The sequence below is a fragment of the Mobula birostris genome, chromosome 4 (genome assembly GCF_030028105.1).
Source record: "Mobula birostris isolate sMobBir1 chromosome 4, sMobBir1.hap1, whole genome shotgun sequence".
NCBI lineage: Eukaryota > Metazoa > Chordata > Chondrichthyes > Myliobatiformes > Myliobatidae > Mobula > Mobula birostris.
This window is the reverse complement of record NC_092373.1, coordinates 42,593,530-42,665,618: the sequence shown is the minus strand read 5'-3', so window position 1 is coordinate 42,665,618 and position 72,089 is coordinate 42,593,530. Positions and strand designations below refer to the sequence as shown.

The window sequence follows — 72,089 nt, the reverse complement described above, 5'->3', positions numbered from 1 at the left end:
CATACAAGCAAGGAACTTAGTGCAAGCTAATTCCCTTATGCTCTGAAGGAAAAAGATCATATATTACATCCCTCCATGATACAGAAACAAAGTACCCTGTTTTAAAGTGTATCAACCAAAAGGAAATAATTTACTGTGATTAATGAGTTGCTAGACATTTGAAAGCCTTCATTGTCCTGCTGAGTGCTGACTCACTTACCTCCAGGACTTTTAAGTTGATACCAAGGTTACACCTGAGAGTTTGTGAGTTATCATTCATGTATCTATCCAAAGAACTATTCAAGTTTCTAGGACATAAAATGTTGTTACGCATGAATCACAGCTAGCATTAATACTTCACATGAGTCAATGTTAATAACACAATTACATTCTGATAATCTGCTGGAAGATTGCTCAGAAATCCCAGTATTGGCACCTTGGCTCGTTCCTGTGCATCCTCTGATACACTGGGCTCTAGTTCCCACACTCCACTTAGAAGCTTCCTTCTCCCTTCAACACACTAGTGTCCTAATTCTCCTGTCCTCTTAAAACTCAGTGGGGTCCTTTCCCCGCACTCCCTGTAAACTCACTGGGGCTCCAGTTACCACAATCCCTTGAAATTCACTAGGGCACGATTTTCATGTTCACTTTAAACCTGTCAGGAGTTCACGGGAAATTTTATTATATCACTTTGTAAGGTTTAAAAGAAAGTGAATGAAATTGTGTTGGAGTATTAATAAGAATTTCCAGAAACCCCAAAGATCTTTCATTCCCACATCACCCAGGTTTCAACTGTGCCAGATTAATGGAGTTTTGCTGTATTATTTACATTTTATTTGGTTCGTTCATGTCACAAAGGCATCTCAGCAGGTTTTACAGAGGCTAAGTGGCAAGTGAGTGAAAAGAAGTTCAGCCATGTGTCATAGTAATAAGGAATCCTAAAAGATGAACACACGGTAAAATATCAAGCAACCTGGAGCATACAAGCCGATAAGAGAGGGTACACTGCACGCAGTGACAGTGGGAGGTGTGCAATAATGTAGTGCACTGCTGAAGTACAGACTTAGGGAATGTTATTACTCAGTTGCAGTGATAGATGCCGTACAGAATTATTGATGGAATAATTTAGTCCCCTCCTTACAATGGTTCTGGCTGCTATTAATAATGGATTCAGCAAATATGTACAGGTTAAAAACAAAAAAAAGGAACAGATGCTTGGAAATCCAAAATAACAATCCTTCAGCAGAATTAGAATAAGTTTCATAAAGGGTCGTTTATGGGACTCATGAATCTGTTTCTCTCTCCAAAGATGCTACCTGACTTGTTGAGTATCCCCAGTATTTTCAGCTTTGAATAACAGAATAGTTATATACATCCATGCCATGTCCAGATCTGTGTTGAGACATTTTGTGCACCACAGCCCTGAGTATCATCAGATTGTGTTGAGGGAGAGAGAGTTTAAAAGAAATGAGTGGGGGTAGTCAGCACGTTCTGCATATTTCCCGAGGAGACATTGGATTGTGCATAGTTAGGCACTGACAAGGGCCTATTAAAAAGAAGTTAGTTTTAAGCAGAGTGGCTATTTTGGGAGCGGCCATTGTGCAAGTGGGCCAGTGTTAGAGTGGGGAGATAAGGCTTTGGCTCATCGAGGCTTTGGAAAAGAGAGGTGTAGGCTGTAGGTAGATTTTTTTTGTTATTTATTCTTTATTTCTTTCTTACAGCCTATTTACAGCTGTAGGGATGTCAGACAGGATACCGGAATGCTCCTCTTGCAGGATGTGGGAAGGCTGGGAGGCCTCCAGTTGCATCCAGCTGCAGCTTCTAATAGACTGTGTTAAGGAGATGGAGCTGAAACTGGATGAACACAGGATCATTCGGGAGGCTAAGGGGTTAATAGACAAGCGGTACAGAGAGGAAGTTGCACCCAGGGTTCAGGACACAGGTAATTGGGTGACCGTCAGGAGCGGGAAAAGTGCTGGGCAGTCAGTGCAGAGTACCCCTGTGGCCGTTGCCTTCAACAACAGGTGTACCGCACTGGGTACTGTTGGGGGATAACCTAGCAGAGGAAAGCCAGTGCTGTCAGGTTCTTGAGTCTGGCTCTGTGGCTCAGAAGGGAAGAGGGAAAGAAGAGACGAGGTATAGTGATAGGAGATTCATTGGTTAGGGGAACAGAAAGGAGGTTCTGTGGATGAGAATGAGTTTCCAGGATGGTTTGTTGCATCCTGGGTGCCAGACTCAAGGACATCTCAGCTTGAGTCTGCAGTGGGAGGGTGAGATGCCAGAGGTCATTGTCCACATCAGTACCAATGACATGAGTAGGATGGGTAACCATGTCCTGTGAAGTGAGTTCAGGGAGTTAGTTGCTAAGTTAAAGGACTGGGCCTCAGGGGTTGTGATCTCAGCATTAGGGCATGGAGTTTAGGGCATGGATCAGCAAGTGGAATTATGACATTATATCCATTAGTGAGACTTGATTACAGGAGGGGCAGGACTGGCAGCTCAATATTTTGGGGTTCAATTGCTTTAGACATGATAGAGCAGGAGAGATTAAAGGGGGAGGTGTGGTGTTACTAGTCAGGGAAAATGTCTCAACAGTGCTCAGTCAGGACAAACCGGAGAGTTCATCCAGTGAAGCTTGATGGGTAGAATTGAGGAATATGAAAGGTATGACCAAGTTAATGGGATTATATTTTAGAACACCAACAGTCTGTGGGATTTAGAGGAACAAATTTGTAGAGAGATCACAGTCTGTTGCAAGAAACACTAGGTTGTGATAGTAGGTGATTTTAACTTTCCACATATTGACTAGGACTCCCATACCATAAATGGGCTGGATGGGAAAAGAGTTTGTCAAATGTAATCAGGAAAATTTCCTTAATCAATACATAGAAACCCCAGCTTGAGAGAGTGTGATACTAGATCTCCTATTCATGAATGAGACTGGGCAGTGACAGATGTTTGTGTATAGCAACACTTTGCATCTAGTGATCATGATACCATTAGTGATGTGTATTTAATATTTCAGTAATATTTGAGTAATACTAGACTATGACTAAATATATTGTTTGATCAGTTTAGGAGAGTGGGCAAAGAAATAGCAGATGAGATACAATGTTGAGAAATGTACGGTTGTACATTTTGGGAGAAGAAATAATCAGGCAGATTATTATTTAGATGGGGAGAAAATTCAAATATCAGAAGTGCAAAGAGACTTGGAGGTCCTCATGCAGGATACACTAAAAGTTAACCACCTGGTTGGATCAGCAGTAAGGAAAGCGAATGCTATGTTGGCATTCATTTCAAGAGGAATAATGTATAAGAGTAAGGAGGTGTTGATGAGGCTCTATGGGGCACTGATAAGACCTCATTTGGAATACTGTGTGCAGTTTTGGGCCCCCTATCTTAGAAGGGATGTTCTGATGTTGGAGAGAGTTCAGAGAAGATTTACAAGGATGATTCCTGGAATGCAGGGGCTAACATACGAGGAGTGTTTGTCAGCTCTTGGACTGTATTCATTAGAGTATAGAAGAATGAGAGGGGATCTCATAGAATCAATTCGAATGTTGAAAGGGTTGGACAGAGTAGATGTGGAAAGGCTGTTTCCCATGGTGGGTGAGTCCAGGACAAGAGGCCACAGTCTTAGAATTAGAGGGTACCCATTTAAAACAGAGATGAGGAGAAATTTTTTTAGCTAGAAGGTTGTGGATTTATGGAATTCATTGCCACATATGGCTGTGGAGGCCCGATCATTGAGGCTGTTTAAGGAGGAGATTGATAGGTATCTAATTAGTCAGGGTATCAAGGGATATGGGGTAAAAGCTGGAAATTAGAAATAGATGGGAGAATAGTTTAGCTCATGGTGGAGTGGTGGAGCAGACTTGATGGGCCGAATGGCCTACTTCTGCTCCTTTGTCTTGTGATCTTGTGATTAAGCATTCTTTGTTCTGGACATGACTCATTAAGGGTTAAATGTAAAAGAACGTAAATGGCATATGTCATTATGCCACCCCATCATAGGTACACACATCTCTGAAGTAAAAACAAACTAGACACTTTTTCTCAGGCTCCTGTGTTTTTCTTTCAATTAATTACTGGAGTTTCAAAACATACAGTGGAGATGAGGATGTTTTAAAACAAACCTGAGACAACTACCTATGTGTTGCCGTGCAGTGAAAGTACTGCTGGAGCATTTAGAACCAAACCATTATTGATTGCAGAACACTAGATTTCATAAGCAGAATCGAAAAAAGGGGAGTCCATGTCAGTGTATGTAGCTGAATTGAAGCAATTGTCTAAGCATTTCCAGGTCAGTGATAGGTTTAATGATGCACAGAGAGATAGTTTAATTTCTGGAATCTTACAAGAAATCATTCAAAAATGGCTCCTAACTGAAGCACAGCTCACATTTAAAAGAGCAATTGAATTCACAGTATAAATGGAAACATTAGCCAGAGACGAAATTGAGTTGCAGTCAGGAATGAAAGTGAGGGTGAACTAAATCATAACATCTAAGCAGGGGCCGGCTGGTGGCACAATGACATTGGGGCCGGACCCAGGAGCGGAGGTTCCCTGGTTCGAAACTAGTCGGGTCTGCTCCCGAGTTATCTTTTCATCTGTGCCGGGTTGAGTGTCGAGATCGCAACTTGACCTCGATAAATAAAAGGAAAAATACTGTGAAAATGTCTGTGTGAGGAGTGGCGTGCCACACAGTCTCTCTCTTGCTCCACACCTTATAAAAGCCATGAAAAAGACATCATCACAGATGCACGCACGGACGCATGCATGCACACACACACAGACTTGCACGCACAGAGGCACACGCCAAAAAATAAAATTTTTAAAAATAACATCTAAGCAGAAACCTGTCTGGCCAAACAAAATGGTGCTACATTGAGGCAGGGGTTCACATATAACAGATCAATGCAGGTTTAAAGGCGAAATTCACAGAAAATGCAGTAAGTGCCTGTATGACGCATACAAAGAGCATGTCAGGTAGACAAAGATAAATGGACTGCACAGGGAAGAGAAAAAGATAAAAAAAAGTCAAGTTGCAGTTTCAAAAAAAGCACTAATCTGCATGCTGGTGATGAAAAATTTGATAATGTTGACAGTGACAAAGGACTATGTAGCCATAATATTTATAATGTGAAAACTAACATGAGACAAGCAATGTGGTTTACTGCAGAAGTGAACAGCAAATTAATTAAAATGGAATTAGACAGTGGCTTAGTTGTTTCATTCATTGCATAAAATGAGTTTGAACGGCATTTCAAAAATACTCAATTGAATCCAGTGGATATCCAAATAAGAACTTATACTGAAGGAAAGATAACTCCTGTGGGAATGACATTTGTAATGAAATACAATAACCAACAGGCTGGATGATACCACAGCAGTGTTCAAGGATGGCATTGGAAAACTCAAAAACATATCAAGGATAAAATAGAGTTAAATGAAAAAGCCACATCCAATTTTTACAAAGGCCACCCGGTTCCTTATACCATCTGTGATAAAGGTAGCCAGTGAGCAAGATCGCATGGAGGCTGAAGGAATTCTTTCCAAGGTTGAGTGTAACCCTTGCAACACCTGTGCTCCCAGTAGCCAAGAAAGATAGGTCTGTCAGGGTCTGTGGTGATTTGAAGGTCACCATCAACCCAGTGCTGAAAGTAGATCAATATTGTCTGCCCAGGACGGAGGCTATCTTTCTGGAGGGAAACACTTCAGCAAAGTGGACCTAGCTGAGGCCTACCTACAGACAGAGATGGAAGTGTCCAATTTGTTTCTCACCACAAACATTCACAAACGCCTTTATCGCTATATTAGGGTTATTTCTGGAACAGCATCTGCACCGGCATTTTGGCAGGAACCTATGGACCAGGTGCTGTAAGGTGCTCAGGCACTGCAAGGTGTTACCTGGATAACATCATTACTTCTGGCGAGCGTGACAAGGAACATCTCCAAACTATCAGGACAATGCTAAAAAGATTATGGGCTCGGAGCACAATGCAACAAGTGTGAACACTTCAAACCAAGCATTACTCATTATAGTCACATCATTGATGTACAACAATTAGATTATTAGATTATGAAGACACGTAGTCCCCTTTTATTGTCATTTAGTAAGGCACGCATTAAGAAATGATACATTATTTCCTCCGGTGTGATATCACAAAACACAGGACAAACCAAGACTGAAAAAACTGACAAAACCACATAATTATGCATATAGATACAACAGTGCACAATACCATAACTTGATGAAGAAAGTCCGTGAGCACAGTACAGCTCAGTTTCTCAAATGTCCCACATCTCACGCAGTCGGGAGAGGGAAGAAAAACTCTCCCTGCCATGCCGACCACAATCTGACTTGAGTCATCCGAAAACTTCGAGCTCTGATCAGCTCTCCGACTCTGAGTACTGAGCGCCATCTCTGTCCGAACGATTCAACTTCCTTCTCGGTCGCCAAAAGCAGGCAAGGCTGGGGAGTTTGAGGCCTACCCTCCGAAAGATTCCTGATCACACAGTAACGACAGCAGTGGATGGGCATTTCAGAAATTCCTCCAGATGTTCCTCTGTGATTTCACGTCCATTCTCCATCAAATCAGAATTGTCCACGGCCCCTATTTAACAGATACGACATCATTTTTCACTGGAGAGCTGTGCATGCTCGGCGCACCGCCATCTTCTCCTCCCGCCGTAAATTACACGAATATGCTGAGAAAATTCAAACAATGGTGGGTGCCCTGAGGCCAAAGGTCATTTTTAAGATTTATCAATTACTATAACATGTTCCTGTTAAACCTGGCTACTGTGCTCCACCCCTTGGACTCATTACTACAGATCTAGAAGAAATGGTAATGGACAAAGCAGTGTGAGGTGGCTTTCCAAAAGGTAAAGGAAATGGTGACAGCAGATGCCAAACTCAGACATCATGATCCACTTCCTTCAGTAAAGCTTGCCTGTGACTCCTTGCCTTACACTATAGGTGCAGTTTTGTTAAATATAATGACTAGGGAGCAATATGTTACATACTTGAATTGAGATGCATGCTATATTGAATCGGAGTTTATGGTTAAGGAGGGATGGCTGCTGTGTATTTAATATTTCAGTAATATTTGAGTAATATTGCAAATATATTGTCTGAAAAGCATTCTTCATTGTTCATATAATTTGTTAAGGGTTATATGTAAAAGTACGTGAATGCCATACATCATGTTGCCATGTCATAAAGTGAAGAAGGCACATTTTCTCAGACTCCCCTGCTTTTCTTTTGATTAATTTCTAGAGTTACGAAACATAATAATTAGTTTCAATGTAATTATGGAAAAGGATAAGTCTGGTCCTTGGGTTGAGAGTCTAAATTAGAGAACGGCCAATTTTGATGGTATCAGAAAGTTGGAGGCGGAGTTAAGATGGCACTAAACAGCGTCTCCTTTGCTTGCATCTTCGGAAACAGCTCTATTTCCATCTTTAATATCTTTATTTTTCCCTTTCAGGGTTCTTTTGAAGACCCTGACCTGGAGTTACACGCAGATTTCAGTTCTTTGTGGGAATGCGACCCGTTCTCGGGGTTTCAGGACCGTTGTTCAGCACGCCAGGGGTTCGGCCTGAGAGTCCAGTTCAAATTTGAAAGCCTAAGATCTCGGGGCTCTGGAGACGGGTGGATCAAGGGTTGATGTCATGGCAGGAGACTCGTGTGTCATCGGGGAGGCCGGAAAATCTTTGCGATCTTCGGGCATAGAGCTCGTAACAAGCAACGAAACGGACTTTTTAACATTGTAAACCAGCGGGTTGTTGTTATGTCTCCCGCTCGCTGTGAAAATGGGGGACACCACCCTCTCCCTTATTAGGGAGAGAGAGAACCTGTGGTTTGTCAAATACCGGAAGAAATGCGATAGTCTTTGGGGTAACTGCAAGGTCTGTGTCTTTGCTATCACCTAGCTCACACTTGTGCTCGGTAGTGGGTGCGCTTTTTTTTGCTGGGTGCAGGGGGTGATCGTTACTTGCTGCCACTTACGCACGGGAGGGGGGACTTTGGAGTTCTCATGTTCACCTGTTGTTCATTCTTTGGGGCACTTGTCTGTTTTCATGGATGGATGCGAAGAAAAAGCATTTCAGGATGTATATTGTATACATTTCTCTGACATTAAATTGGACCTTTGAACCTTTGAAGGATCTGGCAAGTATGGATTGGAATTGGTTGTTTCCTGTCAGAGGTGTACTTGGTAAGTAGGAGGCTTCAAAAGCGAAAATTTGAGAGTACAAAGTTTGTATGCTTCTGTCAGAATAAAAGGCAAGGATAACAGATTTATGGAATCTTGGCTTTCGAAAGATATTGAGGCCCTGGTTAAAAAAAATAGAGATGCATAGCAGGTATTAGTGGACAGGAACAAATGAGATACTTGAGTATTATAAGAAATGCAAGAGAATACTTAAGAAGGAAATCAGGAGGGCAAAAAGAAGACATGAAGTTTCTCCAGTAGACAAGGTGAAAGAGAATCCTTAGGGCTTCTACAGATATATTAAGAGCAAAAGGATAGCAATGGATTAAGTTAATTCTCTGGAAGATCAGAGAGGGAATCTGTGTGTTGAGCCTAAAGAGATGGGGGGGAACTTAAATGGATTTTTTGCATCTATATTTCCTAGGGAGATGGACACAGAGTCTATAGAAGTGAGGCAGAGTAGCGATGGCATTATGGACCCTCTACAGATTACAAGACGAGGGGGAGTTTGCTGTCTTGAGGAAAATTAGGGTGGATAAATCCCCAGGGCTTGACAAGGAGTTCCCTTAACCCTGTGTGAGGCTACTGTAGAATTTGCAGGTAACCTAGCAGAAATATTTAAAACATCCGTAGTCACGAGTGAGGTAATAGAGGATTGGAGGATAGCTAATGTTGTTCCAGTTTCAGAAAGGCTCTGAGAATAAGCCAGGAAATTGTAGGCCAGTGAGCCTGACCTCAATATTGGGAAAGTTATTGGAAGGTATTCTAAGGAACTGGATATATAAATATTTTGATAGACAGGGACTGATTAGGGAGTCAACATGGCTTTGTGCATAATGTCGATTCTAACCAATCTTATAGTTATTTCAGGGAGTTACCAGGAATGTTGATGGCAAGGCAGTGAATGTTATCCAATGGACTTCAGGAAGGCCTTTGACAAGGTCCCATCAGGGAGGTTGGTCACGAAGATTAGGTCGGTTGCCATTCAAGATGAGGTAGTAAATTGGATTCAACATTGGCTTTTTGGGAGAAGCCAAAGAGTGGTTGTAGGTCATTACCTCTCTGACTGGAGGCTTGTGGCTAGCGGAGTGCTGCAGGGATCGGTCCTGGATCCATTGTTGTTTGAATTCTACTTCAACAATCTGGATGATAATGTGATAAACTGGATCAGCAAATTTGAGGATGACACCAAGATTGGGGGTGTAGTGAACAGTGAGGAGGACTATCAAAGCTTGCAGATGGAATTTAATGCAGACAATTGTGAGGTGTTGTACTTCAGGTGGATCAGCCAGGGGAGGCCTTACGTGGTGAGTGGCTGGGCACTGAGTGGTGCAATAGAGCATAGTGATCTAGAAATAGAGATCCATAAATCCTTGAAAGCGGCATTACAGTTATTTAGGGTTGTAAAAAAGGCTTTTGGCAAATTGGCCATCATATATCAAAGTAATGAATACAAGAGTTAGGATGTTATATTGAAGCTGGGTAAGACATTCATGAGGCCTAATTTGGAGTATTGTGTGCAGTTTTGGTTTCCTACCTTCAGGAAAGATGTAAAGAAGACTGAAAAAGTGCAGAGAAAGTTTAGAAGGATGTTGCCGGGACTTGAGGGCGTGAGTTACAGGGAAAGGCTGAACAGGTTAGGACTTAATTCCCTGGAACTTAAAAGATTGTGGGGAGATTTGATAGAGGTATACAAAATTATGAAGGATATAGATAGGATAAATGCAAGCAGGCTTTTTCCATTGAGGTTGGGTGAGACTGGAACTGGAGGTCATGGGTTAAGGGTGAAAGGTAAAATGTTCAAGGGGAACATGGGTGGGAAACTTCTTCACAGAAAATGCTGGAGGAACTCAGCTGTCCAGGCAACCTCTACGGAAAAGAGTAAATAGCTGACATTTCGGGCCTAGACCCTTCATCAGGACTGGAAATGAAAGAGAAGTCAGAGTAAGAAGGTGGGGGAGGGGAGGAAGAAGTACAAGGTGGTATGTGATAGGTGAAATTGGGGGGGGCGGTGAAGTAAAGAGCTGGGAAATGGATTGGTGAAAGAGATAAAGGGCTGGAGAAGGGGGAATCTGAGAGGAGGGGGAGAAGACAATGGAACAAAGGGAAGAAAGAGGAGCAGCAGAGGGTGATGATGGGCAAGTAAGGAGACAGGGTGAGGGAGGGAAACAGGAATGGAGAATAGAGAAGCGGTGGGGGAAATTACTAGAAGTTCGAAAAGTCAGTGTTCGTGCCATCAGATTGGAGGTTACCCAGGCAGAATACAAGGTGTTGTTCCTCCAACCTGAGTGCGGCCTTATTGTGGGAGTAGAGGAGGCCATGGACTGACATGTCAGAATGGGAATGTGAAGTAGAATTGAAATGTTCCGCTTGCATTGCTACACTTGCCCCTACACCTTCTCCCTCACTACAATTCAGGGCCCCAAACAGTCCTTCCACTTCAGGCGACACTTCACCTGTGAGTCTGTTGGGTTCATTTTCTGTATCCGGTGCTCCCGGTGTGCCCTCCTGTATATCAGTGTGACTCGACGCAGATTGGGAGACCGCTTTGCTGAGCGCCTCCGCTCCATCCACCAGAAACGGTGGAATCTTCCGGTGGCCACCCATTTCAATTCTACTTCCCATTCCCATTCCAACGTGTCAGTCCATGGTCTCCTCTACTGCTGCAATGAAATTGCAGCAGCAACACCATATGTTCAATCTGGGCATCCTCCAAACTGATGGCATGAACGTTGATTTCTCGAACTTCCGGTAATTGCTCCTCACCCCCCCTCACAATTCCCCATTCCCATTTCCCTCTCTCTCCTTATCTCCTTACCTGCCCATCATCTCCCTCTGGTGCTCCTCCTCCTTGCCTTTCTTCCATGGCCTTCCATCCTCTCCTGTCAGATGCCAGCCCTTTATCTCTTCCACCAATCAACTTCCCAGCTCTTTATTTCACCCTGCCCCCTCTCCCAGTTTCACCTATCACCCACCCCCTTATACTTCTTCCTCCCCTCCCCCACCTTCTTACTTTGTCTTCTCTTTTTTCTTTCCAGTCCTGATGTGGGGCCTCGGCCCGAAACGACAACTGTTTACTCTTTTCCATAGGTGCTGCCTGGCCTGCTGAGTTCCTCCAGCATTTTGTCTGTGTTGCTTGGATTTCTAGCATCTGCAAATTTTCTGGTGTTGGGAAAACTTCTTCAATCAGAAGGTAGTGAGAGTGTGGGATGATCTGCCAGAGCAAGTGGTGGATGTGGGGTTGATTTCGACGTTTAAGAGAAATCTGGAGAGGTACATGGATGGGAGAGGTATGGATGGCTATAGTCTGGGTGCAGGTCGATGGCACCAGGTAGATTAATGGTTTGGCACGGACTAGATAGGTCAAATGGCCTATTTCTATGCTGGTGTGTTCTATGACTCTATAATGTTTTCTTTTTGGTGACCTACAAAAATCCTGTGACAGTAACTTGGCATCAGTTTGCAAGAGTGAAAGGACGTTGATACTTCAACAGTACCTCATTGTTCAATCTTTTTTTCTAAAGAGATATCCTTTTGTTGCAGCATTTGGTTAAACACTATATCCACTACATGAAAAACTGACCATATCATAGCTGGAATAGCTGGAACAAAAATGCTGTGGGCAACACACAAAAAATGTTTTCAGTCGAATAAAAGTATGTACACTTCAGTCAGGTGTGGGCTATCTCTGAGAATGGATATTTTCACATAAAGTACTAAACAATCTAATTTTATAGAGTGGAAAGGAAGAACATATGGGAAGGCTTAATCTATTTCTGTAGTAGATTCCCTCAGATTTGTAGGGACCTTAGACTAGGAACTTATTTAGGACATTCATATAGGGCTGGGAGTGTAGAGACAGGAGATGGGTGGTGGTGGATTTTCTAGCATAATTACTGCACACTCTAAGGATACACCCGTGTATATCATTTTGCATGTTTAAAAGAGCCCCTCCTAAAACAGTCAAATATACACTTAGTGGCCACTTTATTAGGTATGTTCGTGGTCTTCTGCCACTGTAGCCCATCCTCTTCAAGACATGACGAGCTGTGCATTCAGAGATACTCTTCTGCACTACTGTTGTAATGCATGGTTAGTTGAGTTACTGTCCACTTTTCTGTCACCTTGAACCATTCTGGGTATTCTCCTCTGACCTCTCTCATTAACAAGGCAATTTTGCCCACAGAACTGCAACTCACTGCATGTTTGCTTTTTATTTTTGCACCATTCTCTGTAAACTCTTGTCACTGTTGTGCATGAAAACCCCAGGAGATCAGCCGCTCTGAGTTACTGAGACCTCCCCATCTGGCACCAACAATCATTCCACAGTCAAAATCACTGAGATCACATTTCTTCCCCATTCTGATGTTTGGTCTGAAGAACTAAACTCTTGACCATGTCTTCATGTTTTTATACATTGAATTGCTGCCACATGATCGACTCTCTAAGATATTTGCATTAACAAAGGTGAAAGGTGTACAGATGTACTTGATAAAGGACCACTAGGTGTAATTTCTGTGCACAATATTTCTTTGCCTTATTTTATGTTCCGGGAAAGGTTTTTGCTAGGGATGTAACAGACTGAAGACTAGAAAGATCATTTTAAAGAACATGAAAGCATTTTAATAGAGACTACCAGAGACAATTTGTACAGGCACAGACAGAATGTACATTAACTTAATGAAGTTCCACTCATTCACTGTCAAGATTCAGAAAACCAGGCCATGCAAAACTTACAATTTTTAGATAACAAACATAAAAAGAGTCAATAAAACTTTGAGCAAGTTAAATGAAAAAGAAAATCAAATATCTGTGAAAAATAAATGAACAAAGGAATAAACTACAATAATAATTTTAAGGTTTATCGCCCATTCTATAACTCTGTTCCCATTTCTGTTGAGCCAGGACTGCTGAAGGTTTTTAACATTTGCTTTTGATTTTTAAGAAGCAATAACAAAATAATTTCTGTAGTAATAAATATCTTTTGTAAAACTCATTAATTGTTGTAAATGTGATCTATAAACAAAATTGAGTTCTGGTTAAGTTGGATGTAAAATTGGCCATGAACAGAAAGTGATGATGGGTGGTTGTTTTTCCTACCTAGAGGGATGTAAACAGCAGCATTCCCAGGTCATTTCAGTATTTTTTAATAACTCAGACTCAGTACATGGAACATTATTTCAAGTTCGGAAAATATGCCAATGTTTTCTGGGATTCTGTGGGGAGGCTGGAGTTTGTTAGTGAGGTTTTGAGAACATTCATAAATTTTTGCCCCCACTTGCTTTGGTTTTCTCTTTCTGTCTCATCTTAAATGGTGTGTCTATGTCTGGTGACTGGTTGAGATGAGAATGATGAAGCAACCAGGTGGAGAATATTGGCCTCTGGGAAGAGTGGACTTTGTATTTCATATCCTCATTTATCAGGGCAGGAGACCACTTGGCATGTTGAGTCCACACTGGCTCAAAAAGGAATCCAGTTTTCATTGTAATCAATTTTCCCAACTGTCCCATCAATTCTACCACCTGCTTATATGAAAAGAAATCTGTGGTGGTCATTTGGGGGTATAGTGGACAGCAAGAATTGTTATCAAAGATTGCAGAGGGATCTCAACCAGCTGGAACAATGGGCTAAAAAACAACAGATGGAATTTAATGCAGACAAGTGTGAGATATTGCACTTTGGGTGGACAAACTAGGATGGGACCATAGTGAACAGTTGGACACTGAGGAGTGAAGTAGAACTAAGAAATATGGGAATACAAATCCATAATTCCTTCAAAGGGGTGTCACAAGTAGATAGAGTCATAGAGACCTTCTGGCACATAAATCAAATTCATAAATCAAATTATTGAGTACAGGAGTTGAGATGTTATGGCGAAGTTATGTAAGACATAGATGAGGCTTAATTTGGAGTATTATGTACCATTCTGGTCATCACCTGTAGGAAGGTACCAATAAGATTGAAGAGTACAGAGAATATTTACATATATGTTGCCAGGACTTGTGGACCTGAGTCATAGGGAAAGGTTGAAAAGGTTTGGACTTTATTCCCTGGAGCATAGGAGAATGAGGGAAGATTTGATGGAGGTATAAAAAATGCTGAGCTTTGTAGATTGGGTAAATGCAAACAGGCTTTTTTCCACTGAGGTCGGGTGAGACTAGAACTAGCGGTTATTGGTTAATGTTGAAAGGTGAAATAATGAGGGTAATATCTCCACTCAGAGCGTAGTGTGAGTGTGGAAAGAGCTGGCAATAGAAGTGGTGAATGCAGGTTTGATTGCAATATTTAAGAGAAATATTCTCTATGTAAGAGAACTAAGTACATAGATGGGAGGAGTAAGGAGGCTGTGGTCCAGGTGCAAGTTGATGAGACTAGTTTGGTTGAAGAGACTGCTTCTTTTCCAATTCATTGAACAACATGCACATCTTAAGGATGCGGGAGCAAATAGCAAAATATGCGTACTCCATATTGCTCAAAGTTCAAAGTAAATTTATTATCAACATACATATTTACAACCCTGGGATTTATTTTCTTGCAGGCATGCTTAGTAAATCTATAATAGAATAATAACCATAACAGAATCAATGAAAGAACATACCAACTGAGCGTTCCATTAGCATGGAAAAACCAACAAACTGTGTAAACACAAAAATAAAGAAATAATAATAATAATAATAAAAAATAAGCAATAAGTATCGAGGACATAAGATGAAGAGTCTTTAAGGGTGAGTCTATAGTTGTGGAAACATTTCAGTGATGGGACAAGAGAAGTTGAGTGAAGTTTTCCCCTTTGGTTCAAGAGCCTGATGGTTGAGGGGTAATAACCTGATGGTATGAGTCCTAAGGCTCCTGTATCTTCTTCCTGATGGCGGCAGTGAGAAGGGAGCATGACCTAGCTAGCCTTGGCTCTTGGTGATGGATGATAGACAGGACCCGAAGTCAAAATTGAACCTGGGTAGCTGGAGCTGTGAGACAGCATTGTCTACCAGCTCTGCACCATAGTACTCCTATCTGGATTTGGAGAATTTTGAGCCTCAGAAGAACATAGAAGGACAGGGATAATTGACTGCGAGTATAGTGACAGATTTAAGCTCATGATTTTAAAAAACATTTTTGCTCAGTCGGACGTAGGCTAAGTTTGCTCATTGAAGGTGATGGTGAATTTTATCAGTCATGTTTGCCTTGGCTAACATGAAACATCCTAAGATGTGGGAGAGGGTCCCTGTGTTTCAGGATCTTGATATGAACCTTCATTGTTGGAGGGAAATGTTGTACAGCTGCTGCAGGTTGGTAGGTGTTGAGTAAAGTCCATTCTTTCATGTGCTTCAGTGACACAACCTCCAAATGTGCAAATGCCCATGTAATTTGCACACTGAATCTCAGCCACAGATTGAAATAATATTGCTTCTGGAGTGTAGGCACTGTAGCTTGAACAATTTCTGATTTGTGCTGGAGATTAATTAAGACCACAAAACCTAAAATCAGAATTAGGTTAGTCAGCCCATTGAGTCTGCTCCACCATTCGATCAAGGCTGATTTATTTTCCCTCTCAACCCCATTCTCTTGCCTTTTCCCTATAAACTTTGATGCCTTTCCTAAACAAGAATCTTGTGTGAGAAATATTGAAGTGGATGTTACCGCAGTAATGACACCTTGCTCGGTGCTGGTCTTCACTGAGATTGACTCTGCTGTCCATTTGTTAGTTGAGATCATGGTTGGCATGCTGCCATGCAACCAACAAAAAACCGGTGTGAACTTCTCCATCAACAAAATTTGAGCACAGTGCTTCATATATCTTTCAACCTAATGAAGTCAAGGATTTTGATCAAAACGGCTGGTGCTGTTCCATAAGACCATGAAACATAGGAGCAGATTTAGGCCATTTATTAAGTCTGCTCCACCATTTCATCATGACTGATCCATTTTCCCTCTCAGTCCTAAATCTCTGTTTTCTGCTTGTATCCCTTCATTCCATGACTAATAAAGAATCTATCAACTTCTGTCTTAAATATACCCAAAGATTTGTCCTCCACAGCCATCTGTGGCAACAAGTTCCACACATTCATCACTCTCTGGCTGAAGAAATTCCTCCTTATCTCCATTCTAAAAGGATGTCCCTCTATTTTGAGTGTGTCCTCTGGTCTTCGACTTCCCTACCATAGCTAACATCCTCTCCGAATCCACTCTATGGAGGCATTCCAATATTCCATAGGTTTCAAGGGGGTCAGCCCTCATTCTTCAGCATTCCAATGAGTAGAAGCCCAGAGCCTTCAAATGCCCCTCATATAACAAGCTTTTCAATCCCAGAATCGTTTTTGTGAACCCCTTTTAAACTTCTTCCAATGTCAGCACATCCGTTCTTAGACAAGGGGCCCAAAAATGCTCACAATACTCCATCTGAAGCCTCATCTGGGCTTTATAAAGCCTCGACATTACATCCTTGCTTTTATATTATAGTCCTCTCGAAATGAATGCTAACATCGCATTTGCCTATTTACCACCTGTTCAACCTGCAAAGTAACCTTCAGGGAATCCTGCATGAGTACTCACAATTTCCTTTGCACCTCAGGTTTTGAAATTTCTCTCCATTTAGAAAATAGTCTATGCTTTTATTTCTTCTACCAAAGTCCATGACCATACACTTCCTGATACTGTATTCCATCTGCCACTTTTTTGCCAATTCTTCTAGTCTGTCTAAGTCTTTCTGTAGCCTCTTTGCTTCCTCAAAACTACCTGCCCCTCAACCTATCTTTTTATCTTCCACAAACTTGTCCATAAGGCCATCAATTCCATTATCCAAATCATGGACATATAACATAAAAAGAAGTGGTCCCAACTCAGCCCTCTGTGGAACACCACTAGTCACTGTCAGACAACCAGAGGAGGTTCCCTTTATTCCCATTCTTTGCCTCCTTCCAATCAGCTAATGGTCTCTGTATGCTAGTATCTTTCCTGTAATACCATGGGCTCTTAACTTATTAAGCAGCCTCATGTGTGGCACTTTGTCAAAGGCCTTCTGAAAATCCAAGTACACATTATCCACCTTGTCTATCCTGCTTGTTATTTCTTCAATGAATTCCAACAGATTTCTCAGGCAAAATTTTCCCTTTAGGAAACTATGTTGATTTTGCCCTATTTTATCATGTGCCTTCAAACACGCCAAAACCACATCATTAACAATCAACTCCAACATCACTGAGATCAGACTAACTGGCCTATAATTTTGTTTCATCTGCCTCTCTCCCTTCTTGAAGAGTGGAGTGATATTTGCAATTTTCACTCCTCTGGAATCAAGCCAGAATTCATTGACTCTTGAAAGATCATAACTAATGCCTTCACAATCTCTTTAGCCACCTCTTTCAGAACCCTGGAGTGTACACCATCTGATCCAGGTGACTCATCTGCCTTCAGACTTTCTGTTTCTCAAGAGCCTTCTCCCTAGTAATGGCAACTTCACACACTTCTGCTCCCTGACGCTCTCGAACTTCCAGCATATTGCTAGTGTCATCCTCAGTGAAGACTGATGAAAAATACTTATTCAGTTCATCCACCATTTCCTTTGTCCCCATTACTACCTCTCCAGGATAATTTTCCAGCAGTCCAATATCTACTCTTGTTTCTCTTTTACACTTTATGTATCTGAAGAAAGGTTTGGTATCTTCTTTAATACTATTGTCTAGCTGACCTTTGTATTCTACCTTTTCTTTCTTTATGATTTTTAGTGGCCTCTGATAGTTTTTAAAAGCGTCCCAAACTTCTAATTTTCCACTAATTTTGGCTCTATTATATGCACTCTCTTTAGCTTTTATGTTGGCTTTGACTTCTCTTGTTAGCCATAGAACATAGAACATAAAATAGTACAGCACAGTACAGGCCTTTCGGCCCACAATGTTGTGCCGACCCTCAAACCCTGCCTCCCATATAACCTCCACCTTAAATTCCTCCATATACCTGTCTAGTAGTCTCTTAAACTTCACTAGTGTATCTGCCTCTACCACTGACTCAGGCAGTGCATTCCACGCACCAACCACTCTCTGAGTAAAAAACTTTCCTCTAATATCCCCCTTGAACTTCCCACCCCTTACCTTAAAGTCTTGTCCTCTTGTATTGAGCAGTGGTGCCCTGGGGAAGAGGCGCTGGCTGTCCACTCTATCTGTTCCTCTTAATATCTTGTATACCTCTATCATGTCTCCTCTCATCCTCCTCCTCTCCAAAGAGTAAAGCCCTAGCTCCCTTAATCTCTGAACATAATGCATACTCTCTAAACCAGGCAGCATCCTGGTAAATCTCCTCTGTACCCTTTCCAATGCTTCCATATCCTTCCCATAACGAGGCGACCAGAACTAGACTCAGTACTCCACGTGTACTCATGCCTTAAGAAAAGTTCCCTAATCAAATCTGGTTAATTGCACAACACCTAATCCAGAATAGTTGATCCCCTTGTGGTTCAAACATGAACTGCTCTAAAAAGCCACCTTGGCATTCTACAAATTCCCCACTTGGGATCCAACAACAATTTGATTTTCCCAATCTACCCTTATATTGAAATCCCCCATGACTATCATAACATTGTCCTTTTAACATGTTTTTTCTATCTCCCATAGCAATTTGTAGACCACATCTTTACTACTGATTGAGGGTCTGTATATAACTCCCATCAGGGTCTTTATACCCTTTCAGCTCCTTAGCTCTATCCACAATGATTCCGTCCCTATGGCACCTCTTTTTAATGATTTGTTTTCATTTTTTACCAACAGAGGCATGCCACCCCCTCTGCCCACTGCCTAGCTGCCTGTCCTTTCAATACAACATATATCCTTGGACATTAAGCTCCCAGCTATAATCTTCTTTCAGCCACGATTCAGTGATGCCCACAATGTCATACACGCCAATCGTACCAGTGCTACAAGTTCATTTACCTTATTCCATATGCTGCATGCATTGAAATATAACACCTTCAGTCCTGAATATACTCGTTTTGATTTTGTCCACCTTTTATGTTGCAACTCATCCTGTTGACTGCAATTTTGCCTTATTATCAGTCTCTCTTTGCTAGCAGTCTCACCACACACTGCCTCTGTTTGTAAACCAAGTTATCCATCATCAGCACCTTCACTCTGGTTCCCATCCCCCTGCCAAATTAGTTTAAACCCTCCCGAACAGCTCTAGCAAACCTGCCCACTAGGATATTGGTCCCCCTCAGGCTCAGACATAATCCATCCCTTTTGTTCAGGAGAGATCCCAATGATCCATGTCCACTGCACGAGTTCTTCAGCCACAGATTCATCAGCCAAATCATCCTATTCCTACCCTCACTGGCATCTGGCACAGGCAGCAATCCAGAGATTACTCTTTGCTATATAAAGATTTTTACTCCCTCATGTTGTGGGATGGGTGTAAGATTTAAATAAATTTGATTCAAATTCACTTAATAATGAATGCTACCCTGGAGGTTCTGTATTTGAGCTTTCTACTTAAAATCTCTCTTCAGGATCGCCTCACCTTTTCTACCTCTGCCATTGGTGTCAATATGTACCAAGACTTCTGGCTGTACCCCTTTCCCTTTCGAATACCGTGGACTTGATCCGGGATACCCTGCGTCTAACACCTGGGAGGCAACATACCAATCAGGTGTCTCTATTCAACCTCTCGTCTCTGTTTCTCTGACTATGGAATCTCCTATCATCACTGCAATCCTCTTTACCCCTGTTCTCTTCTAAGCCACAGCGCCAGTCTCAGTGCTAAAGGCTTGGTCGCTGCAGCTACCCTCTGGCAGATCCACGCGCCCCCCCCCCCCCAGACAGTGTTGAAGGTGGTACACTTAGTATTGAGGGGAACCGCCACAGGGATACTCTGCACTGGCTGTTTGTTTCCCTTCCTTCTCCTGACAGTCACGCAGTTACCAGCTTCAAGCAATCTAGGGGTGACCACCTCCCCGTATCTCCTATCTATCATTTCTTCAGCCTCCTGTATGAGCCAAAGGACATCGAGCTGCACCTCCAGTTCCTTAGCACATTCTCCAAGGATCTGCAGCTAGGTGCAGATGTGGTTAACAGGGAGGCTGGAGGTCTCTCGGAATTCCCACATTTCACACACAAAACAAAACACAGCCCCTGGAGCCATTCTCACTGCACTCACTGTGCCCTCACTGATGAGGAATGAAGAATAAAGAAGATAAAGAAGAAACCTATCAAATACTTACCTTGCCCAAGCCTGATGAGTCAAAGCCACTACAACACTAGCCAACTCACAATGATGACCATTCCATTTAACCCTGCCTTATTTTTATTCGGCCTTTCTAATGAATCCCATTCACTGATTGGGCACAGTCAAGCTTTGAAAAACTGACGTGAACCTCTACCTTTTTAATCTCCAACAACGAACCTAAATGAAAATGTACTTTGTTGCTGTGTTCCTGCTCACTGCTTGGGTGCAGTCCAACTCCCTGTATTTATCTTGGAGATGTTGCATGGTAAAGGTGTGTACGAGAGGTGTACAAGATAATGAGAGGCATTGATCGTATGGATAGTCAGAGGCTTTTTCCCAGGGTTGAAGTGGCTAGCACGAGAGGGCACAGTTTTAAGGTGCTTGGAAGTAGATACAGAGGAGATGTCAGGGGTAAGTTTTTTACGCAGAGAGTGGTGAGTGCGTGGAATGGGCTGCCAGTGGCGGTGGTGGAGGCGGAAATGATGGGGTCTTTTAAGAGACTCCTGGATGGATACATGGAGCTTAGAAAAATAGAGGGCTATGGGTAAGCCTTGGTAGTTCTAAGGTGAAGACATGTTTGGCACAGCTTTGTGGGCCAAAAGGCCTGTATGGTGCTGTAGGTTTTCTATGTCTGTAAAATGATGTCCACTATGATACTCAATGGATGCAATCCATACTGCATCTTGGGAGCAGTTCTTCAACCACTGGGTGGTCTGTGCCAATGACTTTCCAGCTGACAACAGGGAGTCCCCTCTGCAGTTATCATGGTTGGATTTCTTTCTTTGCTTGAAGATGGTCATAACGATGGCATTGTTAAGATTTCTTGGCATATCCTCTCCTTCCCAGATGTGGATGATGAAGTCGTGGACTTCTGAATTAAACTCCTCACAGCCTCATGTTAGAAATTCAGCAAGATCTCTGCCTTTGCATGAGGATTGTTATCCATTAATTGGGATATGGCTTTTTCAATTTGAGTGTCAGAAGTAGCGGTGTGGCTAGACTAATAAGACTGTTTAAGGATGGAGCTAAAGGAGGCAGAGAAAAGTGAAGTGATATATTCCAGTAGCAAGGATGAAGAGAGGCAATTTAAAGTGGAATGCAGAAACAGAGTGATGTGTGTTATGATAGATAGGTTTCATGGCAAGTTGGAAAAACTGTTGAAGTGCATATGGAATCCATGTATTTACTAGTGAAAGTACATACCTAACAAGTCATCCCTAGTTGTGATTAGTAGTGGCTGTGCTTTCTACTCTGATTCTGAACCACTGTAGAAGTTTCAGAAGAGGAATGGAAACCATATATTGCTTTTGAGTTGTTACCGATATTCATCTCATACACGTGACCCTCTTCTCTGTTACAGGAAAATGCAAACGTTGAATAATCTGAGCTCTCCCAGCAAAAATCAAAAATGCTTCTGTCCTTCCTTTGATGATATCTTCAAGTGGACAGAGCACAGAGAGATCGAGTAGGCTGGGCTGAGTGTGATAACAGAGTAATACAATACAACTAGTGGTAGCTTTTCCTCTATAGCCTCCTTGTTCGAGAGATTCTTTCAATTGCTATTTATTTTAATAGGTTTTTGCAGAGCAGACTCACTTGCAATTTGTATCCTAGCATTTGGATCCCTAAAGGTTCATGGCTGTAAGGACAACATGGCTTTAGTTTTGAGCTGCTATTACATTTCACCTAATCTTCACCACATTTGTCATTAAGTTTTGGTAGCAACAACACCAGCTATTGTCCATCATTCCTACTTAAATGTATTAATTTCATTTCAAATATTTAAGCAGGAAAAGTGATATTTTGTTGAAGCAGAAACATTGTCTAAAGCATTTCTTTTCTGGAATTGAGGCATTGTATTTTTCACAACTTAATCTGAATATGCTACTAATTGTTAAATGAATGCCTTTTTTTGCATGTTTAACTTGATAGCAATATATTATACAATACAGAACTGAGGACAGAGATTATCCTGAGGTCATTTTTATACAGCATCAATTGCCTTGTCTGATGATGTTGGCATGATGTTGTTCTTGGTTTGGCCTTTATTTAATAAATCTGAATATCTGTGCAGATGAAGCTTGTTTCTGATAGGTGGCCCTATTAACCTCATCTAATTGGGGAATGGGACCTTTGGAAACAGCACTGTGTTCTGTATAGAGCACCATATAACATCAAAAGATGCAAGGATTCTACAGGTTGCTTGGGAAAAAAAGCTTGTGTTTCCCCCAGACATTGCGGCTACAACACCCGGGCAGACATGGTCCTGTGGTCCACAACAGCCAAGCTGGCATATGTTGTGGAATTGACAGTACCATGGGAAGATGGTGTCGAAGAAGCTTATGAGAGGGAAAAGACCAAGTACTCTGAACTGGCAACTGAAGCTGCCCAGAATGGCTGGAAGACCACGATTTTCCCTGTAGAAGTGGACGCAGGGGATTCGTTGCTACATCTACGAGCAGTCTATTGAGGAAGATGGGGGTGAGGGGTCACTCCCTCCAACAAGCAATCAAGTCCTTGTCAAATGCAGCAGAAGAAAGCAGCAATTGGATTTGGATTAAAAGAAAAGGAAAGACTGAGCTGCAAGATGACGACAGGAGGGTATGGAACTGAGGGGGGTGTATCTGGGACACCAGATAGCACCGTTGAGCCCTCTGGAGATGTCGCGGGCTTGTCAACGAAACGTCAAAGAAGGAGGGTGCCTACCTGATGACCCTAATGACGTACCTACCCTCCCTCCTTGTCACCACTCCAAGCCCACTGCCAACATTGAGAGTGCCGACTTACCATAGGGATTGAAACATCAAGTCTTAGTAGCTCTACTGTATTGTACTAATAATCTAGTGTGAAAACACTATCAGTTAGCAGCATCGGGGCGGGAGGGCTGAGTTAATCTTTCAGGTTAATGATGTTTTATCAAAATTGAGAAAAATCATAAATCTGACTTATCTGAAGTTGCAGCAAAGTGGAGGAATGGAGAGAAGGGAGAAATTTGTGATAGAATAGGGACTAAAACAAATTGAATGAAACATTTGATGAATAGAATGTGTTTATAGCTCAGCAGTTTTGCCAGAGAAGAAGTAAGTAGAAAAAAGCAATTAAAAACAAGAGGTGAGTGAAAAAGCAAAAGGTTGTGTTGTGATGCAAATCAGCAGTTGGACTTCTAAATGTCCATTGAGTTCATGAAACCATTACATCAATTGCAGCAGTTCAAGAAGGTGGAGTCTCATCTTTTAGAGGAGAGCTGGAAATGCGAAGGACATAACAGCAAACATTTGTGGAAAAAATTAAATATGTTGCTTTTGATTTTGCGGTCAGCAATGAACATCTGACATTATCACGTGCTTACAGCTGCGTAGAAATTTTATATGCTGTGTGATAATTTAAGATCCTTTTTGGCTTTCTATTCCACCCCTCCACCCCCACAGGAGAACAAGGAACAGCTTAAGCAGAAGGATGTGCCTTCACACAAAAAGGTAGAAGAATTCTTAAGGAAACAGGAAAGGTCTACATCTGGAAATGTAAAATAGGAAATTTTATTCAATACAAGGCCTTGTAGAAAAGGTAAAATAAAGGGATGGGTTCCAAATTCAATCAATAAGAAAATAATATAAATATCTCCAGTACTACAGCTTCAATGTTTATAAATTTATAATTTTTCTGTTGATGAAACAGGATAATTTATGGAGCCAATTTTGAACATGGTAATTAAGCTTGGTTATCTCTGTACTACTTTTGGTTTTGATCTCTTGGACTTCTTTAGATTTTCTATCAAATAAACCTCCCAAAATCACATATTATTAGTTCATTAAATAAAGTTCTAATTTCCTACACTTAATCTAAGATTTTGAATGGGCAATAAACCTCAATGGCTCAAAGCAAAGACTCCCACATGCCTCACAAATGTATTTGCCACCTTATTTTACTCACCTCCGTATTTGGTTGGTCTTTTTTCTTTACAAATGAAAGTATGTGGTGGAGTTGCTACCAGCCCTGTAAAGAGCTAATATGGATATTGAAGCCCTGATCATGTTGGTCAAAACGTGTAGGCCCTGATGAAGAGTTTTGTCCCGAAATGTCAATGATTCCCTCCCTCCTACAGATGCTGCACAGCCTGCTGGTTCTTCTGGCACATTGTTTGTTGCATGCAAGTTAAGTTCACTTCTGAATGAGTTTACATTCAAAATTCCATTATCCAATTGGACTGGAAACGGTTGATGTCTCAGTTTATATCCCATGTGATTTTTATTTTCTGACTGCGAGGGAGATTCAAAATCAGTTCTGCAAGCTCCAGCTTCTCAAATTCAGATTGCACACTTTAATTCTGAGTCTCTTTCTGAGGAAGGAATGTCATTAAGTGAAGCCAGTACTTCAGTATAGAAGAAATTACTGCAGATCGATTTGAATTGCGATCTTGAACTTATAGCGATATGCAAATGAACTGCTTTCAAATAGCGATACAACATTTAACTGAAAAGTAAAAGTGAAAAATGAACAGCAACAGATTTGAATAGTATGTGGAAAGAAGTTCTATCTGAAATGATACAAATATCAGAATCAATGTGAATTTTGTTTTAACGTTTCAGTATATTGGTCCATGGCCTCCTCTTGTACCAAGATGAGGCCACCCTGAAGGTGGAGGAGCAACACTTTAAATTCCATCTCAGTGGCCTCCAGCCTGATGACATGAATATCGATCTCTCCTTCCAGTAAAATAATATTTTCCTCCCCCTCCCCTCTTTTTTTATTCCCCACTCTGGCCTCTTATCTCTTCACCTCCCCCGGGTCCCCTCCTCCTTCCCTTTCTCCTATGGTTCACTCTCCTCTCCTGTCAGATTCCTTCCTCTCCAGCCCTTCACCTTTCCCACTCACCTGACTTCACCTATCACCTTCTAGCTATCCCCCTTCCCCTCCCCCCACCTTTTTATTCTGGTGTCTTCCACCTCCCTTTCCAGTTCTGAAGAAGGATCTCAGCCCAAAACGTCAATTGTTTATTCATTTTTACAGCTGTTACCTGACCTGCTGAGTTCCTCCAGCACGTTGTGTGTGTTGCATCAGAAACATTATTTTGTGGGTAAGGGGCCTATGTTACAGGTGAGTGAGGAGAATGAGAATCTTTCCAAGGCTACATATTTTGACATCTAAAGGATTAATGCTCTGTAATTTCCCTTTCTGCTTGCTTGCTATACTTGAAAGACAAATTCATACTGCTGTTTTAGTGTATTAACTTCTTGTGTGGAATAGTCACAACTATTCACCCACCATTCATTCAATGAATGCTGAAATTAATGCTACCTTGTGATTTATTAGCAAATGAAACTGTTCTGATGCTTTTTGCAGCTGCTAATTGTGTAACTGACCAAATATTTAGACATTGAATCTACTTTTCACCCCAACAACTTTACACACTCTATCAATGGCAGATTTTTTTCTCGTGCCAAAGCAATGAATGTTAGTCCAGGGGCCCAATGTAATAATACTGGTTTTAAAACTTACTCAATCAAGCAATTATGAAGGACCCATCATCCCATATGGTTAAGCAATGGCAGATGGTGAGGATTTGGATGAGGACAGGAGAAGAGGCAATTTCCAGAGCCCATTTCACCCCCAACAAATAGTACCACTTTGTAAACTCTGAATTTGGATTTTTATGTTCTTAGCTATAGTTATGGTATAGTTCCACTATTTCTCAGTAGCTACGATCAGCACAAAACATGATATAAAGTTATTGAGGCTGGTGACTTCAAAGAATCATGTGATTCTTAATACTTCTCATTCATTGATGCCATCTCACCTTAACTTTAACTCTTGCTCTCCACCCATCTATCCCTTTGTCACCTTTAGATATTGTTACTGGTGTCTGATTTTCCAGTTCATGCAAAATCCTGAGTCCTTACATACCAAACTATGCTTTCAACCAGCAAAACCCTCTGCTTTGGACTTACCTCCCTAAACCTCTCCACCTCTATGCCTTTCAATTTTTTTAAGGTTTTCCTTAAAACCCAACCATTTAACCAAGATGTTCCTATATAAATGCTTGGGATGAAGCGAGCAAACTCTCTGAATGTCCTGAACGTGGGCAGTAGGATTTCTGGAGACACTTTTCAGGTAGCCTGTTTTTCTTCGTCAGAAAACAGAACGCTGGAAAAATTCAGAGGGTCAAGCAGCTTCTGTGGAAGCAGAAGACACAGGTTCATGTTTTGCATCGAGACCTTGCATCAGGATCGAGGCGGGAAAGGAAAGATGGATGGTGTACGTCAGGGTTGGGATGGAGATGCCATGATGATGGGTGGAAGCAGGTGGAGATGGGGTGATGGGCAGATGGAATGAGATTAGAGAAGTATGTAGATAGGACAGCGGCCCATTCCCCATCTACTTTCACCTATCACCTACCAGCCGCAATCCTTCTTGATCCTGATTCAGGTCTCAACCAGCAGTACTGTTATACCCTTTCCCTCCACAGACGCTGACTGATCTTCTGATTTCTTGCAGGATTTTTTTTTGTTCCAGATTCCATCATCTGCTGCCTCACCTGCTAGGTCTTGCATCACAAAAGTCCTGGTGCCCGGAAAAGGCATATAAGCTGGCATTGCACACCAGGGCAGTGGAAATCGGCCTTGAGGGGCCTGACTGCAGACTACGACGCTGAGACTCGGGAGGCTGCGTGCAATATGCCTCAAACAGTATGCTCAAAAGTATCTCCTCACTGCCATGTAGCCGTCCTAAAGCCTTCACCCTCTTAAACGAAGTGTGTATTGGCTGAAGTTAGGGGAGTGAAGGGTTTGGGATGTGTACATGGTCAGTCAGCAGTCAGTGAGGAGAGGGGGAGTATCAGTGAGGAGTGGGGAGATGTGGGATAGAGGGTCAGGCCAAGGAAGTATTGCTCCACTATTTAAATTAAACAGGATCTACCAGGCTGCTCACCACCACCAGATGCCCTTAAACCAGGTGCAGCACACAGAGTACTGGAGCAGCTCGGCGGGTCAGGCATCACCTGTGGAGGGAAGTGGACGTTCGACGTTTCAGTTCTAGGGCCCCGACCTGGGGCATTAACTGTCCAGTTCCTCTACAGATGCTGCCTGGCCTGCTGGATTCCTCTAGTGCTTTTTGAGTTGCTGCAGATCATAGTATCTTCTGTCTCTTGTGTCGCTTTTCTCCCTTTTGTCATAACATCAGGTTTTTGATGTTACAGAGTATTAGCAATAACTTTTCCAATTAACCTGGACCAAGTACCTGGCAGGAGCATAGTAACTGTATGCTATACAGCAGCTTTAATATCAATTTGATCCTTGAGCTTGATGGTTTTTAGTAAAAGTTGTAATATCTGGTTCAAGTTGTGACAGCAAAAGCCTTAAGTCCCCACGTGTAACAATGCCCAAGTGGTTTCTGTTTTTTATGAGTATGTGGTTCACTGCACTGAAGCCTCTTTCATCAAGGTAGGAGGTTGGAAATGCAATGAAGAGTAGTTTGGCTGTTTTCCAAAGACCAGGAAACGTATGGCAGTGTAGCCACATACCACAAAGCCAACATTTTTAAAAAGCACTTTTGCTTCATCATTCTGAATTTAGATAATTTCTTCTTGCAAGCTTTCTTCCTGTTCTTCCACCTTGCAAAGAAATGGGTTAATTACCCAGTCTGGAATTTCCAGATCATTCAAATCCTTGAATCAATTCCGAAAATCCTTCTTCAGCAACTGCAGACATAAGCAGTACTCTTACAAATCACTGTCTGTGAAAGGGGGTGCCTTACTCTCCATGCAGGGAAACCATGAGAATACTCTTCTTCCAATGTTTTCCCAATTTTCCAATAAAAGTGGACACTGCACCTTTTGCTTGGATTAAATCAAAATTGTCACCCTGAAGTTTCATATTTAGAATGTTCATTTTTGTATACAGTTCTGGTCACCAAATTATAGGAAAGATGTCAACAAAACAGAGAGAGTACAGAGAAGATTTACTAGAATGTCACCTGAGTTACAGAGAAAGGTTGAACAAGTTGGGTCTTTATTCTTTGGAGCGTAGAAGGTTGAGGGGGGACTTGATAGAGGTATTTAAAATTATGAGGGGGATAGATAGAGTTGATGTGGATAGGCTTTTTCCATTGAGAGTAGGGAAGATTCAAACAAGAGGACATGAGTTGAGAGTTAAAGGGCAAAAGTTTAGGGGTAACATGAGGGGGAACTTCTTTACTCAGAGAGTGGTAGCTGTGTGGAACGAGCTTCCAGCAGAAGTGGTTGAGGCAGGTTCGATATTGTCAATTAAAGTTAAATTGGATAGCTATATGGACAGGCAAGGAATGGAGGGTTATGGGCCGAGTGCAGGTCGGTAGGACTAGGTGAGAGTAAGAGTTCGGCACGGACTGGAAGGGCCGAGATGGCTTGTTTCCGTGCTGTAATTGTTATATGGTTATATGTTATGTTTGTGTTAGATTTTGCTTGATAGTCTTCTGATGTACCTGGAATATATTAGTGTTCAAAGTGCTTTAGAATACTGAATTCTAGAATGGTCAAGGAGAATTGAGAGGATATGGAGGAATGATAGCTGGGTGGGATCTTTATTGGATTTCGCTCCGTGGGCTTAGATGTAACGGACAATCAGGTTTCAGTGCAGTTTAGAAAAATTTAGCAGAATTTTAAATTACCTTAACTTTACATTGGTGTAAGACTTGAGGCTGGATAGGAGAGAGTGGTCTAATATACTGCAGGAGGAATTTATTTTGAACTTTGAAGATGAGGACAACTTTGAGAACAATAGCTTTTATAATTTTAAGAAAGCAAAATACACTTAGTGGCCACATTATTAGGTATAGGAGTGGAACCCAGTGTGGTCTTTAGCTGCTGTAGCCCATTCACTTCGAGGTTCAACATGTTGTGTGTTCAGAGATGCTCTTCTGCACACCACTGTTACAATGCGTGGTTATTTGAGTTACTGTCAAATTCTTGTCAGCTTGAACCAGTCTGGGTATTCTCCTCTGACTTATTAATAAGCCATTTTTGCCCACAGAACTGCCACTCAACAGATTTTATTTTGTTCTCACACCATTCTCTGTAAACTCTAGAGAGGGTTGTGCGTGAAGATACCAAGAGTTCAACAGTTGCTGAGATACTCAGATCACCCCATTTGGCATCAACAATCATTCCTCGGTCAAAATCACTTAGATCACATTTCTTCCCTTTTTTGTAGTCTGAACAACAACTGAACCTTTGACCATGTCTGCATGCTTTTATTTATTGAATTGCTGCGACATGATTGGCTAATTAGATATTTGTATTAATGAGAAGATGTACCCAAAATGTCGTCCCTGAATGTAATTTGTAATACTTTTCTTTTGTAAATGAATAGTTTAATTCATATGAAGAACAATGAACTCCACCATTGAAACAAATGTGAAAGATATCTACTCGGGCCAGAATTTTGGTAAGAGGAATACCAGTCAAGATTATTGGTGCATTTTGGTCACAGGCTAGAAGGAAAACTGGTGCAAATTTGATCTAGTAGGGTCTGTCCTACCCATACCAGCTTATGGTTTCCGCAAGAAATGCATTTTAACTTGCATTGATACTTGATGCAGATCTATCATTGCTGCATAGTTCAGGTGGTGCCTCTGCATGTCAGGTTACAAACTGGTACAGGGGAGTCTGCAAGAAATTGTTCAGATGTTGGGCTGAAACACTCAGGATATGTTGGATTTTGGTTTCAAGTGTACATTCATACTGTTTTTTACTAGCCAATGGTTAGCAGCAGCTTGCCAGCTGGTGGCGTAGTGGCATCAGCGCCAGACTTCGGAGCGAAGGCTCCCTGGCACGCTTCCTATCTGTGCTGGGTTGAGTGTTGAGCTAGCGACTCGACCTCATAAAAAAGACCTGCTACAGAAACATCAACAGCAAAAAGTTGATGGCCTGTGCTCTCTTGTGAGTTTAAAAGGCAATTTCTTCTTCTTAGCAACTTGAACTTCTTGGCTCCCGCTGTTCATCGTTGATCAACTAAAAGGGGTTCTGAAAGCAGTAAATATCCTCAGTATAGGTCAAACAAAATACATGAGCAGAAAGAATAATGACAGTAAAAACTTTTAACATAGATATCTGGTAAAATGTTACATAAGGAAGAAAGCATTATTACCACCTGAATTCTATAAATAGAACAACAGTTGAAAATGCAAAACCTAATACCTTCTAAGGTTTAATGGGCCCTAAGACTGAGATCCTAGTCTAAAACTTCTAAGAGTAAAGACTAGAGAAATATTTGGCAAGGAGACAGCTGATAAGTGATTTCATTTTTAAATTCTTCAATCAGAAATTAAATGAAGGAATACCAATTTAAGCAAGAGAAAGATGCCCTTGAATGTCATAAATTCTTCATTACAAAGCCTAGTTAATATTAAGTATACATTCTCTGAATGGAATAGCCTAGCCTTTGTATCAGCAAGCTTTTATACTAAACAGTTCTTTCTCAATTTTTAATTTGAGCAAAATGATCTAATAATCTCAAAACCTTAAACTTTGCAGAATAGGCGAAGCTCATCAAAATATTTTTGTTTAGAATACATATTAGATTAAGTCATATGAATATTTATTAAGAATGTAATACAGCATACTTTCCCAGGTTCTGATCCAGCAGTTCTGTACAAGGTGTCTTTGAATTACAACTGTTTTTTTATAGTAAGGCTGCCATCTACAGTACAGAGGTGGAATGACATGGAGGGATTGCACATCGTTTTAGAAAATGGCTGAAAACTGTTCTGAAATAGTGCTCAACAATGTAAATAATTCGTAAAATTAGAGTGATAAACTCTAAAAAATGAGGGTGCATTTTAATTTCATTCTTTGAAAGGTCAGATAAGGGATGTATTAACTTTTGACCTCTTTCACTTTAAGGTGCAAAGTCGTTAATTTTTCTCACTTGATTGCTCATTCTCTGGGGTGCTCTCTTTAAATAAAATTACATGAAAATAAAATATTTACAGATGAACATAGATATTAACAACAAGAGTTGTAGTGCATGCCTAAGATTAAGGTTTTGAAAATTCATTGAAGTAAATCATGGTGCACATTTATAAAGCTTCTGCAGATGCTTATTTACAGTCTGTCTTTCTGGGTTCGATGACTCAAATCTGATAGTAGGAATGCTCCACGTTTAAATTGGCTAAAGGGACTTCCAACGTGTTAGCTAATTCTGAATAATATGCATTTTACCTTGGATTACTGCAACGTCAGAACTGATTGGGGCTGGAATAAACATGTATTCCATGAACAGTTAAAAGATTAAATTAAGTTTTGTTCTAAACTCTATTAGAAAAAAAAGGAATGTTATGTAGGTGGGAAGAGTTACTAGGTTAAAAGGTTAATATCAATATCATGGGCTGAGGGATTGTACTGTTTCTTACAAAGCAAGACAAGTCTTCAGATTAACTAAAAGTGACTCTTTCCCTGAAATTCCAGTGCTATGCCTAAATGCCCCAATAATGCCTGTCATCTGGTAAATATTGGATGGGAAGGGATTTAAAAAGTGCTCTCAAGCCTTTCACATTTGTTGAGCAGCAGCAACAGGGATTTTTAACAGAGCACGAGTTTCAGAATCCAGTTTTTTTAAATAAGTTGAAAACTATCTCTCTTCAAAACCTCATATGTTTTATATTCATGTTGCTTTGATTGCTTCAGATCAGAGGAATGATGTCTGACGTATGCCTTTCCTGAACAAATGACCAAGTGAATGAAAAACCAAAGGAATATTGTGATTTGCAAGGTGGGTTTGCTCCTGCTTCCATCCTTGGTTGAATGATGAAATCCATAAACTCCTTAAAAAAACAGGAGTAATGCAAGCCTTTGTTTCCATATCTAGCAGAATCCCACACCTTCAATCCTTCAAAGTCAAGCCAAATAGATTCTCAAGTTGTGTGGTTAGCAATCTCAGTGCAAAATTAGTTCATGGCTCCTTGAATATGTGGAGAATCAACACACATTTGGATATTCACCATGTTCTATTTTTGTTGTAAGTTTCGTGGTCATAGCAGGATAGCCATTTTGCTTTGTCATTCATCAAAGTTAGTAACTTTTCTTTAAACTACGCTTCTATAGAAAATCATTTTCAAACACCTCTAGAAAATACTTATTCTAAAGCTGGTATAATTGTGTCAAAGACTTTGTTGTAAATCTCATTCATTCATATCACCACACCATGCATCAAGTTCAACCATAAAATGCTGGAGAAATACTCAGTAGGCCTGATAGCGTGTTTGGAGAGAAAAACAATATTAATCTTTCTGGTCATTGATTTTTCATTATGCTCTCTCTAGGAGTTGTTTGGACCGAATATACCAATGACTTAGAGAGTACCCCTGTGACTGTACCCCTTGTCAATAAGTACTCCTGCTTGAGTGCTGTTGGAGGGGACAGTCTACCTGGGGGAAGCAACAGTGGCTGCGCCTCTGGCACAGGGTCTGGTCCTGTGGCTCTGATGGGTAGGGAAAGGAAGAAGATGGCAGCAGTGACAGGGGACTCCTCTATAGTTAGGGGGGTCAGACTGGAGATTCTGTGGACGCAGGAAAGAAACATGGATGGTAGCTTGCTTCCCAGGTGCTAGGGTCCAGGATGTTTCTGATCGCGTCCATGATATCCTGAAGTGGGAAGGAGAACAGCAGGAAGTTGTGGTACATATTGGTACCAATGACATAGATAGGAAAAGAGAAAAGGTCCTGAAAGCAGACTACAGGGAGTTAGGAAGGAATTTGATAAGCAGGACCTCAAAGGTAGTAATCTTGGGATTACTGTATGTGCCACACGACAGTGAGTATAGGAATAGAATGAGGTGGAGGATAAATATGTGGCTGAGGGATTGGAGCAGGGGGCAGGGATTCAGATTTCTGGATCACTGGGACCTCTTTTGGGGCAGGTGTAAACAGTACAAAAAGATTGGGTTGCACTTGAATCCCAGGGGGGGCCAATATCCTGCTGGGGAGGTTTACTAAGACTATTGGGGAGAGTTTAAACTAGAATTGCTGGGGGTGGGAACAGCACTGAAGGGACAGAGGAAGAGGCGGTTGGCTCACAAATAGAGAAAGCTTGGAGACAGTGCGAGAGGGAGGATAGGCAGGCGATAGACAAGGGACACACTCAGACCAATGGTTTGAGATGTGTCTATTTTAATGCAAGGAGTATTATGAACAAAGTGGATGAGCTTAGAGCATGGATCAGTACTTGGAGCTATGATGTTGTGGCCATTACAGAGACTTGAATGGCTCAGGGGTGGGAATGGTTACTTCAAGTGCCAGGCTTTAGATGTTTCAAAAAGACAGGGAGGGAGGCAAAAGAGGTGGGGACGTGGAACTGTTGATTAGAGATAGTGTCACGGCTGCAGAAAAGGAGGAAGTTATGGAGGGATTGTCTATGGAGTCTCTGTGGGTGGAAGTTAGGAACAGGAAGGGGTCAATAACTCTATGGGGTGTTTTTTATAGATCACCCAATAGTAACAGGGACATTTAGGAGCAGATAGGGAGACAGAATCTGGAAAGGTGTAAAAATAACAGGGTTGTCGTGGTGGGAGATGTTAATTTCCCAAATATTGATTGGCATCTCCCAAGAACAAGGGGTTTAGATGGGGTGGAGTTTGTTAGGTGTGTTCAGGAAGGTTTCTTGACACAATATGTAGGTAAGCCAACAAGAGGAGAGGCTGTACTTGATCTGGTATTGGGAAATGAACCTGGTCAGGTGTCAGATTTCTCAGTGCCAGAGCATTTTGGAGATAGTGATCACAATTCTATCTCCTTTACCATAGCATTGGAGAGGGGTAGGAACAGACAAGTTCAGAAAGTGTTTAATTGGAGTAAGGGGAAATGTGAGGCTATCAGGCAGGAATTTGGAAGCATAAATTGGGAACAGATGTTCTCAGGGAAATTTACGAAAGAAATGTAGCAAATGTTCAGGGGATATTTGTGTGGAGTTCTGCATAGGTACATTCCAATGAGATAGGGAAAGGATAGTAGGGTACAGGAACCATGGTGTACAAAGGCTGTTTTAAATCTAGTCAAGAAGAAAAGAAAAGCTTACAAAAGGTTCAAAAAACTAGGTAATAATAGAGATCTAGAAAATTATAAGGCTAGCAGGATTAAGGAAAACCCCAAGGCATTCTACAAGTATGTGAAGAGCAAGAGGATAAGACATAAGAGAATAGGACCAATAAAGTGTGACAGTGGAAAAGTGTGTATGGAACTGGAGGAGATAGCAGAGGTACTAAATGAATACTTTGCTTCAGTATTCACTCCGGAAAAGGATCTTGGCGATTGTAGGGATGACTTACAGTGGACTGAAAAGCTTGAGCATGTAGATATTAAGAAAGAGGATGTGCTGGAGCTTTTGGAAAACATCAAGTTGGATAAGTCAGGGGTCCCCAACCTTTTTTGCACTGCGGACCGGTTTAATATTGACAATATTCTTGCATACTGGCCGACAGGGGTGGTGGGGGGGTGCTGTTCAAGTTCAACAGTGCGTGACAGGGAATGAGGAAAGCTGCAGCTGACTCGTATTGTTTCATATTACCAAATCATATCGTTTCCTCACGGCCCGGTAGCATATGCTTTGCAGCCTGGTACTGGTCCGCAGCCCAGTGGTTGGGGACGGGACCAGATGAGATGTACCTCAGGCTACTGTGGGAGGTGAGGGAGGAGATTGCTGAGCCTCTGGTGATGAACTTTGCATCATCAATGGGGACGGGAGAGGTTCCGGAGGATTGGAGAGTTGCGGATGTTGTTCCCTTATTCAAAAAAGGGAGTAGAGATAGCCCAGGAAATTATAGACAGTGAGTCTTACTTCAGTGGTTGGTTAGTTGATGGAGAAGATCCTGAGAGGTAGGATTTATAAACATTTGGAGGCATAATATGCTTAGGAATAGTCAGCGTGGCTTTGTCAAAGTCAGGTCGTGCCTTACGAGCCTGATTGAATTTTTTGAGGATGTGACTAAACACATTGATGAAGGTAGAGCAGTAGATGTAGTGTATATTGATTTCAGCAAGGCGTTTGACAAGGTACCCCATGCAAGGCTTATTGAGAAAGTAAGGAGGCATGCGATCCAAGGGGACACTGCTTTGTGGTGCTTGGAATTAGGTACAGAGGAGATGTCACGGGTAAGTTTTTTACGCAGAGTGGTGAATGTGTGGAATTGGCTGCTGGTGACAGTGGTGGAGGCGGGCTTCGATAGGGTCATTTAAGAGTCTCCTGGATAGGTACATGGAGCTTAGAAAAATAGAGGGCTATGGGTAACCCGAGGTAATTTCTAAGGTAAGGACATGTTCGGCATAGCTTTGTGGGCCAAAGGGCCTGTGTTGTGCTGTAGGTTTTCTATGTTTCTATCCTGCTATGACCACAAAAATTAGAACTAAAATGGAACATGATAAGTATACAAATGTGCCTGGATTCTCCACACATTCAAAGAGCTATGAACTAATGTGCACTGAGATTGTTAACCACACAACTTGAAAATTTATTTGACTTGACTTTGAAGGATTGAAGGTGTGCATGTGTTAAATATGGAAACAATAGCTAATATTACTCCAGTTTTTTTTAAAAACGGGATTGTGGATTTCAGTATTCCAGCAATGATGGGAGCAGGAGCAAGCCACTTTGCAAATCACAATATTCCTTTGGTTTTTCATTCACTGGGTCATTTATTGAGGCAATTACTTAATTTGGCACAGACATCATTCTTCTGATCTGTGCAATCAAAGCAACACATATAGAATACACGAGGTTTTGAAGTGAGATAGTTTTCAATTTATAAAAGAAAAATTGAAGACGTAATTGAGATATAATAGATGTGATAAGCAAGGATAAACAGTACCAGGCTCTTAATTGACTAACCTGTGTGACAACTATCACATCATCAACAGCGCTGCATTTACATTCATTGCACCTGACAGGAACATCCAATATCTTAATATTGATTCTTAAAGTGGGTGGTCTCAAGCTACTTTGTAAACATTAAAATTAAATCATGTAGTCCAAGATAGGCGGCTACCATGTTTTAGTATATTATCAAAATCGATATTTAGCTTTGGGATGTTTTGGTTTGTTGTCTGCGGAGTTTACCAGATCATAAATGGCAGTTATTGCCAGTGGATTGGCAAGGAGATCCAGAGCCTAAGCGAGTTTGAAGGGCTGTGGGAAGAATAAGGTGGCCAGGCAGCAACTCTCAGACACCTACCCCCTCATAGAGGACCCCACTCCGGACCGTTAGAAAACTGTCTCCAAAACATCATCATGGTCCCATCCACTGCCACCAAATTCATTGTTCCCTTGCCCTGCATTACTCACTTCCACCTCCTACCCAAGATCCACAAACCTGACTCTGCAGCCTCTGCCTGCAGCTGTCCCACTGAACCCATGTCTTCCTACCTCGAGTCCCTTCTATCCCTCTTGGTTCAGTCTCTTCCCACCTACATCCGTGAACCTTCTCATGCTCTCTATAATCTCACCAACTTTCAATTCCCTGGCTTTGACTGCCTCATTTTCACTGTGGCTGTCCAGTCCCTATACACTTCTATCCTCCTTAAAGCTCTCTGCTTTTTCAATAAAAGAGCAAACTAGTTCCCCTCTACTGCCACCTCCTGTCTGGCAGATCATGTCCTCACCATCAAGAATAATTTCTTCTCACTTTCTCCAGACTCGAGTGGTAGCTCTGGACACCCATATGGGCCCCAGCTATGCCTGCCTTTTTGTTGGCTACGTAGAACAGTCCATGCTCCAAGCCTTCCCTGGTAATGCTTCTAACTCTTCCTTTGCTACATTGACAATTACATGCACGCGTGCTGAGATTGTTAATTTCATCAACTTTCACCATGCCCATAAATGGACATAAAGTCCTTTTTTGACACCTCCCTCCCCTTTCTTGATCTGAATCGATCTCTGGAGGCAAACTGTCAACCAACATCTTTTGTAAATCTACCAATTCTCAGTTATCTTCCGGCCTGACTCCCATAAAAATGCTATTCCCTATTCTCAGTTCCTTCGTCTCTGCTGTTTCCAGGATGTGGCGGCTTTCCTTTCCAAGGCATCAGGCATGTTCTTCAAAAAATGGGGTTTCTTTTCCTCCACCACCAGCACTGCCCACACCCACACCTCCTCCATTTCTTAAACACCCACACTCGGCCCATCTTCACACCGCCTTTAGCATTATCTACCACCCCATGAGCCTTCACATCCAACACATCATACTCTGCAACTTGAACCACCTCCAAAAGGATCCTACTACCAAACCTATCTTTAGCAACCACCTACCCCCTTTCCACAGTAGTCGCAATCTCCGTGATTCCCTTGTCCATTTATCCGTCCCCACAAATCTCCCTCCTGGCACTTATCCATGCAAGCAGCTAAAGTGCCACATTGGTCCATTCAGGGCCCCAAGTCCTTCCAGGTGAGGCATCACTTCATCTGCGAAGCTGCTGGGGTTGTGTATTGTGTCCAAAGCACCTGTTGCAGCCTCCTCTACATTGGTGAAACCCATGGTAAATTGGGGGACTGCTTTGTTGAGCACCTCCACTCCAACTGCAGAAACAGGAACTTCCCAGTGGCCAAGGATTTTAATTCTGATTCCCTTTCCAATATGTCAGTCCACAGCCTCAACGCCTTAAATGGCGTCAGGTTAGCCTCCAACCTGATAGGGTGAATGTCCATTTTCCTTACAGTAAAATTTCCTTCCCTTCCCCTCCCCTCCCCTCTTCTTGCTTGCCTGTCACTTCCACTGGGTTCCCTTCCTCCTATAGTCCAAGTTAGAGTGAATTTTTTTGGGTAGATGATTTGTTTACACTTAAATGACTTTGGTCACCAGACTTCTATTTTAACTGTTTGACGAAGTACTGTGGATTGAGTCCACAATGTGCTTCCTAAAAAGATATGAATACCAGATGCTTCTGGTGCCGTAGCTTGACCTGATGCGGTAGTTTCAAAGACGGTATTATCTATACATTATAAATATTAATTGTCTTCTGTTAGCACGGGAAATGCCAAATAAATGTATCGTAGACTTAATTTACATTCCTAAAGGTTGTGGATACCAACCCAGACATGTTGGCGTCGGAAGGAAAGGACGGTGTGATATTTTGCATGTAGCTTCAACAGGAAGCATTATCTATAACTTTTTAAGTAGCGATTGCCTTTGTGTTTAGCATATAAATATCGAGCCCACATTAAGCTAGACCTTTCTCTGGAAAGCGTCTCTGTCCGTATGATGCCTGCTTGTTGTGTTGAGTAAAGAAGCTGCTTAATATCTACCAGTGACTCTTGTCTCTCCAGTGATTTCATCCACACTGCAACAGTCCACTCTTCTATCAGGTTCCTCTCTCTCCAGCCCTTTATCTTTCCTACCAACCTGGCTTCTCCACACCCCCCCCCCCGACTTTTTTATTCTGTTGTCTTCCCCATTCCATTCAAGACCCGAGAAAGGTCTCAGCCCAAAGTTGACTAATTTATTGATTTTCATAGATGCTGCTGAGTACATCTAGCATTTTGTGTCTTACACTGAAATGTGTAAATTGCATTAACAACCAACATACCCAAGAATAGTAACAGCCCTGAAGTGTTGCCAGATTCAGGCACCAACATTGAATGCCCAGCAGCTTGGCTGCCAACTCTTCCACATATTTGTCCCTAAGACCCTAAAATTACCTCTAATTCTCCCAAATTCTTGTCCCTAAAGCTAAACCTGACCCCTAACTCTCCTCTGTCTCTGAACCACCCCAACATGTCCATTTCCGCTACTCTTTTTCCTACCTAGAGGTATCACCATCATTGATATTTCCACCAAACTATTTCCAAGTCCTCTCTAGTGCAACACATCCCTTACACTGCTTTACACTTTTACTATCAACCCCTCTCCTACACAAAGCAAGGATTGAACAAAAACAATGATGGTAAGAAGCTAGCAAGTCAAGCTGTGGAAGGTAATCTTTAAGGATGAGACCCTTCACTAAGACTCAGGAAGAGCAGAGAATACTGCCAATATGAAGTAGACTGTCCAACAGAGGCTATGATAGGTGGAATGAGATGGTTAGGGAGTTTCAAGTGTTACATACCTTGTGGGTATCCTGTGACTGTCTTATGAGGATGATGTAATTTCCCCGCCAATGTGAGGTCACGTGTGGATATCTTCACGATAGGTATAAAAGGGAGACCCCTGGTGTGGGATAGTTTCAGTTGAGTTGTTTGCTTCATTTGTTACTCCGTTATGCTGCGTATTCGTCTTATGAGTTTTTAAACCAGAGTTTTACTTTCTATTTTAAGGTAGAACCTTTGTGCTGGCAGTTTCCACAATATCTGCCAGGTTTTTGTTTTAGTTTTACCTTTGCAGTTCAGTATTGGAGAGTGAAGACCTTTATCAAAGTACAGGACCCGAAGGATTGAGAAGTTGGTGTCGTTCAGCAGTTTCATAAAGGATCGACCTTATTGAGCCTTCGGTCAAGAAGTAGTGACCTGCATCTGAGATAACTCCTGTGGAAAGAGCAAGGAAGTTCATGCAGGGTTCACTCGTCAGGAAAAGATCAGTTCCTTTTAAGCCATTTCTTTCCTTCATCATGAATCCTTCGGACCGAACCAGCAGAAACGTCACGTCTATGAAGAAATCCTTCTCCAGAGAAGTCCCTCCTTATTGACTATGTAAATCACTTGGCCTTTCGAATTTACCACCTGAACTGTTTTCAAATTTACCCTTTGAAGAACTGTTCCAGAGTTGCCGTATAGCAGTTGGTTAAGTTAATCCTTTGAATATATTTTCCGCTATTGTTGAGCAGAGTTCAATAAATGTTTGTTTAATATAACCAGTCTCAATTTGATATTCATTGTTGCCGGTCACGTGCCACAAGGCAGATAGAAGGTGGCAGGAGGGGTGAACAGGAAGAAATATAGGTGGGACTGGTGAGTGTACGCCAGTTCACTGGATGACACACAACTGAAGATATCCATGTTTATTATCGACTATATAACCAAATGAAACATTCCTCCAGACCACAATGCACCCACAAAACACAGAATATAAACCAAAATAACATGTTAGTAACTCAAATAAATGCAGCACAGTATGCAGTTCCCTGACCTCGGAAGGGAATTCATTAATCTCACAGCCTGAGACATAGATTGGTAGTCATACTAATGCTTCTGTACCTCCTTCCTGACCATAGTGGAGATCCTCAACAGCGCTGTTCCCAAATAGAGGGGGGAGGGAGATTCCAGTAATCCACTTGGCAATTTTAACTTTCTTCCATAGAGTCTTGCAATCTGCTGCCTTGCAGCCTCTATACCAGTAATGCAGCCAGACAGAACTCTCTCATTGTTCTCAACTTTCTGTAGAAAGTTAGAATGGGAGTGGGGAGACTTGCATGCTCCCCTAAGTGCAGCCATTATTGTGCCTTGACTAGCACAGGTTAATTGTCATTATGAGCATACTAAGTACCTTTGTGCTCTTCACTCTCTCCACAGAAACACTGATGTGCAATAGAATGTGGCACCATCTCGACTTGTCTGCATTGAGACTCAGGTTATTGTTCTCACACCATCTGACAAGCCTCTCAACCTCCTTTGTTTGCTAACTTATTATTGTGGCTAGTAAGGCCAACCACTGTAGAATAATCAGCAAACTTGATGATTCAGTTTGAGCTGCATGTGACCAGTAGCATTAATAGCAATGTGCTAAGCACATAGCCCCATAGAGCACCAGTGCTCAACATGATGGCACTTGAGATGTTGCTGCCAACTTGGACCCACTGAAGTCTTTCCATTAAGAAGTCATGGTTCGAGTGGGCTATAGAGTCCCAATAAACTTATCCATCGGCCTAAGGTATGATTGTGTTCAACACTAAGCTGAAGTTGATATACATCTGCCATATGAGACATCATTTTCTAGGCACGACAGGAAAGGCATTCTCACTCACCAGGAAGGGTTGTTTGGCTCTTGAGCAGTGGTGAAGCATTAATAGTTACCTCAATGGCAGGGATTCACATCTCAACTATATCTTGACTACATCTCTCCCCAGCAAGTATGTCAACTCTTTCTCAATTTATTTTATCTCCATTACAACCCAAGTATCTTGGAGAACTTGCCACAGTTCTGCAGACTTTAGCTGTCTCAGTTGTTTCTGTCTCTCCAGGTAATTCCAGCCTCACTGTAAAGATCAGGACTCTGGAGGCTACATCATCTGAAACCATATACTGAAAAATATAGGGTGATTAAGACTTTTGCACAGTTCTGTTCGTGTCTTTTCACCTCCAGCACCCAACCACCACCTATGGTTCTGCACCTCTTCCAAGCTAGTCTACTGTATTTGATGCCCACAACTTGGTAAAAGGAAGCAGACTAGCCAACCATTTTGGAGAAATGCACTGCTCCCTCAGTCCTGCTGGGAGATCTCAATCCAAAATATTGACTTGTACCTTTTGCTTGAACTGATTTCTTCTAGTATTATTTTTGTTCTGGACTCCTGTTGTCTCTAGTGCAAGGATAGTGTGGAATTTTCATCCACCACTAATATTCTTCCCATCTCCTTTCAATTTGCCAAAGGGACAATTCCCATCCTGACTCTTCAACAAAGAAGCATACCCTATCTTTTCCAAACTGCCTGATCTGTTAAGTGTTTCCATGCTTACCAAAAATCAGTTATCCTGCTTCATTTTCAGATAGATGTTAAAAGGCATCAAGTTAGACATGACTAAATACAGCTTTGCTAAGGGATAGAAGATATGACAAATCTCAGTAAAGCACACTAATTCATGTAATGTTAATTCAGATGAAATGTTCATTTATACCACCTGCAGATTTTTTTTAACATTACATACAACACAAAAAAAAAAATCACTTCTGAAGCTTAGAATCTCTAGAATGCACCCGAATTCTCAGCCATGACGGGTAAAGGAGAAAACAAAAAATACAAATTGTACCCAAGGTCAATAAATAGAGGTTAAAAAACATTAGTCTCAAACTGGCAAACCTCAAGGGCTTTTTTCACAGCTTACAAAAGACTAATGCACATTCAACAGGAGAGCAAGTCCATTTATTCCATTTTTAAAAATATTTTCTACAATCTTACACCTTGGATACTTTCATTTTGTAAAAATTAAATTTTAAAAAACGTGTACGTATATACAATTGATATGTTCCAGCACCCCCAAATCTACAATTGATAAGTTTAACAAATACTGGGCTATGGGATAGGCAAATAAAAGTTGCAAGTCCCAATTGTCAAGTTGTCCGGTTATTAATGGGAGCATGCAGCCACAGACATTACATGATCAATTTAAAGGCAGCAAGCTCTTGGCTATAATCACCTGGAGATATCACTTTGTTGAATTGTAAATACAAACGTTTGTACTTAAAATGCCCCAGAGTGAAATCATTATAAAGTAATCACCATTTAATGGGACAATTTTAGCATTACTGGAATAAGTTGCTAGTGCAGATAATTCTTCGTCTATGCCTTTAAAACCAACGTTAATTTTTCCATTAGAAGAATCGGTGCTGTTGACTACCTTGAAAATCTTCAAAATAGTAAAATGAGTAAACTGTAAATTTAATCTGCACTTGTGCCTAACCAGTTAATCCCTGCCACATCCATGCACTGACCCCAGAATCAGAACCCAGACCAGTTTTCCAGCTTGTCTAGTAATTGCAACAGGCAAGATGCCCCAAGTTGAATGGTAAAATTAATCTACTTCAAACATTACTGTTATTAACAATCTAAAATGGAAGTGCCAGCTTTGAACTTTTGGTGGTGCTTAGGTGAAGTATTTTAAATGTCACAGTATGCATACTATTGAATACCCAAAACATGAAATAAGGTATCTTTTAATCCATTAGACAGTATGCCAAGCACAACATTCTAAAACATTATTTTGCATTTACTAAAAAAAAATCAGAAACAGTACATTTACACATTAGTGAACCAGAATACTTAATAAATTTGACAAAAATCCACAAAGGTGTACCAACAATTTCTGTCTTAATTGCCAGTCCATTCAGAAACTTGGAGCTACCATAACACTCCAACCTGCACAGCTTGCCACAGCATGCAGAACTCTGGAATGTCCAATTCAGGCAATCAGAGGCTCTGTCTGAACATGATAAAACAGTCTTATCAGCCTCTAATCAAATTTTATTTTCTTTCCCTGAGGACCACCCATCTTTCCACCTCTGAAACCTGCAAAAGAAAGTACAGACCCAAGTTATAAATCTGCAAAGTCAAGCAAATTATCTCTGACAAGAACATGAGATTTTTAGTGGGCAAACAGAAAGCAACTGGAAAAATAAATCAAAATATTTGAGTGTTCATGGCATGTGACATAGGAAGTTCAAATGAACAAACAGTCTCATTTCAGTTATAAATGGGGAACCAACATCAAGTTAATATAGACTGAAAACTGGATTTATCGAGTCATCCATCTCCATCTTTAATGTTGTAACAGGTTACTAACAATTGTTTCCAAATGCCTCTATTTTGTTCTTGATTCAGTTTCTCTGCCACCCGATAGCTGGATCAGTACTTGACTATCTAAGGAATTTTTAAAAAAAATCATCACATTGATCAGATGGTAATTCATCATTTCCAGCTAGCAGATTTCTACCCAAATTTGTTCAAGATTGTGAATTTAATCCAGAATAAAATAAAATCTTGTACCTCCAAAGCCACCCCGACCACCACCTCGGCCACCTCGACCTCTGCCACCAAATCCACCTCTGCCTCTTCCGCCTCTTCCAAAACCTCGACCACCACCTCGCTGGCTTTCAAACTTGGGTCGAGCAAAGTCCAGTGTAACTTTGCATCCATCAATTTCTCCATCTTCCATCATTTCCTTAGCTGCTTTCGCATCTTCTTCAGATGTGAAGTCCACAAAGCCAAAACTAAAACACATGATAGTTGTATTAACTTATAAAATACAATTTATCCTAGTCATACAAAAGTAATCTGTAAATGTATCCTTATACAAAAAAAAATCTGTAACACAACCTGACTTCTCACAACTTGAACTATTGCAACTGACAGACAGGCAGTGTTTCAATTTTCTTCTCTTGCGAATCCATCTACTGTCATTAATTAAGACAGCAAGGAGCTCAATGAGAAGGAACCAAAGAACAATTCAAAATGTTGTACCCTTTTGATTTTCCAGAATCTCTGTCTGTCACAATTCTTGCATTTTCAGCTCCTTCAAAGGCTTCTTTTAATGTTTCTTCAGTTGTGTCTTCAGAAAGGCCACGAATAAATAACGTTTTGCTGACTGTTAAAAGATAGAATTGGGAAGCATGATTAACTATAAAACTACCAATTAGCAAAAATTTCAAAACTGCAAGGGGTTATGTGTGCCTTTTACTTACCATCACCACCTCTTTGTCCTTGATTGTATTCTATTCTGACATTTCTCCCTTCAATTTCTGTATTGTTGTGACTTTCAAGGGCTTCTTTGGCATCTTCAATTGATTCAAATTTGACAATTGCAAATCTAGAATTGAAAAGCATGAAAACATTCAAGTGTTGTGAAATGAAACCACAGACTTATCTACAATTGAATATTACACTGGGCATTTTTCTATTTTAACTAGTTGGAAAAATTGAATCAAAATTAACGCATGCCTCTAATATCTAGTTTGCTTTTAAAGGACATCCTGTCCTTTAATGTTATGTTGAAGTAAGTACACATCTAGTGGTGCAATAGTTCAAATAAAAATGATCTTACCCCCTTGGCTTGCCATTCTTCTCTGGTATTTTGATTGATGACGCTTTTTCAAAAATATTCTGAAGGGTTGTTTCAGTAGCAGAATATGCCAAATTATTTATTGTAAGTGTATCAGAACCTAAAATTTGAAATGAACTAGTCAAACTTCCAATAAGACACTGGAAATTGGAAAGTAAAAAATTTTCAAGGGAATAACAAGTTTAAAAAAATAACCATCTCTTTCCACAATGCAATCCTCTCTTTAAGGATTTTCAGTGATTTATCTAATTTGTTCTTGATTCAGTTTCTCTGCCATCCCCAATAGCTGGATCAGTACTTGACTATCTAGAGGAATTTGTTCAAAAACTTCATCACATTGATCAGATGCTAATTCATCATTTCCAGCTATCAGATTTCTAGACAATGCAGGACTGCCAATTAGTCAATTCAAATTCCATAGGAATTTAAGTCAGAAACACTAAAGTACATTTTGGATTAAAACATTCATTCCTACCTTGCTGTGCTTGCCCACTTTTTGCGTTGAATGTACTCTTAGCACCGGCGTAATCAATAATGATGGACCGACCCTCAACATCAATGCCCTGCTTCTGCTTCAGTAACATTTCTGCAGTAGCTTCAGTTTCAAATTCAATATACGCAATACTAAACGAAAGAATGTAAAGAGTTGGTTAGAAACTACCTTTGTAAAGCAGTATGATAAACAAATAGGAAGGGAATAACAGTTATAAAACATACCCACGAGTTCCTGAACCATCACGAGAAGTAGGAATCCTAATGTCGATAGCGTCTTCAAAAATCTCCTTGAGATCATCCTGAGTTATCTTGAATGGAAGATTCTTTACAAACAATGTTCTGTTATCCCTGTCTGTTAAAAAAAAAGGGGAATCTTATTAGTCTTCCAAAGCTATTACATTATGAACACATGGCATGAGCCATATCCACAGCTTCATTTTTGGGGGTGACGGGGGCATGGTTGAAGCACAACATACCCATTATAGTGACAAAAGATGACTTTTATAGTGACCAAGTGGAGATTGTGTGCTCCTTGTCAATGTCCACCAGAATGATTGAAAAGCCATAGCCAGAGAATACAAAAGACCACCTGTACTTTAATTACCTTGATGGCTTTCCTTGCTGCGTGCTTTGTCAAGTTTGACTACCTGCCCCAGCACTTTGTTTCCATTGAACTTTAATGCCTTTTCCAGTTGTTCTTCAGTCTCAAAATCCACATATCCGAATCTCCTAAATCAAGAAATAAAAAACTGAAAACAATGCTCAAAATGAAAGTATAAACAAATTCCCTGTAAGACTGACTGAAAAATGCAAAACAAGAAAATTACCGGGAACAGAAATCTGACCATAAACTCAACCAGACATGAGCAACTTTCTACAGGGCACTCTAATCAACCATCACTGTTTGATCGGGTGGGGGGGCTACCCAGGACATGCCTCTTCTCATTGCTACCATCACTGAGGTGGTACAGGAGCCTGAGGGCACACACTCAACATTTCAGGAATAGCTTTTTCCCATCATCAGACTTCTAAATGGACATTGAGCCCATGAACACTACCTTGTTACTTTTCTCCCCTCTTTTTACAATTTCATTACATATTGCCATGTACTGCTGCAGCATAACAAATATCACAACAAACGCCAGTGACATTAAACCCAATTCTGAAATAGAATTGCCAATAAACGTTCATCCTAAACAGCATATTAAAAGATTAAATTCACCCCCTTGGTTGAAGAAACCATCACAAAATGGGGGGGGAGGGGGGCTCAAATCTAGCCCCACAGTAGTCAGCCAGCATCGATGTGTCCTTCTCTAATACACCTACCCATAAAAACACATAGTCATCATTAACCTCAACTAGGGGGTTACATCAGGAGGCAAAATTACCTGCTCCCTCCAATTCGGACACCTGCGACTGTAAGTTTCTTTTTAGTGAAGAAGTCGTTTAGAGCTTTCTTCAATTCTTCGAAGTTCTTCTCTGAGTTCAGGTTTCCAACGAAAAGTGAAAATGCTGCTTTGAAGACATGTAGATGAGAAAATTTAGCAAGTGTACATTCTTGAAGCTTCAATTATCAAGGTGATGCACTACCAACACATCAGAATGAAGCAGCATCACATACTTCAGTATTAAGTCCCTTCACAAGATCATCATGTGTAAGTAGAAACATTGAATAATATGAATTGGCCCAAAGATCTTTTAATTAAGGCTTTCCAAATGCTAACCAAGATGCTTGTGTTACAATCGATTCCCGTTTACATCTAGCACTGTGAATGTGAAAAAGTTAAATAATCTAAAGCCAGGATATTAATCTATCTAGACAAAGCAAACTATGAAGATGAGGAGTAATTTGGCTATGATACTTTAGAAAATCTGCATTAAAAGCAATGCAGAAATTTCAATTGCAATGTACTGCAAAAACAGTAAGAATTACCCATCTAGGACTAACATGTTGAAGCACCATTAAGTTAATCATGAGAACTAGCAGGGTCTAAATTCAAAGCCATGACCATCTTCGTTTAAAGAAACAAAATGGAACACAAATGTAACCTAACAAAATCATAGAAGTTACCAAGGAACCATAAGAGGAAATAGAAAGTTAAAATAGACCCTTCTGCAAATCAAAAATGACTGTGAAAAGGCAAACAAACCTTCCAGTCAGACTTGCTGTGGCAGGGGTGCTACACAGGGAGACTCGTGCTGTGGGAGAGGCAGTACTGGAGGAGTGTCACACAGAAGATATTGAAAAAGGTGGCAGCATTTGTGATTGCTCTGAATTTACAAATTACAGATATTAAAATGAGAACCAGTCTCCAGGAAATAAACATTTTAATTCTCTCTCTTCAAAATTACTCAGGGATAAAGTGAAGACAAGCCTTCATTTATAGAACAGACCAAAAAGTTGAAAGTAGCATTAACTGGCAAAAAAAAAATCCTTGGGAAAATTAATGCAACTGAAAACCCTATAAATTTCAATGGCCTCATGGTCCATATCCCAGTTTTGAACAAGGTAGCTTTAAAGGTACTAGACGCATTGTCATATTCTTAAAATTTAAGGTTCTGTAATGGTTTGATCTGCAGAAAATGAAGTGGCAAATTAAATCCTATGGACTCCACAAGGATTCGGAGAAAATAGGGCGCCACAGAACAATTACAGAAGAGTGCTTAAAATCTATTACTAAGAAACAGGTTACATACAGGAGGTTGCAGAACAGGTACAGGAAAAAACAGGTGTGTGGCACTTTTGGATTTTCAGAATGCATTTGATAACAGTGTGTAAAAATTAAAAGTAAAGCACACAGGACCACATTTGAAATACTGGCAGATTAAAACTAGTGTTCATCTTGTATGCAAATCACTTGAGTTATGATAATGTATCCTTTTGCAGTAAGGGGACAGATAAATGAACGAGAATAAAATTTATTTTGTTTATGAAGGATAATACAAGTCTTATTCTCAGTTACTACCAAATGTATTCCCAGCAGTATTTAAGGTTTATTTCTAAACGAGATGAAGCCATAAGTTTTGCACCCATGGCAATTGTTTCCATTTCAAGTTAACTCAACATCTATTTTTAACACTTACTTTGCACTATTCTCAACACAAATGCTCACAATATGGCCAGTCATCTCCAACACATTCCAAGGGCCTGCAAAAGGTTAGTGTAAATGGTCTACGGCTTAATCCCTTTCTACATCAAACATCTACCTATCTCTCCTAAAATAATCTTCATCTTTTTTTAACATCTGTGATGTCAAATGATTTCAACTCAATGCTTACTTAAAATTATGTACTTCTTACTTATTTTGTATCATTTTACCACACTATTCTGAATAAGTTGATTAACATTCGGTACTACAGAATCTTTGGAGAATTTTCACAGAATGCTTCAATTTAAATTATTTTAATGAGTTTCCCTGTACTCACCACTGTCGGTCTTCTGTTTCTTAGCCGGTGTCGCTGCCTTCTGTTCTTCTTTCTTTCTCTTCCCTGCTTTCACTGGCACAGCTACCTCTAAGAAAATCCAATCAATTTAAAAATTATCCATCAAGATGGAGCAACTGACTTAGAGAAGAGCTCCCAAGTGTTTTGTCCTCAGCAGTAGGCATTTCAAATGGAATAGGAAATGCTTAGACATGGGATTACAGGGAAATGGGATTTGTGCAGAAAGGCATCACGGTCAGCATGGATGAGATAAGCCAGATACCATAATTATATGAAATCATAATAGAAGATTTTCAGTCCCAGCCATTCATAAGTACCCAAAGGTAGCACTGCACAGTCCAGCCACAAAATATGACAGGTGTGTAACCTTTTCTCTACAACAAGCCATCTGGTGGGTGGGAGGAGGAACTCTACTTAAAATATTAAAGTAGCAATTCCAAAATCTACCCGTGGGATTCGAGAAATGTTCAGTGTCTAAATGTTGGCTGTAAAACTGGTTCCCTTAGCTTACATCTTTTAGGCTTAAAAACATGAATGAACAAGCTACAAGAAATCATGAATGACACTAACATAGAAAGTTGAATTCTCACATTTGATACATCTATAAATTCCCTTATAGGGTAGCAAACTTACCATCAGCTCCCTCTTCCTCCTCCTCTTCCTCGTCATCATCATCCTCTTCCTCATCATCCTCGTCATCATCCTCTTCCTCATCATCGTCCTCATCATCCTCATCATTCTTAACTTTTACTAACCCAGTTTTTTTCACTTTGGGAGCTGGTGCTGTATCCATTGCCACTTCTTCCTCAGATTCTAATAAATAGGGGGAAGAGAGTAAACAAGTATGTCCTTAATGCTAACAACAGGAATTCTGCAGATGCTGGAAATTCAAGCAACACACATCAAAGTTGCTGGTGAACGCAGCAGGCCAGGCAGCATCTGTAGGAAGAGGTGCAGTCGACGTTTCAGGCCGAGACCCTTCGTCAGGACTCCTTCCTACAGATGCTGCCTGGCCTGCTGCGTTCACCAGCAACTTTGATGTGTGTTGCATGTCCTTAATGCTGCTCATTCCTGCTTAAGTGTACATAAAAACCAGTTTGGAACTAAAATGGGAAATAACCAAGTCTCTAAATAGTGCTAGAATACAAGCACCATGTGTAGAACAGATTTTGTACTAAATTTCCAGTGAAGAAAATTAATACCACAGGACATAACCTTTCTGATTGGTTTCATCAATGCTGACTCTACACATGCCACGGAATTTCAGCATTCATCCACAACTGAATCTAATACTTCTGATTGTGTTCTCAAGATGAGCAACCCAAATTAAGTCCTTCCCATTTCTATTAGCAGGCCTTCATATTTGATCTGCTAGGAATCAATGGGTAAGTATATTCTTCAGAAGTTACAGGGTATTGTCAGTCTTCAATCCAGGACAAAGACAGCAGCAAAGAATACACACCTTTTGCAGAGGGAGTCATCTCTCCAAATGTTAAAGGGTACATGGTTTGCCAAAAGTGTTTGAATATGCAGATATTCCTGTCAGTTGAAAATTGCTTCCATTGTAAGTAAGCATTTCTAAAGCTATTTACCTCTACCTATAAACTTATGTTGACACTATATTTAATCAATCTGGTGTCACCCTGGTGGCATGACCTCAATGACCAAATAACATTCTACAAGTTTCTTCCACAAAGCCTGCTTTTGATGCCGGATAAAAATCTTATGCATCTATTACTAAAGTTTGGTGTCTCATTCAAAAATCACAACAGCATCAGCATCTGGGCATGAACACATTTGCTGCACAGCTAAAACCCAAATATTTGGAAAAATGAAGAACAGAAGAATCTGAATTTATTGAAGAAATAAGAGCAACTTTAAAGAAGTCCCCTTAGTTACAAATAACCCAATGTATGAGAAGACAATCTAAACTTGACTGAAGAATAAAATTAACCCAAGATACCCAGAAATCCATACAGTAAATTTTAAGTAGGCTTGTTTCAATCATTTCTGATGAGGAAAAATGTTTCTCAAAAACATGGTTTAACAGTCAATGCATGACTATAACCTATTCATTATACATCAAATATTTACCATCTTCCTCGTCATCCTCTTCTTCGTCATCTTCATCCTCTTCTGCTTCTTTTTCTATCAACTTATCAGCTTTTTTAGTGACAAGTTTTTCTTCTTCAGATTCTTCTTCTGAAAAAGAAAGTATATTTACTGCAAAAGCCTCTGAAAATGATGAGTTCTCCAGAAAATCTGAATTCATGAAAATGTTGCAATACCTTTCCAATTTTACATCTGAGTGAATAATGAATAATGCCAAATTATTTGGTGCAAGATTCCAGGAATATCAGAAGTCTGAACCATGCATTAGCCAATTACTAGCTTACATTGCTGCTTGAGTTTGGTCTGAGAGTGGGACAGCAAATATTCAAACTCCATTCTGTATTCCTCCTGAAGGATGTACAGAAGCCTGAAGGCATACACTCAGCAATTTATGAACAGCTTCTTTCCCTCCATCATCCAATTTATAAATGAACACCACCTCACTATTTTGCACTAATTTCAGTTCAGCGTTTAATATTACTGTAATTCATTTTTCCCTATACATCATATATTGCATCGTACTGTTGCAGCAAAGTTAACAAATTTCATGACATATGTCAACATTAAACAGAATTCTGATTCTTCAGATCCCAGGTCACTTTGGGTTTCTTGTCTGTAATTTCTTCCAGTTTACATTCAGATTTGTACCTATCCAAATTTGGACTGAATATCCATGTTTACCATCTGTCAGTTATCTAGATCCCAATTCAAGAAATGCCTCCTCAACTCTGACTTTCTTGCATTGGAATCTTCTTAAAACATGACTAAATCCTAAAAACACTGGCTTATTTGTCATAGCAGTGCCTAGTAAAAGTGCGCCAGTGTGAAGTTTTATTATAAAAATATTAGACTAACAGACACTGCTACACTAAGTTAGATAACAAGTACCGACACTGCATACTCACCAGATTCTTCGTCTTCCTCCTCATCTTCACTGCTCTCCTTTTTTATAGCTTTGCCATTCTTTTTGTTGACAGACTGTGGGGTTGCCTTAGCAGTTGCCTTGGCAGTTGGAGTAGCAGCCTTTTTAACAGGAGGTGCTGGCAGATCCTAAAAAGAATGCAAATTAAATCCAATTACTTTGGGTAGTATTAAGTGTAGCAAATCCTAAAAAGCCACCCAAAGAAGCAGTAGCCTAATAAGCACAAACACAGACAGCACTAATCCCAAAAGCTACCAATCTGATTCTCATTTGGCAGCCTTGTGCAAAAAAACACAATTAACACCTAAAATTGGCCCCACAAACATTCTCAGCTATTACTAACACTAAATTGGTAAACACCATCCATTGTACAGACTTCCAGTCTCATGGTGCCCTTTGCAGATAAATCTAGTTGAGTTCCAATTTGTACTGCCACAAGAGGAAACAGAATGAGGGAACAAACTGGTGATATAGTGCAGAAGGGGTAAATATTGGACAGAAGACTATACTGGCTGTGTGCAAGCATAAGCTTCAATTTTTTATTTCCCATAACCCTTAAATTTTCCTTTTCAATACTTAGATCCTGAGCCTTCAGGAACGCATCTTGTCTTTTGGCAAACAACTTCATTCCTTGCCGTCTAGTTCCTGAACTTCTTCCCATCAAGACGCTTCTTTATTTTTATTTTCTTGGTTTCTCTCTCAACTTAAGTTTCAAAGAGAAACATCCCAGTGACTGCTGTTTATCCACACAACTGAAGTTATTTAATCTTTAATTAAAATATTGCATTTCTTTCATCCACATTTTCATAAGCAAAAACTTATCATTTTCAATAGGCTATTGGGACTAATCAACAAATCTGCAGACCAGTCATGGATATCCACGTTAATCTTGCAAGAAACTACTCCATGATTAACCCAGCGTTACATTACCTCTTCTTCACTTTCCTCTTCAGAAGTTGATTCTTCAAAATCTTCTGGGGGTGGAGGTGGTGCAGCCTTTTTGGGTTTTGCTTGCTTTTTACCTGCCTGGTCAAAAAAGCTAGTATCGTAACTTTGCACTACATTCAAAGTACAAACAGAATCATTGTAATTTCAATGCATTAGGTCTGGTGAAGTTTACTGATTGACACTGCCATATTAAAGCAAAATTCTGAAAACTTGTTTCTTTTAACCATAATCCCTCTCCCAAAAGTTTTTCAAGTGAACACATTTTTCAAGATTCACATTTCATACAAAAGTATCTGACTGGCTGTAGTATAAATAAGGCCTTGATTCATCTTCTATAAGCATAGATTGAATTTTCCCCAAATTGAAGTTGTTCTTAACTTTGTTGTGAATAGTTTCTGTTCTGACAATTTTTATAAACATCAATTATTTGGATAGGAGATGCAAACAATTCAGATGGTGTGGTTATAGCAAGGAAGGTAATCTTGCGTTCTAGTTCTAGACAGGTTAAGATGGATGCAGACTGAATTTAAATGTATGAATGATATAGGGAAAATACACAATAAACGCAAGAGCGTGATGAACATCGGTATCTTGCTATACAACAGACTCCTTATGGTGGCAGTATGTTGAGGTGAGATGTTCGGTGCAATTCCGAAAACTGCAGATGGTGGAAATCCGAAATTTTAAAAAATTGATACTGGAGATGGTCAGCAGGTCAAAGCTGTGGGAAGCAAAGCTAATGTTTCAAGTTGTAGACCCTTCCTCCTTAGTGGTTAGGGAGGCTAGCAGCATACTGCCTCCTGAGTAGTAAAGTCATGGCTCTACTGCATAAAAATAATTGGCCACAAGTATTGGACACAATTCTGGTCGCCACACTACAAGGATGTAGTGGCACTGGAACTGGTGTAGAAGAGAGTCGCCAAAACTTAGCCCTGAGAAGCATTCCACTCATGAAGAGAAGAGATTGGCTAAAGGTTTCCCTGAAGTAGAATAAACTTGGAGTTGGGCAAAAACTTACCAACGGGTTAAAAACTACATGCTTTGAATAGGAGGTTAAAATTATTTAAAGGGAGCTGAGGATTTCTTTTTAATCCAGTGTAGCAGAAACTCTCACAGTCGACATAACAAGACAGAAATTCATAGGTTTAGTATGGTCATCATGGCATGTAAACCCGAAAAGTTTTACTAATATGCTTTATCGCTATGACAGTAAAGTCATTAGTTTGTAATGTAAACTACTTTCATGTTCATAGATTTCCACTTTATGCACATTTCATAATAACTAATTAAGTGTTATTTCCGCAGACTATCCCTTAGGGAAAAAAAAACAAGATAAAGCAACTTTAATCCCAAAGAGGGTCGCGGCTGCACGTGTTTTCTGAACCTTGGCTACTTCCACAAGGGCAGCACATGCTCAGACCTCCCTTTTCCACGTTCCCCGATCTAGCTCGAAGTGAAGACCGGGTGGACAATGAACAGCGAGTGACAGCGAGCCCCACGCTAAACAGGCGCTGGCTCCCTTTGCCATCCCATCCACTCGCGAGATGTGTAACAGGAGCCCGGATGGCGTGAACAGAACCAACCCCATCAACCATACGCGAGGCCTCCCCGGATGGACGGTGCTGAAGGGGCGTCAAGGGAACAGTAGCTGAAAAGTAATTGGAATACTAAAGCACAACTTTCAGGGGGCCGAGAAGTTGGGAGAAGTGCTGTGAAGCACCTAAAGCGTTCAGTATCTCTCCCCCACGCCACCAAGGAGGGGCTGGTGAAGAACTGAACACCACGCGGTCGAGCGCCGCCTTCTCGGGCTCAGCGAAAAGAAATCGACCGAAGGCCTCACTCTCGGCGCCCAGCCAGAACCGCCACAAATCGGCGTTTATTCGGAGCCCCCCGCCCTCCTTCCCGTCTGTCGATCGCGCGAATAAATCATTAATAAATTTACCTTGACTAATTTCACCATTTTGTAATAGAATCGCTGGCTTTCTCCCCCCCGGCAAACAAATCGGCCGACTCTTCAGAAATGGTGACCCACGTGTTATAGTAGAAGCGACCTGCGCAGCAAAGAGAATGTCCTGGCCGACGTCACCGCTTTGAAAGGCACCCTCCAGCACGTGATCGGCTTTTTATGGCTCGGAACCGCCCCAGAAGTCAGTCAGCCAATCGCACGCCAGTGTGTGGGTCCCCTCTTCACCAATTGCTGCCCAGGTTACGGAGCAATTCAATTCGACCATTTGTGATCAGGATTGACCAATCAGCGTTGCCATCTATATGTGGCAGCCAATCAACATTAGAGCAAAAGTTTGACGGACGCGTAACTTTTAAAATGGCTGACAGAACGTGGTTCTGTGGTAAATGGTAATAACTATCTGGAAGTTTTTTTGTGTGGGGGAGGAATGGAAAAGAAAGTCATTATTTACGATAAATTCTATTGATTTCTTTAATCTTCTGTAATCTTGTGTTATACGTCATTAAAGGTTCTTTTTTAATGTTTATTGAGCTGCAAACGTGAAATTATAAAATGGCTCTCAACTGGAGGAGGAGCAGGAAACTTCTCGAACTGCTTTTGTGATACTTTAGTGTGCTACAAATTAGAAAATGTTGTTGGATGTACATCTGTAAATAGACGTTGGAAAATATTCCCAAGGCGTTTTGATTTTGTTCGACTTATTTCTTATCCCATTCACGTGTGTAAGAGCCAAGGTGCGTAAAACAACTCTCGTTTTTGTCTCCACTACCTCACCTGGCAGGGCGTTCTAGGTACTCAGCACTTTGTGTAAGCAAAACTGTTGGTCCACACATCTTTGAATTTTCCCCTTAAATGTTTCTCTAGTTTCAGACCCTGGGGATACTGGCTGCCTGTCTCTATCTCTCATAATCTTATAAACTTATATTAGATCTCTTCTCAGCTTCACCAAATCCAGAGGAAAATCACCTGAATTTATCCAACCTTTCCTTAAACCTGGTAAACCACATTTGCAGCCTCCCCAAAGCCTTCACATTCGTATAATAGGGTGACCTGAATTTAATACAGTACTTCAGATGAAGTCTAACCGATAATTTCCTGACTCCTGAACTCATTGTCTCAATTTATTATGACAAGCAATCATACACACCTTAATTATCCCTTCAACCTATGCAGCCACTTTTGGGGAGCTATAGACTAAGACCCCACAATCCCTCTGTACAATAAGACTGTTAAGGGTCTTGTTATTAAGTGTCATGTCTCTGTACATTTGATCTCACAATCTCACATCTTGCCTCTCAATAACCTAGGATATACACCATCAGGCGCTGGGAACATATCCATGCTCACATTCTTCAAGACAGTACCTCTTTCTTTATCTCAAAATGTCCTAGCATATTAAAGTGCTCTGCACTGATCTTACTATCCTCACCTTTTTCCTTGGTAAATATAGAGGCAAGTTATTCACTTGAGACATCTGCTTGTGAAAAATGATCCCATCTTTATCCTTGAGTGGTCTGCACTCACCATAGTTAATCCTCCTCCTTTAGATGTCTGTAAAGACCTCTATAAATCCTACTCGCCAAGGACTTTTCAGGCAAGACTTTTCCCTGGCTCTCCAAATTCTCTTGTCTTTTTCTAGCTACTTCATAATTTTCAAGGGCTGTGTTTGATTTTAGCTTCTTAACCTTTACATATCCTTCCATTTCCTTCTTGACCGAATTACCACCTTTCTTATTCAAAGTTCCCTTACCTTTCCATCCTTGTCCTTCCTTTTTATTGGAATATGCCTGTACTGTACTCTGCAGATGGTGTTTAAACACCCTCTACTTGTCAGATATGGACTTGCTTATACATTTCCATTAACTCTCCCTAGTTTCTACCTAATACTCTTGTTATTGGCCCTGTCCCAATTTAATACTCTCCATGATATCCATATATTCATAGCTATCTTAAAACACAAGGAATTGTGATCATCATTCTTTAACTATTATCACACTGAAAAGTTAATCACTTGGCCAGCTCATTGCTCAATACTTTGTTCAGTATGGGCCCTCCTCTAGTTGGACTATTTACATACTAATTTAAGAAACCACCTTGGATGCACCTAACAAATACTGCATCTTGCACTGAAGAGGTCCCAGTCTTTAATAGGCTTGTTGAAGTTGCCCACAACAGCAAACCTGGTGATTTTACATCTTTCCCTAATCTGCTTGATTATTTGTTGCTTTATATCCTGGTGGTGGTGGAGTATCTAGTAAAATCCCATCAGAATGATTGCTCCTTTTCATATTTTTGTGTTCTACCCATATAGGCTCATTGGATAGACCTTCCATTATTTCCCCTCTGGGTGCAGTTGTGATATTGTCTCTGATTAATAATGTAACTCCCCCCCACTATGTCCTCCATCATTTCTAAAACTTTGAAACCCAAGAACATTAAGCATCCAATCCTGTCCATATCTGTACCAAGTCTCTATCTGGTCTCAAATCATAGTTTCATGCTCTAATTTCTTACCCCTAATATTCCCAGCTTTAGAATAAACACACTTCAACCTGTCCATCCCATCTTGTCAATTTTCTTGCTCCTGCCTGTCCTTCATTACAGACATACTGGTCATGACGTAAACCTTCCTCTCTATGCTTCACTTTGTGACATGGTGCTCTAGTTTCCATTTCCCTGTCAAACTTGTTTAAACCCATCTGAATAGAAACAGTGAATTACCTTCCTCTTTTTTTCCCCTCTTCTTCCATCAGTCATCCATCCTTCTGCCTCTGAACTCCATCCTTTTCTGTCTGGCTCAATGTACCCATTGTTCCTCACCCATCCCTTTTGCCCACCAGTCACCTCTCGCCCTTGTCTCACCACTCACCCTCTCCTCTTTATGTTAGCTATCTCCTCTCTGCACAAGGTTCCGACCTGAAATGTCGACAACTTCTTCCCCCAACAGATGCTGCTCAACCAGTTGAGTTCCTCCAAATCCAGCCACCTTACATATGTAGAGTTGATAATGCAAAATAGAGGTAAAACCTGAAGCTGTTATTTTGAATGATGCCCCAGACAGTCCTTCCAGGTGAGGCGACACTTCACCTGTGAGTCAGCTGGGGTGATATACTGCGTCCGGTGCTCCCGATGTGGCCTTCTATATATTGGCGAGACCCGACGCAGACTGGGAGATTGTTTTGCTGAACACCTACGCTCTGTCCGCCAGAGAAAGCAGGATCTCCCAGTGGCCACACATTTTAATTCCACATCCCATTCCCATTCTGACATGTCTATCCACGGCCTCCTCGACTGTAAAGATGAAGCCACACTCAGGTTGGAGGAACAACACCTTATATTCCTTGTGGGTAGCCTCCAACCTGATGGCACGAACATTGACTTCTCTAACTTCCGCTAATGCCCCACCTCCTCCTCATACCCCATCTGTTATTTATTTTTATATACACATTCTTTCTCTCACTCTCCTTTTTCTCCCTCTGTCCCTCTGACTATACCCCTTGCCCATCCTCTGGGTTCCCCCCCACCCCCCATTTTTCTCCCCGGACCTGCTGTCCCATGATCCTCTCATATCCCTTTTGCCAATCACCTGTCCAGCTCTTGGCTCCATCCCTCCCCCTCCTGTCTTCTCCTATAATTTTGGATCTCCCCCTCCCCCTCCCACTTTCAAATCTCTGACTAACTCTTCCTTCAGTTAGTCTTGACGAAGGGTCTCGGCCTGAGACGTGGACTGTACCTCTTCCTAGAGATGCTGCCTGACCTGCTGCGTTCACCAGCAACTTTGATGTGCGTATTTTGAATGATGATGTTTAGTTGAAGCTTTGGGACAATAAGCATGAGTGCGGAAGGAGTCAATGATATGAGACGTTAAAGTTGAATTATGTGTTACAAAGTGTGTGGACAATATCTTCATTCTATGTATGTAGACCAAGAAACATTCTGCTCAGTGGTTTGAGCAGCATCTGTGGGGTGAGGAAGAAATTGTTGACATTTCAGTTATAAACCTTGCAGCAAGGTTAAGAGTGGAGAGGTGAAATGGCCAGTATAAAGAGAACAGAAGACATGAGAAAAGAGTCCAGTGGCAGTTATGCACCTTTAAGTTGGACTGCCAATCGCCATTAGAAGTCACAAGAAGAAAGGAGATTGATGGAATGAGGGGTGTTAAAAGATGATAGGCAGGTTGTGCCATATCGGGAATGGGAACGGGGGTTGAAATAGGAGGCAATGGTAAGTGAATGATAGATGGAGGTGATCAAAGAAAGAAAGGAAAGAAGAAAATTGGTTAAATGGGGTAAACCAGGTAGAGCAATGTGGGGTGGGGTGGGAGGAGTGTGAAGTTTGGAGATAAGCAGAACACGAAGGACCACCAGTGCTGGAGTTTGATCAGTCAAAGAGGTGAGAATTGGAACCATTAGAGAAAAGGCAATTGGAACTTGAACCAGAACTACAGAGAGGGGGAGGGAAATGAAATCTGTATGTGAAATTCCATATGTGTTGTGGTTAAATTGAACCAGAAGTAGGAGGGAGGATGAATGTGGGTGAAGGGGGATGGGGGGGTGGTTGAGGGAAAGGGGCAAAAATGAGAGGACTAGAAGAGAATCAGAGAGGGAGGGGGAAGGGAAATGGAGCTATTACGTATGGAGTTCTAATAAAGACAGAATAACTTGGTAGACTCCATTTGAGATGGAAATGTACCAGTACGGAGGGGGTTCAGATTTTTTTTTTGTTTTGTTAAACAACAGAGGCAATTGAATCAACATACACAAAATGCTGGAGGAACTCAGCAAGCCAGACAGTATCTATGGAAAAGAGTAAACAGTTGATGTTTTAGGCCTAGACTCTTCATCGGGATTGGTTTAATTGAAGTCCTTAAATTCATATCCTATGTGAGAGAGGAAAAGGTTTGCAGTGGAGAGAAGCTGCACTTACTTTATATTTTTATATGATGCTGAGCAAATTTTCTAGAGGAGAGGAAAGCCTGAAAATCTTTGTGCAGTTTGGTTAATCCAGTTGACTCTCATACCAAAAAAAAGCCTGTGCCATTTGGGCTTGAGGTGCGAAGGTTTAAGGGGCAAGAACCTGATAAGAGGAGGAAGCTCATCGCTTCTAAATGAGGTGAACACATTCTATGCATCTTTTTGAATAGAACAGAGTGCAATGTCACCACATACTCTGACAGCCTCCAATACACCTGAACCCATGGTCACTGTTGCAGATGTTAGATCAGTCTTCTGAAGAGTGAACCTGCAGAAGGCATCTAGCCGGGATTGTATTCCTGGCTGTGTCCTCAGTTCCTGTGCAGATCAGCTGGTGGGCTATTTGCAGACATTTTGAATCTCAGTCCGGGGTTCCCACCTGCTTTAAGAAGACCACTGTTATTTTGGTACCTACGAACAACAAGCTAACCTACCTTAATGACTACAGCCCAGTCGCTCTGGCCGTGCTTTGAGAGGCTGGTCATTGCACGCATTAACTCCAGCCTCCCAAAAAACCTCAACCCACTGCAGTTGGCTGACTGCCAAAGCAGGTCTACAGCAGGCACCATTTCTATGGCCCTACACTAATCTCTAGAGCATCTGGAGACTACTGTTGATTGATTACAGCTCCATTTTTAATACTATAGTTCAAAGTAAACTCATTTTCAAACTCCTAGACCTAGGGCTCAACAACTCCCTTTGCAACTGGATCCTTGACTTCCAGACCAACAGACCACAATGAGTAAGGAAAGGCAGCAACATTTCCACCATGTTTATGCTTAATACAGATGCCATGCAAGGCTGGGTCCTCACCCTCCTACTCTACTCCCTATACACACATAACAAAAGACCAGTGATGGACGAACAAGGCCAAGGAGTTACAAGCCGTCGCTGAACGTAATGACTCAAGAAGCTTCTATGAAGCAATCATGGTTGTGTATGGTCCGTCAAAAGAAGGCACCTCACAACTCCTGAGCAAGGACAGTACATCCATGTTCACTGAGAAGTCAGAGCACATGAAAAGGTGGCAAGAATACTTCCACAAGCCGCTGAACAGACTAGGAACCATCACCGATGAAGCACTGGGCAGAGTACATCCTCGACCCATACTGTTCGAGCTAGATGCTCCCCCTACTCTTCAGAGGTCATCAAAGCCATCAAACAGCTAAAACCCCACAAAGTACTAGGGCCTGACAGTATCACAGCCAAGATCTACCAGTATGATGGTAACACACTGACATCATGCCTGCAACAGCTGTTCACAAAGTTGTGTGGAGCTGCAGAACTACCACAAGACTTCAAAGACGCATCAATCATGACCATCTACAAGAACAAGGGAGACAAGAGAGACTGCAACAATTACCGTGGCATCTCTCTTTTGTCAGTTGCGGGAAAATGCCTCGCGAAGATCATCCTTAGACGCTTGGTGTCCAACATCAGTGACAACGTTCTTCCAGAAAGCCAGTGTGGTTTTTGAACAGGCCATAGTACAGTGGACATGATCTTCTCACTGAGGCAGCTCCAGGAGAAATGTGTTGAACAGCAGAGAAGTCTCTATGTCACATTTGTTGATCTAACCAAAGCGTTTGACACCGTTGGTAGAGATGCCTGTGGAAGCTCCTACCAAAATTCAGTTGCCCCGCCCCCATGCCTAACCAACATCATTTGTCAGTTCTGTGAGGGGATCCAGGAATACCCCTATTAACTGTTTGGAGAGAGAGATTTATAATTGATGGTTTGTTTGGAAAGGAGAGAGAGACAGAGTTATTTACCACTGATATGTTGCTTTTGAAAAGAGAGAGAGAGAGAGAGAGAGAGACGAAGATTAACAGTTGGACTGCCACTTTAAGGCATTGGAAGTAACTTTGGATTTTTACTGAGTTTGGAGTTAGAGACAGCACCGAGCAGCTCGAAAGTTGCTATGGTGACTAAAAGGCAGATTGTGGATATTTCTTCAAGGACAGGTTGCCTGCTTGCATTCCTTTACAGACAAAGGAAGGAGGGACTCTTTGAATGACAGGTGGTGCTCAGCCTGGTGAAATAAATGGGAGGTCAGATGATACAGACCTCAGACACATGATCTGGACACTGAATGAGCATTGTTGTGCCCGCAGGAAAAGTGGGTTTTGGAGGATCGATCAGGCGGATCGATCCAAATTGCTATTCCATCAGTGAAGAAGGGGTTGACTGGTGGGAAATTGTCTATGTGTCCACCCTTGCCTGAGTGATAGCTCCACCACAGAAGACCGGTCTCCCTGGTTAAATTCACAGTCGGTGACTTGTGGAGGGTTTCGGAGGACGACGAGAAGATCGACGGCATCAGCTCAGCTGAAGACTCATGCCATATATGTATATATATGTATCTCTCTCTCTCCTCCCCCCCCATCACTACTCAACTAAATACCACGAACTGAACTGAACTTTACTCAACATTGTCAGACTGTATCTTTTTACCCCCTAGACGTAAAGAAGCTTGGTTTTTTCATACATATATATTCCACACTTACTTTTATATACAATCATTGCTAACCTGTTTGATTTATTTACATTTATATTACTGTATTGCATAGTTACTAATAAATATTATCAGTTTATAGCAATACAAGACTGCAAAGTGGTTTCTATTTCTGCTGGTTCTTTATCCCCGTCACGGGGTCCGTGACAGTTCCATGAGGGCATGGAAGGCCACATCAACATGTGTGGTGAGTTGTCAGACCCATTTCCCATCAGCAACGGCATAAAACAGGGTGGTGTTCTGGCTCCTACTCTGTTTGGACTATTCTTCGCTGCTGTTCTTCAGGATGCCACATCAGACCTGAAGTCAGGGGTCTTCCTACAAATGAGGGTTGATGACAGACTCCTCAACCTCGCAAGACTGAGAACAAAAAACAAAAGTCAGGGACATTGTGGTGCATGAGCTACAGTTTGCTGATGACTGTGTACTGGTTGTCCACTCTCTCGAAGACTTGCGGGAGATCACTAGTCGCTTTGCCAGTGCAGCCAAAAGCTTCGGACTGACAATCAGCCTGAAAAAGACAGAAGTTTTGTACCAACCAGCTCCTGGCTTAAGCTATGAAGAACCAACTGTCCTCATTGATGACACTCGTCTCAATGCAGTCAACAAGTTTTGCTACCTGGGCAGCATAATAACATCCTCAGCTTCTCTGGATGTAGTGATTGAGTCAAGAATCAAAGAAGCCTGCTTTGTCTTCGGTCAGCTAAAAGATCGAGTTTGGTCACAGAACATCAGGTTGGCCACCAAGTGCAAGGTATACAGGGCCGTTGTCATATCAGCCTTGCTATACGGATATGAGACACTTACGCCAGCTTGACCAACTGCAGCAGCGTCACCTCCGTTCTCTGATGAAGATCACCTGGTGAGACAAGGTCTCCAATACTGAGGTCCTGTCTCGAGCCGGAATGCCAGCAGTTTCAGCCTTGGTGATGTCAGCCCAACTGCACTGGGCAGGCAGGACATGTTGTCAGAATGCCTGATGAAAGACTGCCCAAGGACACCTTGTATGGCCAACTGTCCAGTGGTACCTGAAAACGAGGAGGCCAGGACTACGGTACAAGGATGTTCTGTGCAGGAGCCTCAAGAAAGCTGACATTGCCCCATCAACATGGGAGGATCTGGCTCAAGGTCGCTCACAGTGGAGGGACGCCATCAGAAAAGGAGTGGACGCTGCTGAGAACAAGCTCAACGAGGCAATAGAGGAAAGACACAGGAAGCACCACAATAGAGCTTCTGCCCCTGCTGCCCCTCCAGGCCTCACCTGCCAAGTATGTGGCAAGCAGTGCCCGTCAAGGATTGGCCTGTACAACCACTCCAGGATGCACATATCAAACCCCACTAACTGACTGAAAGGAACCATCATCTTCCTATGGGATGGAGGGAGGGAGGGAGGGAGAGAGAGAGAGAGAGAGAGAGAGAGAGAGACAGACAGACAGACAGACAGACAGAGAGACAGAGACACCTCCTACTCTACTCCCTAAACACACATGACTGCATGGTCAGGTTCTGCTCCAATACCCTCTGTAAGTTTGCAGGTGATACCACTGCCCATCTCCAGATCTCAGGGCTCTGGGGACAGGTGGATCGAAGGTCGGTGTCCTGGTCTGGTGTGTCGTGAGATCTGGAAGATCTTTGGCTGTGTGCCCAGAGACCTGAGATGTTTGGGCACAGAGCTGGGAAAAAGCGATGCAACGGACTTTTAACAATGTAAACCAGTGAATTGTTTGTTCTGTCTCCCCTCTCGCTGTGAAACAGAGATATCTCTTTCTCCCTTATTGGGGGGGGGAGGGGGGGAGGGGGTGGGGAGAGAGAGAGAGAGAGAGAGAGAGACAGACAGACAGACAGACAGACAGACACACCGTGGTATGTCGAATACCGGGTGAAACGCGAAGTCGTTGGAGTACTGCAAGTCTAGGTCCTTGCTATTGTTTTGCTCATGCTTGAGTGCTTGGTGGCGGGTGCCGATGCTTTTTTTTCCCATTTGGGGAAGGGGGATAGTTGCCTGCCGCTGCTTACGTGTGGGAGGGGAGCTGAGGGGGGACTTTGGGGTTCTAACATTTAACTGTCATTCATTCTTTGGGGCACTCCTCTTTTCATGGATGGTTGCAAAGAAAAAGCATGTCAGGATGTATATTGCATACATTTCTCTGATATTAAATGTACCTTTGAAACCGTAGACAATATCACCAATACTGATGAGTCAGAGTATAGGAAGGAGATAAAGAGCCTAGTAAAATGGTGTAATGACAACAACATTTCCCTCAATGTCAGCAAACAGAAGAGTTGGTCATTGACTTCAGGCAGAGGAGTGGAGCACATTTTCCTGTTGACATCCATTGTGCTAAGGTTGAGAGTTTTAAGTTCATAGGATTGAGCATCACCTAGGCCCAGCCTTCATCCAGTCATAAGATCATAAGACATAGGAGCAGAATTAGGTCATTCTGCCCACCATGGTTAAGAAAGTTCACTGGCACCTCTACTTCTTCAGGAGAGGAGAGAAATTTAGGATGTCCCCTCTGATCCTCACCAATTTTTATCAATGCATCATAGAAAGCATCCTAGCTGGATGCATAATGGACTATAAATACCTTTGTGTTATCATTTCAGAGGATCTGTTCTCGATCCAGCATGTAAGAAAGCACGGCAGCGCCTCTACTTTCTTAGAAGTTGGCAAAGATTTGGCATGTCATCTAGAACTTCAACAAACTTCTCTTCATGTGTGGTGGAGAGTACATTGACTGCTTGCATCATGGCCTGGTATCAATGCTTTGGTACAGGAGGTCCTGAAAACAGACTACAGGGAGTTAGGAAAGAAGCTGAGAAGCAGGACCTCAAAGATAGTAATCTGGGGATTGCTGCCCATGCCACGTGACAGTGAATATAGGCATAGAGTGAGGTGGAGAATAAATGTGTGGCTGAGGGATTGGAGCAGGGGGCAGGGATTCAGAGTTTTGGATCATTGGGACCTCTTTTGGGGCAGGCGTGACCTGTACAAAAAGGACAGGATGCACTTGAATCCGAGGGGGACCAATATCCTGTCAAGGAGGTTTGCTAAGACAATTGGGGAGAGTTTAAACTAGAATTGCTGGGGGCTGGGAACGGAACTGAAGAGACAGAAGAAGGGGCGGTTGGGTCACAAATAGAGAAAGCTTGTGGACAGTGTGAGAGGGAGGATAGGTAGGTGATAGAGAAGGGATGCACTCAGACTGATGGTTTGAGATGTGTCTGTTTTAATGCAAAGAGTATCATGAACAAAGTGGATGAGCTTAGAACGTGGATCAGTGCGTGAGCTATGATGTTGTGGCCATTACAGATACTTGGATGGCTCGGGGCAGGAATGGCTACTTAGAGTACCAGGCTTTAGATGTTTCAGAAAGGGTAGAGAGGGAAGCAAAAGAGGTGGGGACATGGCACTGCTAGAGATGGTGTTATGGCTGCAGAAAAGGAAGAAGTCATGGAGGGATTGTCTACTAGGTCTCTGTGGCTAGAAGTTAGAAACCGGCAGGGGTCAATACTCTACTGGGTGTTTTTTTACAGACCACCCAATAATAACAGGGACATCGGGGAGAAGATAGGGAGGCAGATTCTGAAATGCTGCAGTAATAACAGGGTTGTCGTGATGGAAGATGTTAATTTCCCCAATATTGATTGGCATCTCCCTAGATCAAGGGGTTTAGATGGGGTGGAGTTTGTTGGCTGTGTTCAGAAAGGATCCTGACACGGTATGTAGATAAGCCTACATGAGGAGAGGCTGTACTTGAATTGGTATTGGGAAATGAACCTGGTCAGGTGTCAGGTCTCGCAGTGAGAGAGCATTTTGGAGATAGTAATCACAATTCTACCATAGCATTGGAGAGGGATAAGAACAGACAAGTTAGGAAAATGCTTAGTTGGAGTAAGGGGAAATGTGCTATTAAGCAGGAACTTGGAAGTATAAATTGGGAGCAGATATCCTCAGGGAAATGTACAGCTGAAATGTGGCAAATGTTCAGGGGATATTTGCATGGTGTTCTGTATAGGTTCGTACCAGTGAGACAGAGAAAGGATGGTAGTGTTCAGGAATCATGGTGTGTAAAGGCTGTTGAAAATCTAGTCAAGAAGAAAAGAAAAGCTTACAAAATGTTCAAAAAACTAGGTAATAATAGAGATCTAGAAAGTTATAAGGCTAGCAGGAAGGAGCTTAAGAATGAAATTAGGAGAGCCAGACAGGGACATGAGAAAGCCTTGGCGAGCAGGACTAAAGAAAACCCCAAGGCATTCTACAAGTACGTGAAGAGCAAGAGGATAAGATGTGAGAGAATAGGACCTATCAAGTGTGACAGTGAAAAAGTGTGTATGGAACTGGAGGAGATAGCGAAGGTACTTAATGAATACTTTGCTTCAGTATTCTCTATGTAAAAGGACCTTGGCAATTGTAAGGGTGACTTACAGCAGACTGAAAAGCTTAAGCATATAGATATTAAGAAAGAGGACATGCTGGAGCTTTCGGAAAGCATCAAGTTGGATAAGTCACCGGGACCGGACGAGATATACCCCAGGCTACTGTGGGAGGCGATAGAGGAGATTGCTGAGCTTCTGGCAATGATGTTTGCATCATCAATGGGGATGGGGGATGTTCCGGAGGATTGGAGGGTTGCAGATGTTGTTTCCTTAGTCAAGAAAGGGAGTAGAGATAGCCCAGGAAATTATAGCCCAGTGAATCTTACTTCAGTGGTTGGTAAGTTGATGGAGAAGATCCTGAGAGGCAGGATTTATAAACATTTGGGGAGGCATAATATGATTAGGAATAGTCAGTATGGCTTTGTCAAAGGCAGGTCGTGCCTTACGAGCCTGATTGAATTTCTTGAGGATATTGCTAAACACATTGATGAAGGTAGAGTAGTAGATGTAGTGTATATGGATTTCAGCAGGCATTTGATAAGGTACCCCATGCAAGGCTTATTGAAAATGTAAGGAGGCATGGGATCCAAGGGGACATTGCTTTGTGGATCCAGAATTGGCTTGCCCACAGAAGGCAAAGAGTGGTTATAGATGGGCCATATTCTGCCTGGACGTTGTTGACCAGTGGTGTGCCTCAGGGATCTGTTCTGGGACCCCTTCTCTTTGTGATTTTTATAAGTGACCTGGATGAGGAAGTGGAGGGATGGGTTAATAAATTTGCTGACGACACAAAAGTTAGGGGTGTTGTGGATAGTGTGGAGGGTTGTGAGAATTTACAGCAGGATATCAATAGGATACAAAAACTAGGCTGAGAAGTGGCAGATGGAGCTCAACCCAGATAAGTGTGAGGTGGTTTATTTTGGCAGGTCAAATATGATGGCAGAATATAGTATTAATGGTAAGACTCGGCAGTGTGGAAGACCAGCGGGATCTTGGGATCTGAATCCATAGGACACTCAAAGCTTCTGTGCTGGTTGACTGTGTGGTTAAGAAGGCATATGGTGTACTGGCTGTTATCAAGAGCCAAGAGGTAATGTTACAGCTATATAGGACTCTGGTCAGACCCCACTTGGAGTACTATGCCCAGTTCTGGTCATCTCACTACAGGAAGGATGTGGGAACTATAGAAAGGATGCAGAGGAGATTTGATATATTCCATCTGGGTCGCCTCCAACCTGATGGCATGAACATTGTTTTCTCTAACTTATGTTAATGCCCCTCCTTCCCTTCTTACCCCATCCCTTAGTTATTTATTTATTATTCCCCTCCCTTTTTTTCCTCTCTCTCTTATTTTCTCTCTCTGTCCCTCTCACAATCACTCCTTGCCTGCTCTCCATCTTCCTCTGTGTTCCCCTTCTCCTTTCTTTCTCCCTAGGCCTCCCATCCCATGATCCTTCCCCTTCTCCAGCTCTGTATCCCTTTTGCCAATTGACTTTCCAGCTCTTAACTTCATCTCTCTCCCTCCTGTCTTCTCCTATAATTTTGGATCTCCCCCTCCCCCTCCCACTTTCAAATCTCTTACTATCTCTTCTTTCAGTTAGTCCTGACGAAGGGTCTCGGCCCGAAACATGGACTGTACTTCTTCCTATAGATGCTGCCTGACCTGCTGTGTTCCACCAGCATTTTGTGTGTTGCTTGAATTTTGTCATCTGCAGATTTTCTCATGTTTGCAGAGGAGATTTACAAGGATGTTGCCTGGATTGGGGAGCATGCTTTATGAGAATAGGTTGAGTGAACTTGGCCTTTTCTCCTTGGAGCGATGGAGGATGAGGTGATGTGATAGAGGTGTATAAGATGATGAGAGGCATTGATTGTGTGGGTAGTCAGAGACTTTTTCCCAGGGCTGAAATGGTTAACATGAGAGGGCACAGTTTTAAGGTGCTTGGAAGTAGGTACAGAGGTGATGTCAGGTGTAAGTTTTTTTTTACGCAGAGAGTGGTGAGTGTGTGGAATGGGCTGCTGGTGATGGTGGTGGAGGCAGATACTATAGGGTCTTTTAAGAGACTCCTGGATAGATACATGGAGCCTAGAAAAATAGAGGGCTGTGGGTAACCCGAGGTAGTTTCTAAAGTAATTACATGTTTGGCACAGCATTGTGGGCCAAAGGGCCTGTACTGTGCTGTAGGTTTTCTATGTTTCAAGAAAAACCTACTAAAAGTAGTGGATATGGCCTAGTCCTTCACAGGTAAAGCCTTCCCCACCATAGAGCATATCTACTCAGAGCGCTGTCGCAGAAAAGCTGTAACCATCATCAAGGTCCCCTTCATCCAGACCATGCTCTCTTCTCGCTGCTGCCATCAGGAAGGTGGTACAGGAGCCTCAGGACTTGCACCACCAGGTTCAGGAGTAGTTATAACCCCGCAACCATCAGGCTCTTCAACCAGAGGGGATAACTTCACTTTCCCATCACTGAACTGTTCCCACTTCCCTTTTTGTTGTTTTGCATCACATATTAATTATGGACTCATTTTCAAAGACTCTTCATCTCATGTTCTCAATACTTATTGCTTATTTATTATTACCGTTAATACTGTATTCTTCTTTTTCTCTTTGTATTTGCACACGAGATAAAAGGTAAACTATTGCCAAGGGGCTGAGATGTCACAATTTTAGAAGGCAAGGGGAGTCACAGAAAGTATCCTATGTATGGGAAGCAGTGTGCGCAATGTGGACTTGAAAATAAATTGTACAGTGCAGATTGAAGATAAGATCAAAAGTCCATGGAATTGGCAAGATAAACTGTACAGGATATAATATGGGGCCAAATTTAGGACACAATGCACTGGTGTGAACAGAGGACAACTTTGTGAAAAGAGTATCTGTCAGATACGTCCATCTCAAGATATCAGTACATGGTAAGATGGTCACAGATTTGATAAAGCAGATGTGAGTGTATTGGATTGGAAAGGCAGGAGCAGAAGCCAGAATAAAAAGGGAGGGTGGGAGAAGTACAAGCTGGCAAGTGACAGATGAGTCGAGTTGAGGGGGAAGGTAGGTACATCTATAACCAGGGCCAGAGAAAGGGAAATGAGAGAGAAAAACAAAAAAAAAACAACTAAACATTGTTTAACCTAGTGCATGAATTGAAATTGATAAAGAATGGATATGATCTCATAGCCATCTGCAAGGTGACCAACACTGGGAATTGGATTTCCCAGGCTAGATGACTAATCAGGTATAATTAAACAAATCTGAAACTTTAAAAAAGTCAGTTTTAGTTACATAATCTTGAAACTTTTGCATTGATTTTAAGAATCTTTCTGATTCACTAATGTTATTCAGGAAAAGAAATCTGTCATCCTAAGGCTTCTGATTATCATTTTCTTATCAGATTCCCCCACTTGTAGTCTTTGTGTTCCTATATAACACTGTCCTAGCTGTCTCCAACTACACTCTGGCTACCTGAAATGTTGACATTCCTTTCTCTCCTCAGATTCAAAGCACATTTATTATCAAAGAATGTATAAATTATACACCTTGAAATTTGTCTGCTTGCAGGCAACCACAAAGCAAGAAACTCAAATAACTCAATGGAAAAAAAAAACCAAAACCACAAAAAGAGTGAGAAAAAAGACCATGCACATCATGCAAACAATAGAAGCCACAGCATTCTGAACTAGACGGAGGCCCCAGATCTGCTCCCGGAGCAGTCAGAGTAGGCCCAAGCCTCGGTCTCAATTCATCACCATTTCAGTGGGACAAAAACGCAGAACAGCCTTGGTGCCGTGGAGAGAGCAGGTGAAGACAACCCGACTTTTGCAGTAGAGCCAGCAAAATCAAGCCGACCCTCGACTCCGGTCCTGACACTGTGGCTTTCAGTCTATCTGGGCCAACATTTAAATTTTCCAAGCACTAGGTAGTGCCACAGTCTAGGACATGGATGCCAGCATGGTGACATGCTTGGGCTGTCCAGCCGGAATCCGTTCTCGATTTCACCAAATCGACTCGGCACTTGGAGCAATCCAACCTCACACTAGGGTTAGGTGGACGGGCATCGAAACTCTTTCACATCGAACCCTCTCCAATTCACAAAGTCCATCTCTGGTAGCAATACGAACTCCGCCTGTCACCCTGGCTCAAACACGTTGTACCTCGCAATGCCCCAGCACGGTTCATCCCCCAAACCAGCCTCACCTCTGCCTGCCTCCTCGCTATCTGCTGTGATAGTTTATAACAATTTGTTTCAGAAAAATGCTATAAGTAATGTTTTTAGTCGAATCTCATGCTGTACAATCTACCACCAAACTCTCTCACATCTTCGGTAGCACCATCTTTAAACCGGATGCCACTCAAACTGTCTTAGAATTATAGAGTAATATAGGATTGAAGCTGGACCCCAGCCCAGCTCATCCGTGCCGTATGGTGCCCTCCAAGCTAGTCCCATTTGTCCACATTTGGCCAATATCTTTCTAAACCCGTTGTCATTGTACCTGTCTCAACCACTTTCTCTGGCAGCTCATTCCATATGCACACCCACCCTCTGTGTGAAGAAGTTGCCCTTCAGGACCCTTTGAAATCTTTCACCTCTCACCTTAGGCCTATGATCTCTAGTTTTAGTTCCCTTTCCTGGGGAAAAAAGATCATGTGCATTCACTCTATCAATACCCATATTGATTAAATGAACATAGAGTAGTCATAGCCTAGCCAGCCTTTTCGTATAACTCAGGTCCTCAAAGCCTGGCAGCTTCCTTGTAAATCTTCCCTGAACTCTTTCCAATTTAATGATGCTATTGGGATGACCAAAACTGTGCACAATTTTTTAAACATGCTCTTACCAACATCTTGTACAAATGTAGTATGATATCCTGACTTCTATACTCATTGCCCTGACTGATGTAGGCCAGTGTGCCAAATGCCTTCTTCACCATCGTGTCTACCTGTGATGTGGTTCTCAGCGCTCTATATGCTTGTATTCCCAGCTCGTTTTGTTCTACAACATTGCCCAGGGCTGGACCATTCATTTTATAAGTCCTACCCTGGTTTGACTTCCCTAAATACAACACTTTCCACATGTCTGAATGGAAAGTCAATTGCCAATCTTCAGTTCATCTACCTAACCCACTGTGATTTTTGATAATTTTCTTCACTGTCTGAGATACTGCCTATTATCGTATCATCTGCAAACTTACGAACCATGCCTTAAACATGCAC

At 41.7% G+C, this 72,089-nt stretch overlaps 1 protein-coding gene and 3 non-coding genes across 5 annotated transcripts; all 4 read right to left on the bottom strand.

Moving 5' to 3' along the window:
• Positions 1-43,206: 43,206 nt before the first annotated feature.
• On the bottom strand, positions 43,207-55,134 carry ncl (nucleolin). Of its 2 annotated transcripts, none has more exons than XM_072255260.1 (15): positions 54,987-55,134; positions 53,027-53,122; positions 52,080-52,224; positions 51,157-51,264; positions 49,696-49,875; positions 49,045-49,131; positions 47,007-47,133; positions 46,223-46,347; positions 45,841-45,970; positions 45,599-45,747; positions 45,106-45,223; positions 44,747-44,871; positions 44,526-44,649; positions 44,052-44,275; positions 43,207-43,574 (listed from the first exon to the last, which is right to left on the bottom strand). In XM_072255260.1, the coding sequence occupies exons 1-15, from the start codon at positions 55,002-55,004 to the stop codon at positions 43,519-43,521; spliced, it is 1,812 nt and encodes a 603-aa protein (XP_072111361.1). In that variant the 5' UTR covers positions 55,005-55,134; the 3' UTR covers positions 43,207-43,518. The 2 variants fall into 2 exon arrangements, with proteins under 2 accessions (XP_072111361.1, XP_072111363.1); XM_072255262.1 differs by having other exon boundaries at positions 47,007-47,130.
• On the bottom strand, positions 43,906-43,982 carry LOC140197135 (small nucleolar RNA SNORD20). The gene has a single exon (XR_011885854.1). It is a non-coding gene; the product is annotated as a small nucleolar RNA SNORD20 (small nucleolar RNA).
• On the bottom strand, positions 45,410-45,488 carry LOC140197134 (small nucleolar RNA SNORD20). The gene has a single exon (XR_011885853.1). It is a non-coding gene; the product is annotated as a small nucleolar RNA SNORD20 (small nucleolar RNA).
• LOC140197133 (small nucleolar RNA SNORD82) lies at positions 47,211-47,276 on the bottom strand. The gene has a single exon (XR_011885852.1). It is a non-coding gene; the product is annotated as a small nucleolar RNA SNORD82 (small nucleolar RNA).
• Positions 55,135-72,089: the final 16,955 nt, after the last annotated feature.

Coding starts and splice junctions, on each gene's coding strand:
- ncl (XM_072255260.1), bottom strand. Junction 45,224..45,598: donor AAGTGGGCAAGCACAGCAAG/GTAGGAATGAAT, acceptor TTCAAATTTTAG/GTTCTGATACACTTACAATA. Junction 43,575..44,051: donor TGGTCGGGGTGGCTTTGGAG/GTACAAGATTTT, acceptor TTTCTTTTGCAG/GTTTCAGAGGTGGAAAGATG.